This window comes from Panicum virgatum, chromosome 1N (assembly GCF_016808335.1).
Source record: "Panicum virgatum strain AP13 chromosome 1N, P.virgatum_v5, whole genome shotgun sequence".
NCBI lineage: Eukaryota > Viridiplantae > Streptophyta > Magnoliopsida > Poales > Poaceae > Panicum > Panicum virgatum.
Window position 1 is genome coordinate 37035934 of NC_053145.1, and position 69024 is coordinate 37104957.

At 47.0% G+C, this 69024-nt stretch overlaps 2 protein-coding genes and 4 long non-coding RNA genes across 12 annotated transcripts; 3 read left to right on the plus strand and 3 right to left on the minus strand.

Annotated features, from left to right (window-relative positions):
- Positions 1 to 7179: 7179 nt before the first annotated feature.
- On the plus strand, positions 7180 to 8775 carry LOC120655739. 2 transcript variants are annotated; one of them, XR_005667707.1, is made up of 3 exons: positions 7180 to 7643; positions 8158 to 8429; positions 8517 to 8775. It is a non-coding gene; the product is annotated as an uncharacterized LOC120655739 (long non-coding RNA). The 2 variants fall into 2 exon arrangements; XR_005667706.1 differs by having other exon boundaries at positions 7213 to 7643; positions 8158 to 8420.
- Positions 8776 to 9028: 253 nt separating this feature from the next.
- Positions 9029 to 10157, minus strand: LOC120655740. Its single transcript, XR_005667708.1, has 3 exons — positions 9730 to 10157; positions 9617 to 9664; positions 9029 to 9541 (listed from the first exon to the last, which is right to left on the minus strand). It is a non-coding gene; the product is annotated as an uncharacterized LOC120655740 (long non-coding RNA).
- A 5308-nt stretch (positions 10158 to 15465) lies between these two features.
- LOC120655742 lies at positions 15466 to 22400 on the minus strand. Of its 6 annotated transcripts, none has more exons than XR_005667713.1 (7): positions 22025 to 22400; positions 21587 to 21800; positions 20865 to 20981; positions 16761 to 16849; positions 16347 to 16505; positions 16078 to 16174; positions 15466 to 15993 (listed from the first exon to the last, which is right to left on the minus strand). It is a non-coding gene; the product is annotated as an uncharacterized LOC120655742 (long non-coding RNA). The 6 variants fall into 6 exon arrangements; XR_005667711.1 differs by lacking the exon at positions 20865 to 20981 and adding an exon at positions 21348 to 21487; XR_005667709.1 differs by having other exon boundaries at positions 20865 to 21487.
- Positions 22401 to 34567: 12167 nt separating this feature from the next.
- On the plus strand, positions 34568 to 36157 carry LOC120655741. The gene is made up of 3 exons (XM_039933709.1): positions 34568 to 34945; positions 35424 to 35638; positions 35718 to 36157. Exons 1-3 carry the CDS (start codon positions 34870 to 34872, stop codon positions 36051 to 36053), a joined length of 627 nt encoding a protein of 208 aa, XP_039789643.1. The 5' UTR covers positions 34568 to 34869; the 3' UTR covers positions 36054 to 36157.
- Positions 36158 to 43402: 7245 nt separating this feature from the next.
- Positions 43403 to 47265, minus strand: LOC120655743 (probable LRR receptor-like serine/threonine-protein kinase At3g47570). The gene is made up of 2 exons (XM_039933711.1): positions 44166 to 47265; positions 43403 to 44055 (listed from the first exon to the last, which is right to left on the minus strand). Exons 1-2 carry the CDS (start codon positions 47197 to 47199, stop codon positions 43643 to 43645), a joined length of 3447 nt encoding a protein of 1148 aa, XP_039789645.1. The 5' UTR covers positions 47200 to 47265; the 3' UTR covers positions 43403 to 43642.
- An 881-nt stretch (positions 47266 to 48146) lies between these two features.
- On the plus strand, positions 48147 to 54621 carry LOC120655744. The gene is made up of 2 exons (XR_005667715.1): positions 48147 to 48524; positions 54174 to 54621. It is a non-coding gene; the product is annotated as an uncharacterized LOC120655744 (long non-coding RNA).
- The last annotated feature ends 14403 nt before the right edge of the window (positions 54622 to 69024 follow it).

The window sequence follows — 69024 nt, forward strand, 5'->3', positions numbered from 1 at the left end:
GCTTGCACAAATTGCTGCTTCGTTACCTGCTGTTGAGAGCGGGAAGATCCCGGGGCAACCCGAGTGTCCTGTTGAAAATGTCAACATGGTGTCTACCGGACGGGATAACTCGTCCCGGAGGCCACCACGCAATAACCATGCAGGTAGGTACTATCCCCCAAGGAACGACATTTGGGATGGCATGGTGGCAGCGGTGCAAGAGGATCCAGGGATCCCCATGATCAGTTGCTTGATCTACATCAAACACTTCGAGCGATGCCTATGCGATCTGGGGGCAAGTGTGAATATAATGCCCAAGGTAATATATGAAGCACTTGAATATCCTGCTCTTTCCCCAACAACTATGCTCGTACAGCTTGCAGATTCAACCATTCGGTATCCCGAAGGGATAGCCGAACACGTTTTCATACGAGTACGAGACTCCTTCATCCTTGCCGACTTTGTGGTAATGGATATGGAAGGCGACGGAGTCGACCTCGTACTTGGGCGACCTTTTCTAAGGTCCGCCAAGGCAAGGATCGATGTCGGAAAGGGAGAAATCCGTTTCCGCATCGGAAGGGAGGATATGTTTTTCAGGTTCAAGAAGAAGGAAGAGCAGCGCTTCATGATCCAACAAGACAGTGAAGGGCAAGCACTCTGGGGTGCACCAGAACCCTAGCCAGAACAACGGCCCTCTGCTCCTAAAAGAAAGGAGAAGGAAAAGAAGGTGTGGCGGAAGGTCGAGAGTTCGGCCTCGTCCAGTTGTCCAGGACGAGCCGACGAATGGTAAGAACGATGAAGAAAAGTCGTGCACATCGGACTTTAAACGACGCGCCCTTGCCAAAAGTAAATTGGTATTTATCTCATATTTGCTTTCTCCACTTTTCAACATTTTATTTACACCTTATTTGTTTTTCTCCACTGCATGTTTGAAATTTTCAAAATTGTTTTCTGCATGCTGGAATTTTTTTCTAGCACTTTTCCCTTTTTACAAAAAAATACCAAAAATATTTTCTAAGTTTTAAAAACCTTTGAAAAAAATAATTTAGACATCTTTTCGAGCAAACTTTTAGCCGTGCACCATATTTTCAAAGAACTTAACCGTTGAGGAAGCACCAGGCCGAAGGGGGGGGCACTAGGGGGCCCACCCTGGGGCCGGCCGACCACACAAGTCGGCCGACCCAGGGCCAACGGCTCCTGGGCCCCACCTTCTCCAACGGCTCCATAGCAGTTGTGGCTTGCCTCTCCTCTAGTGCACGCGCCATCTTCCCTTTAAATAGAGGCCGAGAGGGGGTGTGAAGCTCTCATGCTCACTTCCTTCACTCAGACACCCTCTCACACATTCTTGCTCGGGTTTCCATTGGATTTTGGCTCAAGTTTGGTTTCAAGAAATATCTCTCTCATTTCTTTGCTGCAAGATTGATCACATATTTGGAGGAATAACTCTCGGGTAAGAATTTCATTTTGATTTCGCTAACATAACCCGAACCGAGTTGTTCTCATTCGTTCTTGTTCGCTCTTGTTGCAAGCACGAAGGGTGTAGGTCGGAAACTTTCTAGAGCTATCAAGAAGATGACAGGGTCAAGCTCATCTCATTCATGGGGTGGGTCGAGCTCCCGTCACTCCCCCGAACCTACACCAACGCCGACCACGATGGACTATGAGCAAGACGAACTAGAGGAACAAATAGAGGAGCAAGCTGAAGAACCGCAAGCCGAGGACATGAAAATAGATGAAGATGACGCACCGTACCTCGACTTGCAAGATGACTGCGAGCGTCAAGCCTACGCCATGATCAAGAATCGAAGCTTTGGTCATACCAGAGCCTTCAATCTGGACCTTCTCGAAAAAAACTGGTATGGACGTTGACTTCGCTCGTGTTTGGCATGCGGTTGGATGGGATGGTTTTGTGCCCGTTGAGGAGAATGGTTCTCGTCTCCTCACCATCCAGTTTCTTTGCACTCTTCAGGAGGTGGACGATGGCGTTTCTTTCCGAATTTTTGGAGTTGAACGCTATTTTAATTGGAGAAATTTCAGTCACCTCCTTGGTTTTAGCGCACGCTTGCTGATTTCGCTTGCAAAAGCTTGCCGCGGTTTTGATCGACATGAGTTTTGGGGTTTGATTTCAGGTCAAGTTATTCATGGCAAGTTTGCACCTCGGTGCAATGACATTCAAAATCCGACTCTTCGTTTGATGCACAAGTGGGTGGCTATCACTCTCTTTCCAAGAGATGATCCACGACCAGTGCGGAACGATGAGTTGATGATATTATACGCCATGGTCAACAAAATCCTGAATCTCCCCCGCACAAGCAATGGTTAAGCAATGGCTCACAAATTTTCGGATGATGGGTCCTATTGAATGCACTTCTTTAGTTACCCGCATCGCATCAAACATGGGAATCTTAGATGGGAACCCCGTTCCCTTCATTAAGGAGCTCCGTGTTATGATCGATGAGGCGTACTTGGTTCAAGGCCACACGCTCAAGAAAGGCCCGGATGACTCCTTGATTTTCTTTTCGCTTGGTTATGCAAATGAAATCCCATTGCCAAATGCGGGGTAATATTTGTATAACTGTCGTTCGCTAACCATCCCTCTTGTTCCACAAGAGGAGAGCCGCAGGCATAGTGTTTCTGGTCTTCCTGGCAGGGTTACAAGAAGCAGGGCCAGAAGGGAGGAATTCAAGCAGCAGCAACCGCAGCCTCAACCACAGCAATATGAGGCTGGAGGTTCGTCATGGTAGAGTGCCAGCTCCACCGAGTGGGCACGGCAGGCCTCAGGGCACCGGTCCACCAGTTCCAGCTCCAGCGGACCCCCGCGACGTACAGCTTCGTCCAGAGGTTTTGCCACTCTGACTCGGCAGTTGGGCGAATTGAACGTGCGCACCACCAACATCGACGAGTCGTTGGGCCAGCACATCGAGTCAACTCAAAACTGGCAGTGATACACAGGCGAGAGGATCCGCAATCTGGAGCAGCAATAGCAGCAATCACAGGAGGAGTGGAGGGCCTACTACCGTCGGGTTGGGTTTAATCCCAACCAGCAGCAGTGAGCCTGAAGCTAGCTTGGGGGAAGACCCCCATGAGTGGTACCTTGTATCAAACTCTATCTTTACCGCTTTTCAAAACCGTGACTCAGCTAAGGCCTCAAGGCCTAGACATTTGGCTACTCAGAAAATCTTAATGACTTAACCCAGGGCTTTAGGGTCGGGGTAACCGAGTTGGGTTCGGTCACCGTAGCAATCTCAAGGCGGCTAAAGGCTGATATCCTCAGGGGATCAGTGTAACAAGAACATTGGCTGTACGCTCAAGCATTCGGATAGACAAGAGTTAAAGATCAGTTCTTTGACCCTCGAAATGCTTCTTCGAAACCTTCCGAGGCTCGGGGGCAACATCCAACGGGTGCGCCCAGGGGCGCATCCTGTTCTGGATCTACAAACCACAACGAACAATCATCATGAGCACCGAAGGACTTCGTTCGGTACGACAAATTTGACTCAGCCCTCCGGCGCTCGGGGGCTTGACGGAGATAGATCTATATACCTCCCTGTCGAGTGGGGTCCCTGAACCCGGGAGACTACGCTGCTCGGTGACTCGGCTACGACTACTCGGCGTGTAGGACTCGGCTGTGCGTAGATGGGATCCCCAGTGGATTAGGATGAGAGGTTCCAGCTAGAAGCCTGGGTATCTAGGGATCTCAACCGACCTCCTTCCTTGTAAAACAAGCCGAGCATATCATTCCTTTTACCCCTACGGCTCCTAGTCTATATAAAGGAGACGTAGGTCGACCCATACAGAGACTCCTTTTTTCGCAGCATTCCACAAACTCTAATACAACCCCGAACATTGGACGCAGGGTATTACGCACATCGCGGCCCAAACCTGTCTAAGTCCCTGCATCTTTGTGTTACCATCGAGCTCTTGGTCTTGAGATTCCCATCCTGAAACTCTACCGCGGGGTACACCCCTGGTGGACTGGCCGGAATAGCAATCCGACACTCATGAAGTGAGACATGGAGTATGACCTATACGCTCCACTCGCGGGGTAGGCATATGGTGGCCTAGTATCAGTCAAAACTTCAAGACAAGCTTGTTCACACCAAACTGCCAATTCAAGGCTTAGTCCATTGTGAAGTTGTGGATTGGTCTTATCTTGTAGCTCTAGGTGGATGTTCAACCTTAATCAGTTTCCACTGGAAAGGCTGGTATATTAACAGTACTATGATATAGGGAGGATGAAGCGTGCCTTTGGGATCTGGTGGGGGATTGTTAGAAGTTTTGGGCTAGGCCCAAATAATAATTCCAAATAAATCCCAAAGGCCCACTCACACATGCATTGGGTGGCGGGAAACTTTAGTACCACCTTGCTACTCTAGGTGGAGTGAGACCAACTTAAATAGTTGAGTTGTCTCCACTTGGTTGAAGCTATTGAGGAGAGGCAAAGGAAGCCCCACACGTGCTCGCTCGCCTCGCCGGGGCGTGGTGTGGCAAAATATGCGGGCGCACGACATGTGCGTGAATGGTCCGTCAAAATTCTCATCTTGACCTTGCGGGCGCGCGGCTTCCTTTTGCTGCTCAATATTTTTGCATGCATGGAGAAAATTGAGGTGGCTTAATTTGGCAAGCAATTATTCTCGCACTAATGGTGATTGCTTGAATTACGACAGTCGACTAAACGGGCAGGTCAATCACGTTAGTGCTGTGATTAAGCAGTTAATTACTATCCTTAGCTACAACGGTCTATATATTAGGGGCGAGACGTCGTCTTCAGTACATACTGTTTCCTCTCCTCCTCATACTCTCGGGCTGTGCCACCTCAGTCTTCCCAATCGCCTCGCCGACGTGCCATCAGCGTCGGGAGAGCAGGATCTCCAAAGCTCACGTCTCCTCATGTCCCTGCACGGGGTAGGGGACGTATAAGGTTTTTGGGAAGCGCCATCGCGACTGCTCGCCGACCGTCTACTTCCTCTAGCTGGAGTCGCTGGTCTGCATCGACGGTCTGCCTCGTCTACTTTTGCATCGCTTTGGTGCCGACAACCCCACTGTGAGAATGTCTAAACTCTCCGTGTTAATCGATTTTGTTTTCTTCATGTTGCTAGCACTAGGTTACGTAGTGCCAGTGGTTTATTCATCCATGTCTCCTGCTGTTGCCCCTTTTATGATTGTCGGAATTAATTTGTTCATCACTAAATTGCTCTTTATTCCAACAATGACTAACCTGGTGCACTATATCAGATTGAACCGATGGGTCCACATGGACACTGTTGAGCTGTTATGCTGCAGGGAAAATTTGTCAATCCAAAGTCAGCAACATGTGCTGTTATGTCATAATCCAATAGAATATTGCTTGGCTTCAGATCACAATGAACCAACGCAGGCAGGCAACGGTTATGAAGATAATCCAAAGTATACGCGACATCCATGTCTATGTTTATCCTTTCCCCAAGGTTTAGTGGCGTCTCTGGATGGATCCACTTCTCCAAACTACCATTTGGCATATCTTCAATGATGAGAGCTTTAAACTCCTTCTCGCTATAATCGATGGTAGAACACGAGGTGATGACGTTGATTAGATCCTGGTGACGGATTATTTTCAGGACCTCTTGCATTCATTACAAAAGCTCTTCACTGCTCCATGTTGCTCAAGATTTAACACTTTAACTGCTACAGGAAGAGCAGCAATATTGCTACAGGAAGAGCAGCAACGTCCAATACAGCCTTATATACTGCCCCGAACCGACCCACCCCAACCAAATTATCTGGTGAGAAATGGTTAGTCCCCTTGAAAATGTCAGCATAAGAGTGTTTCTTATGCTTCTTATTATTGATGGAAACCCTTTGAGGTTGTCTTGTCCTCTTAGTGAAAAATAATCACAATAGACATCAATGAAAGCAAGGAAAATACATCAAGTGGAAGAACAATCTTCAGTATAACTGTTGGTGTATTAACTGCCAACCTACCTAGGGATAACCTAGGTAGGAGATTTATTTGGCGAGAGATTGTTGGATTTGGACCTTGAAGGTAAATGCGAGTACATAAGACATGGATTTAAACAGGTTCGGACAGTTAGAGTAGCATAATACCCTACGATCTGTTTGGGGTTTGTATATTGCACCCTGTGTTTGGGTGTTGTGTAGCCCTAGTTTAGGCTTGGGTTGGTTCTCTACCGATCTAGATACTCTAGCCCTCCTTTATATACTCCAGGGGTGGGATACTAGTCAGTTACGAGGTAGAAATCCTAGTAGGATTATAGAGAAGTTCTACTTGGAGTCCGACTACTTCTTTTCTTGCAGGCAGCTTCCTTGTGGGTACCTGGAGTTCTATCCCTGACAATAAGATATCCCTTTTCCACTCGAGTTACATGTCAAGCAAGGTGGCAACCCATGTATTGCAGTTAATGCATGTAACATCTTATTTCCTTGAAGAGATTTTTTCAGATAAAGAAATGTCCCGGCCTTGAACACTCTCAAGAGAATCTCTACAGCCAAATAAGGGATCCAGCTCTCGCCCCTCGCGTTACGAGAGTTCTTAGACTCTAAACCTCAAAGGAGGAATTTCACAAAAACAAGAGAAACTAAAGAACAAAGAAATAAAGCTAGAAGGTTAAGCTTCAATCTTCTTCTTTTTCCTGTTTTTGCAATGTGTTCACACAACACCAATCCATCATATCTCTGTCTGCATAGAAACTTGATGTCTGGATCATCCATACTTGCCATGTCTCGTCACGTAAACCTCCACCTAACACATGGGTGTGAGGAGATACCAACATATCCTCCAAGAAGGGGAAGGCACCAAAAGGTGTCACCAATGTTGAAGTCGGCATAATGCCAACTAGGATTCCCGTAAACAGTTTTCTGTTGCATCCAGCTTCAACACAGACGTGTTAGGTAGGGTGGTGCATCGGCGAAGCCTCCATGAAAGAAAGCAGAGCCAATGCTGGCTGGCGTGAGGCCGGACTGAGATTTCTCCCTGCGCTCTTCAAAGCCACGTCCGCATGTCTATGCTAGCTGGCTGGACCTCAATGAGGTCGTCGCCCTGCACTTTGCCAACTAGACCAAGTGGTGCGCCCACCAGTAGTGGCCCAGCTCCCGAGGGTCGATGAACCTTAGCACTGCCTCCACCTGCGTGTCGTAGCGGAAGAAAATGGGGCACGCCAGCTCGCGGGCGCCCCCTCCCGTGATGCCGTTCCGCTAGGATCCGACGGATGGCGCGCGGGGCTCGGCTCGTTTCCTCACGCAGCGTGGCTCGGCTCAGCGGCAGCGCCCGGCTCTGTTTTCTTCGCTCTCTTTTTTTTTCGGAGCTCTGGAGATGCGCCGCAGATCCATTGCCGGAGCCGCCGCAGTTCCCATCACCAGAGCCGCCGCGTCCCCTGCTCCCGGCGGTGCCACCGCTCCCGCGCGCCCGAGCCGGCTCCTCCCCGTCGCCCGTCACATCTGCCTCCCCGCCGGGCCGGCCTCCCCGTCGACCACGCTGACTCCGCCCGGCGGCCCAGCGCCGCGTCGGCCGCGGCTGCTTCCCTCCGCCACTGCTGCCCCGCCCGCAGCCGGGCGTGGCCGCTGCTGCCTCCCCGTCCAGCTGCCATCCCTGTCCGCCATCTGTTTGCTGCCTTTGTTTGCCGAATTGGTGCCTTCCATTGATGTGGTTCCAAGTTCAGGTTACCAAGGTACAAATTTCGATTAAGGATTTACAGATATCTAGGTGTTAGGATTTCCACTATTTGAACTTAGTATTCGACAACAGCTATGAACTCTTGCTTATGTCTCATGTCATGGTTTTTACTAGATAACATAATATATGAGTAGTCTTTACTTTTGCAGCTAGATAGAGAATGTCAATGCTGGAATGTCCCATCTTATTGTGTATGCAGTAGTGGTTGTGTCTAAATCTTGTCAGAGCTAAGAAAGGTCCACATATTTTAACTTTTTGGTGATGCACTAATGCAGTAATGTTCCAAGGAATAAATATCAGCTATAATTAGTACTGTTTATAAAGAGTACCCGAAGTCCCAAACAAGATAATATTTGCAACATAAAGATTTATAATTGCAGGTTATAAATCCACAAGTTCAGTTATCAACTGAGTATAAAAAACTCAGTTGATAAGCTGAGGCATGTAGTTTGTGACTGAATGCTAAAATCGACAATAAAGATCTGACGTCTCTTGTGTCTATTTGGCAGCAGTTACCTCCAGCTGGGAAGCGGGAGGCATGAGGCACCCAACGCATTGGCCAAGATGGTGGTGACACCATGAAGTCTGTCCGTCGGCAAGGAAGAGAGAAGAATGTAACTGGCCCGACATGACATGAACTAGGGACGCGGCAGCGATGAAGCCTCTTGTGCCAGTCTATATGATATTGGTGAAGATTTATTTTTCTCGTGCCTCTGTTTGCTACCTCTGTTTGCTGAATTGGCCAGGTCCATTGATGTGGTTCCAAGTTTAGGTAACAATGGTACAAATTCCGATTAACAACTCAGTAGCCAGTAAATTCCGAAGTGGTTTCATACATACTGATACTCTTCTTTATGCAATTATTCAGGATCACAGATTTTTGGCATAGGCAGCATGTCCTTGTCGCCTGTGTCTTGGTTGCTGGTCACAATCAGATGTTCAATTGTTCAACTTATGACTGCAAATTGTGTCTTAGTTGTTAGTTAAATTTTACATGATTGATCACTTCAGACATGATGAGGCAGGCTAACAGTCTGATGTATATAGTGTAGGTTTCAAATTGTACAATGTATGGATGTACTACAAAAGAGAGATTATTCTGAAATAAATATGGTTGTTCTTGAACATGTGATTTTCTCTCATTTGCTGAAAAATAAATAACTATTGACTGGGATCCTTGTTTGCCCATATAATCGAGAACAAAAAAGAAATGTGAAGGAGCTTACACTGGCTGCTGAACTTGTGAGCAAGCTATGGAATGCTGAGATAAAGGCAAAGTTCACACAACATGGCTGTCGTTCAGTTTATATACAGTGACAGGTTTATGTTTTGGCTGATTCATTTTATGATAAAAGAACAGTGCGAGGGATATGAATAATATGGTTCACTCAAATGACAGGTTCCTTAACATTAGAAGAGCACAGTTATACTTCCAACAGATTCAAACTTTTTGGAACTGACACAATTCTATAATACCATTCATGGGGACAAAAGAACATGCTTATTTCCTAAGGTCCCTTAATAGCAAAAGAGCACAGTTACATAGATTCATCGCTTATTTGGACTAGCAAGATAATGGTTGTGCTCTAGTTCGACCTTTTGCACTGTCCAAATACCTTCTCTGCTGATACTAAACTGAACACGAGCATCACAACCCCTCCTTGTAATATCCTTTTTGTGATGACTCATTTTCTCGATGTCCTTGGCTACTGCATACTAGATGTTTCTGATATAAACTACCACATCTTGGCGGCGCTTTGTCTTGCTCTTTCTAATACTGAACCCAACCTGTCCGGCATAAGTATTGTACATCTCATAAGCCTTTTCCTCGGATTCAAAAGTCATTCCAACTATAGGTGTCATCAAATTTTATCCAGATTTATCAACCATTTCCTGTACATATCAATCGTAAATTAATGGTGTACTATATCAAAAACATTATATATATTTTGTCTAGTTTTTTTTTACCTCAATAGGACCTTCATTCTCCACTGATCTAGGAACCGACATGGTGTTCTGTGAATATCGAATCTATATGTTAGAAACCAAACTAGAAAGAAGAAAAAACTTGATCACCGCACCTTCATCGTGGTAGAAGACGACAAGGTACCAGGGGACGACGATGCGACGCCCGCGACGAGGAGGCGCAGCTCCGGGATGATGGCGGAGATGGTGACGCTGTCGGGGTCGCGCCGGGAGGCCTTGCGGCGGGAGCCCTCGTGCTTGACCGGCGATGGTGACGGCACCCAACGCGTTCGCTCGTTATCAGCGCGCTAGGGTTTCCTCCTTGCGATTGGAGACTTTTATCGAAGGAGACGAGCGAGCGAGCGGGGGCCTCCTGGCGGGATAGACTGGAGCGGAGCCGAGCGTGATTGGAGCTGGCGCTTGAGCAGCAAAGGAGCCGAGCGGGCGGCCTGCACGGGTGGCGAGCTGGAGCAGGCGCAGTGCGGCCTTCCGATACTGAGCGGGGACAGGTGGCGACGATCTGGCGTAGGGGCGCAGGGGCGCCTCCGTGAGCCCGGGGCGCACCCCAGTTTTTCCCGTCGTAGCTGCCACTACCATCCCGCTGACACGCCTACATCAAGGGATGAGGCTGGATCTGGTGCCACCTCCCCCACCTCACTGCAGGCCTGCCGCCTAGCGGCGCTCAGGTCGTGTGGGAAGGGAGCAGAGGAGTTGAGGAGAGGGGCCTTCGCTATAGGCCTGCCGACGAGCGGACGCAACGAGGTCAGGAGGGGCGACGCTGGTCAGCGCACCGAATCATGCATGCCGAGCCCGAATGCAGCTGACGCCGTGCGACCACCGCGCCGCCTCCTTGCTGCCATGAGCCACCACGTTCACCATCTCAGCCACGCCGATGCCGTTGGCACCTCCTCTCCACATAGGCCGTGTGCGGTAGCGGGGGAATCGGGCAAAATCGCCTCGGCACTGGCCTTCCAGCTACCATACGGGCCTCCGGCAGCCACCTCCGCCAACGGCATAGGTGGCAGCGCTTTGGTTTCACCCCGAGATGACCGGGGATAGGGAGGAGGGGGTTGGGAAAAAAATCGCCCGGCCGCTGCCTTCCTCGAGCCTGCGCCAGCTCCTGGCTAAGCTCCTCAGCGGTGGCGCGGGGCTGGGAGTGGAGGGGGCGAGCTGTGGGGTGGCGGCGGTGGCGGTTCCGTCCATGTCGGTGTCGCCCTTATTTCCTTGAAGAGATACCTCTATTGAATGGACATCCAATTGGAACTGTCCCGCTAAAATCATTCAAAGACAGGTTCAAGTATTGCAATGAAGTATACGATCCGAAGAAACTTGGAATGGCTCCTGATACCTGGATCCGTAGAAACAAGCTCTGTTTTGAAGAGACAATGCAGCTTTTGATGGAAGGATGACTCTAATATGAAGTCGTTCCAGCTTTTAAATGGATCCAAATGCAACAATGCATTGCAACAAAAAACTTCCATGAAGAAGGAAACTTTCAGCTGGCCATTGAAAATTGAGAGAATTCCCTATTTAACACTACTAAAGTTCCTAATTCTCTCTATGACCCTCTAAAGTTGAAAATTCCCCATACAACACTAGTTCAAACTTTCGTTCCTAAATTGACACTACCGTCCATTGGGGCTGTAACGGTGTTAAGTGGGCCTATGAAAAGACCATTTTGCCCCTGCATCCATGATGGCTTGAGGCCTGTCCTAGCTCGAGTGTATGGTTGGAGCAGCGTTGTCTGCCGTGAGGGAGCGAGAGACGCTGGCGCTCCGGCGCACGTCGTAGCGCGTGGCACGGACCGCGTGGTCGCGCCCTCGCGCGTGGCTCCCCGGCAGCCTGCATGGCTGCGCCTGTGGCCGCACGCCCGCGCCCCCTGCGTGCTCACGTCACCACATGTGCCTCCCTGGCAGCCCGCGTTGCCGCTCGCGTGGTCGCGCCCCCGCGCGCTCCCGTCGTCGGTGGCCCGGGTGCCCGCGCCGCTTGGAGCCCCACGGCGATGAGGCCATCACAGAAGCATTGCACACAGACGCCGCTGCACCCGAAGGCTGGCAGCCATGCACCTCAGGCCGCCGCACAGGTTGGCCCACTCGTAGTGCTCCGGATGACTTGGCATCGGCCGCAGCTGGCACCCTCCATGGCCTAGCGGCTACAAGGCCGCCATCGCATGCCATGCATAAAGGATATGGCCATATGGGGGAGTGAGAACGAAGAGGGAGAGACCAAGAGTTTGACGATCTCATTGATAGGGGAAAGCTAAATCTCACTTAAGTGATTTGGAGGCTTTCCTCACTCGAATTTTTTTCTTCCTCATCTACACCTTCTTTTCCAACTCCGGCGAGCAACTCTAGCGAGCACTAGTAGAAAACAAGCCAAAGGTCCACCCTAAAAGTACCGGTATGAAGCATAGGTACCAGTTCATCTTCGTACCGGTACTTTTAGAGTTGATGGAACCTATAGATGAGCCTTAGGTACCGGTTGGAGGCTCATCCAAGGGTTACTTCGAAAGGAAAATATCTCTCTTCTCATCACAAGTGATGTGTAGGTGAGATGGTAAAGAAGGTACACGTGATGAAAGAGGTCAAAGTTCGAATCCCAGCCACCACCCGCATGCATATTTTTGACAAAAATGAGTGCCTTAGGTACCGGTTGTTTTACCCGGTGTTAAAGGCACGAGCCTTTAGTCTTGGATTCGGGGTACCGGTTGGAAAAACCGGTACCTAAGCCCCTTTACAACCGGTGCCTGAGGGCCTTTTTCTAGTAGTGGAGGTCAGGGTTCGAGTTAGGGTTCCGAGTTGCTGGGGGGCCGCTGCTCACCACCGGCCTTAGAAGGAGGGCCGGCGGCGGCAGGCCGGCCCGGCGGCAGTGGTGGTGGTCACGGGGGCGGCGAGGCCGGCGGTTGGGCGGGGTCAGGGCAGGGGCGACGGCTGCGGGAGGCGGCGGCGGGAGGGGCCGGTGTAGCCCTAGCACGCCCGCGTCGGGGGTGGCGGCAGGGCTGGGCCGCGTGGAAGGGGAGAAGATGGAGGTAGAAGATGAAGGGAGGTAGAAGATGAAGAAGAGCCCTTGAATTTTAATCCAGTGGTCCAAAAAATTAAGTGAGAAGAGCCTCCAAATCACTCAAGTGAGGGATAGACACTCCACATTGATAAGGTTGGCCTGCTATGACAAGGGTATTTTGGTCCAGTTATTAATTATCTTTCTCACCTGGACGGAAATAGCTAACAGATTAGACGGAAGTGTCAAATTGGAAACCAAACTTAGATCTAGTGTCAAATAGGTAATTTTGAACTTTCGAGGGTCAAGGAATTATGAACTTTAGTAGTGTTAAATAGGGAAATTTCTCTTGAAAGTTCCAACATAAAGGTATTCTACAGTGCACCAGTACTACCACTTTATTGATTTATGATGTAGAGAAGATGTAGGTAATCAAGTAAGGATAAAGTCCATTTTTTACCATCCAACTGTTTGAGTTTGATTTTGGCTACGCAACTCCAAAAACGGGTATTCTTGACCATCGAACTATCAAAATTGTTCATATTTGACCATCCGGTGGTTTTGCTGGGTGTTTTGATGACAATGTCAGGTATTTTTTCCCTTTTTCTCTCTTTCTTCCCTTCCGCTTCATCTTGACCGGCCTCGCTGAAAACCTCATTCTCGTGGGGAACACGGCGCCGGACCGCCTGCAGCTCCGGCTGCGCTCGCCTCTCCAGCATGGCCACGAGCGCTGCCTCCTTTTCCCCGCTGCGCTGCTCCTGGTAACCGCAGCCAGCCACCCCTCCATCTGCAGCCGCAAGAGGAAGGGCAGGGACATCGGCCGGTGACGGCTGCGAGATGAGCGGCCCCGGAGCTGCAGGCAACAATGACGACAAGGAGGGCCGGGGCGTGGCGCGGCGATGAATGGAGCCAGAGCGGCCGACGACGATGACGAGGGGGGCTGAGATGCGGCGGCACACACGGCTGACTAGAGCAGACCGAGGCGGCGCGTGGACGCCGCACGGAGAGGCGGCCAGAGTGCAGACCATCCAGACATGCCGTCTTCCAGCACCGATGCCATGGACCACAGGCCCCTCAGATCCCTCTCCAGGCCTTGGTCGATGGCGACGGCACGCTCGTGAGGACGGGGACCGCAAACGCCCCTCGCTCCGCCACTGCCGCAATTGCTGCCTCGCCAGTGACGCAGGCCAGCCAGCGGCGGTGAGAAGGTCGGGGCCAAGTTAGGCAGCGTGCAGGTGTGGTCGCGGGGAAGAGAAAGAGGAGTGAGAGAAGAAACGGAGAGAAAAGAGAGAAAATGGGTTGACATATGGGTCTCATTGTCACGTGTCATCCACGTCAGCGAAACTACATTTGAAAATAGTTGAATGGTCAAATATGAATGGCTTTGATAGTTCGATGGTCAAAGATACCCGGTTTTAAAGTTACATGGTCAAAATTAAACTTGGGCAATAGTTGGATGGTCAAAATGGACTTTTTCCATCTAGTAATTATTGCCTAACTATTAAATCAATCTGGTATAGAGAACTGGATTGGATATCTGATACTATGACTCTAGTTGGACTTCAATTAGATTACCACGATTTAATTTGGGATGTCAATCCAATTTATCCCAGATTTACTTGGACTTCAATTGGATACCATCTATGAACTATGATATTTTATGCAACTCGTGTATACCACCTATACTATGGATAAAGTTTTCAGTAGTATACAATCAATCTTAAGAGTTTGATATTTTTGTGAAGTCTGTTACCTCTTAAAAAAGTTGGTGATTACTTCTATATCCTAAAAAGTTCAGTTGCACCAGTATGCCCTCGAGCGAATCTTTTTATCTTTATACCTTTTTGGGTGGAGTAAGCACTAATGGTGGCTAAAGGAAATGTAAAAAGACATTCCTACACTTCGGATCTTAGATCTCTTTTCTCTATCTGCGTGGCTGATCTAATTAAAAAAAAAGACTCTGCTGTGCCTCTTCAGTTACTGCCCCGGGCGGGGGGGGGGGACGACCGACCCGGGCCGTTGAAATCTTGGGGCCCCCAAATCAAAGTACTAGAGCGCTAGACAGGATTAATAATTTAGATAGCTGCAAACTATTTGTTACCATATCATCTTAAACCAATTTAATAGACATCATATATAATAGTTGACCATATAGATGGACTGTGCCATTAATAATTGATTCATCCTTCTTCTCTTATTCTCTCACCGAATTTACTGTAGTCTGGATTATAGCCGGCTGAGAATAAGCTGTAAACTTGGAGCCCACTTCTATCCCTATAACTCAATATAAATATGATGTAACATTTATTTAGCCCACCTAAATCACCTTATAATACTTGCTCTAAATGAAATGATCCATCGCGCAAAATTCCTCGGGACTATTGACTCCTCACGACTCCGGGTGCGCCATGCTATGCCATCTCCTCGTTTCTTATGATGCAAGTACCTAACATTGATTAACAGTTGTATTGGACGAGATTACACAATCCACATCCACAGGGCCACACTAGAGGCCCTGCTCAAAAATGATGTCACCGCTGCTGCTGCGACTTCATGACTGTGTTATGCTTGGCCTCTGCGTGACTCTTAGCGTTTGTGTGCTGACGTCTCGCGAGTCATGCTTTGCTTGGCCACATCGGGAGACTCTCGAGCACTCTCGCATGCACTAGATTTTAAATTTCGATTGCTATTTATTTTTAAATTTTCATGCTTCAAGAAATATATAGGTATTATTGATTTACATCTTAGTTGATGACTTTCCCTCTAGAGTTGCCAGAATATATTTTTACGATAATATCATATAATACTAATATGTATAATTTTTTTATATAAATCTATTTTCGATGCATCTAATCTATTTGCAAAATATATATATATTATCATTATTATTTTTATCACTATTATTTAGAGGGCTCCAACTATAATCCCTCGCCCCGGGCTCCCAAATCCTCAGGACCGGCCACCTCCATGCATGGAGTACTCGCCGGCGAGGCTCCCTGCCTGGGCGGATCGTACCGCCGCCGGGCCAACCATGGACGCGCGTAGAACGCGCCGCCGCCACCCACGGGGTCCTCGCGCACCCGGGCTCTGGAGCGCCGGCATGGCCCCGCTGCGGTCCTCCCGCTCCTATCGCGTGTGCCTGCTCCCAGACCGGCGTGGCTGGCCGGTCCGCCGCCGCTCCCGCTGGTCCGTGCGGGCCAGCTCCCTGGTGCTGCAGGCCTGCAGCACGCCACAGGGGCCTCTTTTGCCCACCTACATGCTCCTCGCCCCCATGCGCCCAATAGCTGCCCCTCGCTGTCCTGCCCGCCGCCTCACCTCGCTCCCTGCCAGTTTAGTGCCAGTTTTATCCCTTACTCTTCCTTTGTGAGCCCACCAGTTTCATCCTGATAAAGAGTTTAAACTGACCTGGTAAGTCATACGTCTTTTTTACATAGCTCTAACATTAACAATAACTACTTAATACATACCTCATCAGTACTCCCCATCAAAGGGTAACGCCTCTCACTGCAAAACATTGCCTTGCCGACAGTGATTCAAAAATGGTCAAACAGAAGTATGCAGATCCTGCTTCATGGTGAAGAAAAATACTATGTAAGTACCAAACTCAATAAAATCCAAGAGGTGCAAGTTAGTCACCCGAGTGGTTCCATATGAACACCACTTTGATGGATCAGACCCTTCACGCGGGAAGATAATTGCTAAAACTGGAATTGTCAGCGTGTACTTAGAAACTAACCTGCACAACGATAAGCATGAAATAATTCAATTACTTCATATGATGTGAACATGTCTAGAGAGTCGCTGATCTCAGAGTAAATACAGGGCACCTAACAGCTCTCCCTGAGAATGCGAACACAACAATTGCAGCAACTTTTACTTTAATCGCAGAACCAACCTAAGAAAAGCAAACAATGGTTCATCAGTAATATTCTAGATTAGAAAACCTCTATTTGTACCCAATGAAAGATAATATTTGCCGCTGCTAATGCCACAGATTCCTCATGGGACATCGGGTGACCAACATGCCACATTACTTTCTTGAATTTAAGTGGCTGGTTATACAGTCTAGCCTAGAAGATTTAGAACTGATTAGACAAATATTTTGGATGGTTCTACTAAAGTTTATTCTTATAAATAGGTAGAGACATACTTTCTGCACATATTCTGCCCACGGTACTCACTCATCAACAGGATAGAGCCCTCGATGTGTTTCCACGCCCAGCAAAATACCATCAGTTCCTGGAATTTGAACAGTGCAAAAAATAAGCAAGGCCTTAAATGGCCAAAATGTAGTAAATATTAACTGACCATCTAGCACAACTGCCGTGGTGCTGCAAACCACAGCCGGGTGGCGGAAGGCACCCGCCCTAGCCCAGAGGGTGTGTACTCGGGGGTTAGCTAGTCCTAGTTCGATCTCGCTCAAGAACACGATGAACACAGCGGGATTAGAGTGGTTCGGACCGCCGGAGCGTAATACCCTACGTCCACTGTGTGTTGTATTGCCTTCTCTCTCGAGAGAGAGAGTTCGCGTGAGCTTGTGTGTCTGGAGAGCCTCCCTGTGTTCTAGCGGGCGTGCTCTCCCTTTTATATGTCCAAAGGGAGCACGTACACTGAGCGGGGCCCCGACATGTGGACCCGGCGATGTATTATAAACTACACTTTGGCCTTCAATGCCTCAGATCCGGAGATCTTGTCGTCGGCTTTCGTGCGTCGCTTCTGACCAGGGATGGTCTTGAGCTGTCCTGTCGGAGTAGAGTCTAGCCTCTGCAGCTGCGCGTCGAGGTCATGATGAAGCGCCGAACTACTGACTCAGTCCACTGTAGCAACGTGCACTGTTGCTCCAGTCAGTAGCTGGTCATCATGACTCGTCGCCCATGCGCGCGGCGCTGAGTCTTTAATGCTTGCCTTGGTAACTGTCGAGCCGCCTCGGCAACTGGCGATCCACAGTGTGGACTGACAAAAGCTGCCCCGTGCCCAGCGGCAGCAGAGCACGCCTCAACCACTCGCACTTAATGCGGGTGGGTGAGGGAGCTTCCAGCGGAAGGCTTGTGTCCGCGCCCGCGTCTGCGTGACACGTGGCGGCTCCGGACCCCTCCCGAGCAGCTAGCTGAGCCGAGAGCTCACGGGGGTCCGGATAGACACGTGGAGGTCCCGGACCCATCTGCGGGAGTCCGGATGGCACGTGGAGGTCCCGGACCCACGTGCGGGGGTCCGGGTCCGCGGCCATAGGTACTGAGCATTTCCACCTCTAGGGACACGTGGTGACACCAGACCCGTCCCCGAGCGGGAAGCGGGTCCGGGACCGTTGGTCCGGTGAGATGGAGTCGGACCCCAGGGGTCCGGCTGCTCAGCAACTTAGGGCGTAGTTACGGATAACTACGCGAGTCTTGGCACAATAGGAGTGGGTACCCCAGTTGCAGGGTACCGACAGAGGCCCCCGGACCCGCCTCGGGAGAGGCAACGAACCCGCAGGGGGGGGCCACTACTGTGAGCAACTTGGCTGCTTCTGGCGCCCAGCGGTGCGCGCCGCAAGGGTCTTGTCCTGCGTCGTCCATCCTTTAGGTCACCTGCTGCATCATCACGTTTGGACCTGCACATGACTCAAGGTAGATGCTTAGTAGCGTGCCCACGGGTCCCAAATCCTGTTGGCTGTAATCCTTTGAGATAGACAGCTAGGTTCAGTGAACGGAGCTCAAGGGGCCGGCCTTTAGGTTAAGAGAAAGTCCGGACCTCCAGGTTCACAGTCCTAGGTACTACGGCACTCATTCACAGGAGGTGGTGCGTGCAGGCTTAGGGTACGGAACCAGGCTAAGCGGCTACACGGCTCCGGACCTCCCCGGAGAATGAGTGCGCTTCCCTGAACCTGCCGGTTCCCAGGGGTTCGAACCCCTCTCTTCCATGAGGGGTCTCGAGCTAAGTCACTAACTAGCCAACTCAATTCGGACCACAATCACCGCACAAGAGTAAGAAGCCACGTGGGGGTTAGCGCAAACAGAATGCGTAGATTGAAATTAGAATATAATATACTTAGAGGCAAACTGAGAATAAACTTTTCCTTTATAACTAGATGTACATGAGATGTGCAATATAAGCCAGAACACGGGTTTATGAGGCCGGAGCTGTCCGGACCTCCGGGCCCCCAGTCTTAGGTACTACGGTACTCGCCCTAGGGAGGTAGAGCATGTAGGTTTAGGGTACGGAACCAGGCTAAGCGGCTACACGGCTCCGGACCTCCCCGGAGGGTGAGTACGCTTCCCTGAACCTGGTTTGCAGAGGTCCGGACCCCTCCACGGGGGAGGCTCACCGGACTGGACCACACGGAAGTACTACCTAGTTACAAAGGAAAATGTTTTATTCCCTGCTGGGCCTCTAAGGGTAGGACTTACAGAGATGTAGAGTCGGGGGTGCGACCGGAGTCGGCTTAACGTCAGGAGAGAGCCACCAGAGTCGGCTTAGTGCGACCGGAGTGGGCTTTCCGCCGGAGCGGGCATGGTGTGACCAGAGTCGGCTTTCCGCCGGAGCGGGCTTGGTGCGACCGGAGTCGGCTTTCCGCTGGAGCGGCTTTCTCACATGAGTGAGGTATGCTGCGAGCTGGGATTTGTCGCTCCGCCGCTCGCAGCTTGTGAGGGGGCCCTTGATGGGCGCCCTGACTCTTGCCGGTGAGCAGCGCGCGCCGTCGCCGACGGTGGTTGCTCCATAGGCACGGTTGCCCTTGGAGCAGGAAGGTGAGAGGCGTGTGGCGCGGATGATGCCACACCCTCTGTCATCTCCACGTCGTCCACACGAACCATGGAGACGAGAAAGAGATGAATAGTGACCAGCTAAATACCCCTACCTGGCGCGCCAAATGTCGTGGTGCTGCAAACCACAGCCGGGTGGCGGAAGGCACCCGCCCTAGCCCAGAGGGTGTGTACTCGGGGGTTAGCTAGTCCTACTTTGATCTCGCTCAAGAACACAATGAACACAGCGGGATTAGAGTGGTTCGGGCCGCCGGAGCGTAATTCCCTACGTCCACTGTGTGTTATATTGCCTTCTCTCTCTCGAGAGAGAGTTCGCGTGAGCTTGTGTGTTTGGAGAGCCTCCCTGTGTTCTAGCGGGCGTGCTCTCCCTTTTATATGTCCAAGGGGAGCACGTACACTGAGCGGGGCCCCGACATATGGACCCGGCGATGTATTATAAACTACACTTTGGCCTTCAATGCCTCAAATCCGGAGATCTTGTCGTCGGCTTTCGTGCGTAGCTTCTGACCAGGGATGGTCTTGAGCTGTCCTGTCGGAGTAGAGTCTAGCCTCTGCAGCTGCGCGTCGAGGTCATGATGAAGCACCGAACTACTGACTCAGTCCACTGTAGCAACGTGCACTGTTGCTCCAGTCAGTAGCTGGTCATCATGACTCGTCGCACATGCGCGCGGCGCTGAGTCTTTAATGCTTACCTTGGTAACTGTCGAGCCGCCTCGGCAACTGGCGATCCACAGTGTGGACTGACAAAAGATGCCCCGTGCCCAGCGGCAGCAGAGCACGCCTCAACCACTCGCACTTAATGCTGGTGGGTGAGGGAGCTTCCAGCTGAAGGCTTGTGTCCGCGCCCGCGTCTGCGTGACACGTGGCGGCTCCGGACCCCTCCCGAGCAGCTAGCTGAGCCGAGAGGTCACGGGGGTCCGGATAGACACGTGGAGGTCCCGGACCCATCTGCGGGAGTCCGAATGACACGTGGAGGTCCCGGACCGACGTGCGGGGGTCCGTGTCCGCGGCCATAGGTACTAAGCATTTCCACCTCTGGGACACGTGGTGACACCAGACCCGTCCCCGAGCGGGAAGCGGGTCCGGGACCGTTGGTCCGGTGAGATGGAGGCGGACCCAGGGGTCCGGCTGCTCAGCTCCTTAGGGCATAGTTACGGATAACTACGCGAGTCTTGGCACAGTAGGAGTGGAGGGTACCGACAACAACATTTCAACATCAGTGGCCGCTGCACGTGTAGGGCGTAGGTTGCCAATCATGCTGTCCACAACTCTAGTGTTTATCTTTGTAACATGTTTAAGGCACGTTGATATATCACAAGCATCAGCAAAATAGAATATCTAAAACGCTAGGATTATAACAAAATATATCATGTTCTAATATATTGAAAAGCTAGGATTAAGACGTGATTGTATATCAAATTAAAGGATTTGAAGGAGATGATAGAAGCTCAAGATGTTCTGAATACACTATCACAAACAATGGAACTTGTCAGGGAAGGGAACTCTAATGATACCTCTAGTAATGATGGCCGCAGCTAAAATCTTAAAGACACATACTAGGAATTCATAATTTTTTGCTATCCTCGGCGTCTTCATGACCATGTTGTTTTATGCACTGATAAATTGGTTTCCTACCAGATTGTCAAAACAATGTCAGGTTCTTAGTGCCCTAATAAATAAAACTAAATTACACATAAATAAGTTGCATGACGATATAGGTCATTGAAGTAGGGCATTTGACCTCGAATTCATTGGCAAATAATCTGCACATGTAATCTATTTTTATCAGTCCTTTATTTGAGTTCGTTTAGTTCTGTGAATTAAAATTCACATGACACGCAGAGCTTTTGAGAAACCATTGCAAGGTCTCTCGTCAGGATAAAAACAGAAGACATCTTGATCATGTGTTAACACTGAAAAAAATACTGTGCACAGTTGAATTAGGTTGTAGAGAAATTATGAGATAGTGTAATAAATCAAATATTAAAATCCATTACCATCTCCGAATCCAAAGCATGGGATCAAATTGTCTTAATCAAATTTTAACAGTGTCTGCCCTATGATCGAGATGGCTGTTCATAAGGATTTGGTGTGCTGCTAATGTGATGTAAACTACATCCATGAAAGAAGAATTTTCCTGATAATGGAAAATAAATCATTAGCATCGCTAGGCAAGGCATTGCACTGAACTATTGCATTAAGCAATAAAACAAACAAATAGTTCACAAGAGCTAACCTGTCCACTCATTGCTCTTTGTGAAATCAATGCCGACAATAAGATTCAACGATTCAAGCCCAGCTTGAGCTAGGGCATCAGTCTGAATTTGACTTGTGTGCATGACCCATTTAACCCGCCATCACAATCTGAATTTGCGCTGCATCAATTTGACTGACCCGCGACAGAGCATTTTAATCTCATTTGATATTTCAATTCATTGTAGATTGAGGAACTGCAGAGGAGGAGAAATCAATCATGGTCTCCAAATTTGGGTGCAAGATGGTAAAATACTGAGACTTCCGAGATCTAGACAAGGCCTCAGCGAGCCAGCAGTGAGTTCAAATCGATCAGATTCACCGTGCTGCCACTAACTAAGATCCAACCAACTTCCAAACGGAAGGCATAGAGATGTAGCTGCTGCTAAGATTCATCAAGGACAAATAGTCACAGGCGTACCTGATCCACCAAGTGGTAATCATCGGCAATCTGCGAGTACCGGGGCGCCGGGCAGCGGTACGGGCCTGGTACGCCGGGGCCGGGCTGCGGCACGGCATAGTAGCCCACCCTCGGGTCCTGACCGTAGTATCCTCCATACTGTGCGGATCGGGCGACGCAGGCAACGGCCGGGGGTGGAGCGGGAGCACCGTTGTGACGCCGGCGACGGCCAAAGGGCAGAGCAGCGGCGGGGAGGGAGCGGCGACGTGGATGTTGCGGATCGGCGGCGCTGGGGGCGGTGCGGACTGCGCGGATCGGCGATGCTGGGGTGGCGCAGCGGCGGCGCGGACGGCAGCGGCCCCTGCGGCTGCCGTTAAGGGGAAGCGGGAGGTGTGTCGCGAGGGCGGCTGACGTGGGCATAGGAAGGTGGATCTGCGGCGTCGGGGTCGGGCGGTGAGGTCGTGAGGGGCAGCCGCGTCGGGGGCGCTGACCGCCTATAAGCCGAGCGGCCGGGACGCCACGCCGTGCGCCGCCGGCCTGGAGCACTGCGTCGTGAGGGCGAGCGAGAGGTATGTCGCGAGGGCGGCTGACGCGGGCACAAGGAGGTGGATCTACGGCGTTGGGGTGCGGCGGCGTCCGGGAGAGGTGCGGCGGCGGGGTCGTGAGGGGCAGGCGGCATCGGGGCCGCTGGCCGCATGGAAGCCGAACGGCGGGGAGACCGAGCCATGTGCCGCCGGCCTGGACGCCGCGTCGCGAGGGGAAGGCGGCGTCGAGGGCAGGCGGCGGGGTCGCTAGGGGAAGGGCGATGGGGAGGCGAGCGGGCGACGTGCAGGCGGCGTGATTTCCGGGCGGGCGGGTGGGCGCTGAACGAACGTAGATCTCACGTCGAGATTCAAACAGACAAATCACGACCGCTTAACCAAAGGGAGGGGGTGACCATATTGACGAAAAAACGTCACGCGCTTAGAGCACCTTCAATGCCCGTCGATTTGATGGAGATTTTGCAAAAGAGCCCTCTGTCGCTCGAGCAGACGGCTCCGTCGTCGCCTCGCCAGCCGACGGCTTGGGCAGTTGGGCGCATGCTCCAACACATGTCGACGGCTCGGCCCCCGCGTTGTAGCAGCAGCGGCGAGAAGCAGCGTCGACGCTGGATCTGCTGTGCTCCCGCTCCCGATTTGATGCCACCGCGTGGAGGTGTCGCCTCGGGCGTCGCCGGGAGGAGGTGTCTCCTCGAGCTTCGCCGCCTGCGCTGAGCTTCACCACCGGCCGCCTCGCGTCGAGTTTCGCAGCCGGCCGCGCCGAGCTTCACCGCTGCCTCGCCCCGAGCTTCACTGTCGAGGCCGCGCTGGCCGCCGCCCGTACTGAGCCGCCTGCCCCGATGGTCGCCGCAGGCCGCCCCGCACTGCTCGCCGGGCGGAGGGGGACGCGCCAGGCGCTGCCTGTGCTAAGCCACCCGCCGGCGCCGTTCGTGCTGGCCGCCTGCCACGCTGCCTTGCTCGCCATGGACATGCTTGAAGAAGCTGTAGCTGGCACGTCAAGAAGACTACAGCCCTTTTGCAACTGGCCAGTGCGCTGAGCGAGAGTGAGAGCAGTCCGGTGCCGGCGCCGCGCTGCCTTGCTCGCCATGGACACGCATCTGCAACCAAATCTCCACAACGAATGTGAGAGCAGAGAGAGAGAGAGTGAGCAGAGCGAGTGAGCTGAGAGAGTGAGCCGCGTGAAGGGATAAGGTTGGAGAGTAATTTAATTTTCTATATTTCTTCCTCTTAATTAATATAAAAGTATAAATTTATCTAAAAAGCAATATTTTATTTAGATCATCACAAAAATCTACTTTACTTGGATCTCAAAGCCTTCTTTCATACATGCAACAAATTTTGTTGCAATATAAAGATCAATTTTATACTTGATCTACCATGTTTCTTGTGTCCATGCATGAAATAAATAGCTTACAGACATATAAAAAGACAGACTATTGTATAAGTTGCTCTTCTATTGTCTATGTGCGGAGTTCTAGACGCAAATAGACAGCAAGCCATATGTGGGTTGGAGATGCCCTTAAGGCATGTACAATGGTCTAGACAGCTGCCGTCTATAAATGCTTCGTATATATCACACAATCACGCAGACAATAAAACAGACAACTCATACAATGGTTGTCTATTATGCTGTCTATAAAGCATTTAATTCAAACATAGACCCATATATCATGAGGATCAAGTATAAATTATATCTCTATGTGGTATTTTGTTGCTTGTTCTACAGAATATATGTTCTATGCTAGATAATATAATAGGGTTGTAATGTAGTTTTATATTTAATTTCATTCTCTTCATGCATGACTAAAGATTTTATTTGTAACTTCTGCATTTAACAAGGACTATTCCACAAAATAGCTAGGGGCTATATTGTAAAAATATAAAAAATACTCCCTCCGTTCCAAATTATAGGTCGTTTGACTTTTTTTGACATCAAGTTTGACCACTCGTCTTATTCAAAAAAATTGTGCAAATATAATCAAATTTAAGTCATTCTTGAAATACTTATATTGATAAAGTAAGTCACAACAAAGAAAGTGATATTTTGCACAAATTTTTGAATAAAACGAGTGGTCAAACTTGAGGTTGAAAAAAAATCAAACGACCTATAATTTAGAACGGAGGGAGTATCTTCTCATCCTCATCTTCTCCATCCGTGAGTGGTCCTCCCCATCTCTCTTCGACTCTCCGAGCAGTGGCGCACCAGCAGCGATAGCAAGGCTTCCACTGGCAGCGTCGAGAGCAGCAAGGCATGGTTGCCACTGGCAGCGGCGCAAGCAGCAAGGCACTGCGGGGCATGGCGTGGGCACATCGAGCTCGGCACCAATGGCAAGGTCTCCGCCGGCAGCTAGCGGCGCAAGCAGCAAGATGTGGCGGGAGGGCTGTGCGGCGGCCGGCAGGCTCGGCACCAAGCGGGTGGCCGGGGAAGACGATGTAGGTGCGCACACAAGATCCGTAGAAGTCATCTCCGAACTGCAACCATGCATACAACGGGGAGGGTTCGTCGATTCGATTTGGGAGCACGAGCCGGTGCCGTCGTCTCGCGAGACGATGGCATCGCCCGGTTCGTGAGTTAATGACCCTCGTTAATCGCAATAAATCAGATCCAGACGACATATTAATGGCTGTTGAAGCCTTGCTCGAACCACATCACGAAGTGTGAATGGCTTATTGAATTGCGTGTCCTTATTTTGATTGACCACATCACGAAGTGTGAATGGCTAGTGAGTTGTCAATTCTTTTGCTGTCGTCAACAATTCAAATCAGTCGGCGAATAAATACTGAATGAGAAAAGGAACACCGTGTGGCTTACGGCAGAGGCGCGCGGAGACAGGAGACTACTCAAGACATTGACTGGAGTGGTTTCTTGCGACATGTAATTTGGAAGCAACCGCCCACGTGCGTGAGTCCACCCAAACGAGACTACAAGAGTGGAACGAAGACTTGAGACTGTGACTCGTTTGGACTTTGGAGTGGTTTCTTGCTTGCTAGCTAGTCGTCATCGATGGGTGGGATTAATTATTAGCACCCACAAAGCTAGTATCTAGCTAAGTAGTAGGGGTGTAATTATTGCATTTCCACAAAGGAAAGACACTAGGAAGGAACGACTTGTGTGGGTTACAAGGGTGTGAGATATATGAGGCGCCCACGGGCTGGTTTTCAGAACTCGAGAGAATGGCTACCGCCGTGTGCTGGAGCAAGATTGCCCTTTCTTCGAGCATCATCGTCTTGCTGCTGGTGGCGGTGGCATTGCCCGTGGCACCAATCGCCCATCAAGGTGATGAAGTTATGGCGTGCACAACAATTAGTGAGTCTGGTGAGTGACTCTTAATTTGTCTCGAACCACCATGTATGTAGTAGTAGATTGATTGAGTTCCTACTTCCTACTAAGCGTGTGTTTATATATTTGGGCGTAAATTTTTGGAAGAGAATCTTACTATTTCGGAGCACTAAATAAAGTCTATTTACAAAACTTTTTGCACGGATGGGTTGTAAATCGCGAGACGAATCTAATGAACCTAATTAATCAATGATTAATTCATAATTAGCAGATGGTTACTGTAGCATCACTGTTGCAAATCATGGATTAAGTAGGCTCATTAGATTCGTCTCGCGATTTACAACCCATCCGTGCGAAAAGTTTTGCAAATAGATTTTATTTAGTACTCCATGCATGTGTCCAAACATTCGATATGACATTTTTAGTGTAAAATTTTAGGATCTAAACAAAGCCTAAGTTTTCATGGAACCATAACCTGAATCTTGCATGCGCATGTTTGGTCTCTCAATAACTTCTAGACCTACCTACAGTCCGCAAGCCTATTTCCTGTGGAAGTTTTATGGAAGTTTTTCATGTACGTTAAATACGGTACTATGTTACCATTTTAGATGAAGTGACACTAGATTAATAAGGAGATAGATGAAATGAGTTTCATCTAGATGAAATCATGTGTGCACAGTTACCGACTTTTGATGAGTTTTAGAATTAAATGTGATGAGTGCCTATAAAATAGCAAATATGAAACAATGTGTTGTGGAGTGAGTTTCATCTTTGATTTTATTTGTGTTTTGTTGATGATGTGGCACTCTTGGAAATAACAAAATGTAACCACCCACTAGGATTAGCCTAAATCATATCTCGAAAATCTTCTAGAAATATAATTAATAAGTTATTTATGGTAATTAATGTCTTCGAATTTCCAGTAGTCGACATAGGGAAGAATTACCCATTTGCACACTGATCAGCCGATTGAGTTACTAATTTATATATATACATGCATTAGGCCACCCCCAACCCGGCCCTCCACCTAGGATGATTTCCATAGCATTGGTTACATTGGCACCTAAAATGTTTAGCTTATGTGACACTATATTAAATGAGAGAGAGAAGATATGAAAAAACTAGATCTCATGCAAAACCGAGTTTCTATACAAGAACCTATGCACTAGACACTACCAAATTTTGCTTTGGGAGAGAGTAGTGTCCTCATGATAAGTAAACAACAAATATAATTGGTTGATAGGAGAGAGAATAATTGAGTAAGTATAATTATTGACCCATATGAAGAAACTATGCATTGAGAGATGTAGTTTCTAAACATAGTGTCTTGCTTATGTGCTGGCATAAACACTATGGGTTAGGACTGGTCTTACATATTCATTTCTATAAGAAAGAGTCCACTTCACTTGTGCACATAGAAATCACACAGTCCAAACTTTTTCAACAGTCTATATTTTTCCCGAACATATAGTACAATAACAAACACTCACATAATGCACGTCTACTTACCATGTGGATGCACCCACATTTTTCTAGCAGTGTTCGCTTGAACGAGCTACACGACTGTGTACATGCCATGTAAACGTTACACAATGGGTGAGCGTGCAATTTAGGTCATAAATAGTATACTACACGAGTTACACAACGTGTACACGGGCAAAATGGGCTACATAGAATGGGAAAAAATGTCCTAATAATAAACGGGTGAGTAGGAGAAAGAACATTATTCGTAGGTCTTGTTTAAGGATTCTAATTTCATTCACGCAAGGTGTATGCAAAATTCTCCAATCACTACTAGAAAAATGAGTTTTCATCACGCACGTTAGTACCGATTAACTTTTACTCTGGTACTAAAGTTGGCACGGAGCTATTTTAGCACCGGATCCAAATTTGAAAGCCCCGGAGCAATTTTAGTACCAGATCGAAACACCGCGGGGGAGGGGGGTTGCTGACCGGTACTAAAGGTCAATTCTCTAACTGTGAATAATAATTTTCAATTAAATTTATTTTTTAACTTATCATTATTATAGTTATTTTTAAGCATATATAGATGCTACCATATTAATATTTATCATTGTGTCTATAAAAAAGTATAATCCGTGCAATACCGTGATGTTTACCGTTTAGGTAAACATTGCTTCCTATTACTATGTGCGTATCAGAAAGACTGATATTTGAGATCACCTATTATGCCTCAGTATCTATATATTGTCGTATCCCTAGAAAGAATTGATAAACAGCAGCCTGCTGTAGCAAGTTTTTTTTTTTCACAACCGCGGCCGGGCATATTTTTCATTAAGTGGAAGAAGAATGATTGTCTTGCTAGTGGTGGTCACATTTGCCAAGGCACCATCAACCATCAAAGTGACTTCATAAACATGATGCTGTCTGTTTAGTGAGTGATTTTTTATCTCAAATCGCTGCAATTGATGGTGTTTCTACAAAGTTTCCATCTATGTGACAACAGTTTCTAGCTCATGTCCCACATAAGTTCATAACATGGCAAGGTGACTTGCCTTGTTTGGTTCCTTTTGGCTAAACTTTAGTCCAAGAGCTAAAAATTAGAGGGCTAAAGTTTCCAAGTTTAGCCCTTTTTACTATGGCAACGTATGCTATGCAAACCATCTTCATATGCAAACTATAAAAACCCCAATCTGGGCCATCGGATCAACATCCAAGGAGCATGAGGGATGGGATAATTTTACAATCTGGACCCGCCCTTGGATTGGGTAATCACACTTTTGCAAATCTTCCCTCCCACCCCCCTGCGCCCCTCCCCTTAGATGTTGATCTGATGATCCAGATTGAAGTTTCCATAGTTTGCATACGAAGATAATTTGTATAGCATACGAGGGTTTTTACTATTTGTTTCCATGGATTAATCTTTAGCCCAACTGTATACAAACGACCTCTTTACCCTTAATAAATTATTCCTATCCACTCCCCCAGTGCCATCCTCTACCACGAGCCGTCCTCTCCTATGCTCCCTCCCCCGTGCTAGCAGCGGCCCACTTCCTCTTCATCGTCGCTGGCCCACCCTTCCACTCCTGGACCAGTGTGCCGCGCAGCGCTTTGCCGGCCACATGATGTCGCTACGCTGCCGAACCTCCATCCCTCCGATCGCAGCGTCCCTACGAGCAAGTATTATAGAAGGCTGGAAGCAGGCTAAATCTTACGTGGAGGAGAGAGTAGAAGAAAGAGAAGAAAGTGAGCGCTTCACACACCGCCGGCTGAAACGGACGGATTGCTCTCTGTTCGTGGGTCCGGATGGAGGGAAAAGCTGGCTCCCAGTCTGCCGCGGGTGCAGAGCGAGCGCAGAGCTATGCCACGCAGCCGACCGGCTGGCTGGGTTGTAAGCCTTGCTCTACGCCGTCATGCCACTCCGTCTCTCCATTGCTTCTATGCGCTTCGCCGGCGGCGTGGCGTTTCAGGGCTATCCTCCGCCCTCTCTGTCTTCCCATCCCTCCACTCCTCTATCTCCCTGCAGACGGAGCGCCGCCTTCGCAATATTGAGGCGGATTCATAGGCTACCGCCGGCATTGGCGTCATCCTTGCTGGGATGGGAGGGAGGAGTGGCACCCCCTTCTCTTCTCGGCAGGGATTGGATGGGATACGATGACAAGCGGAGGGGAACTGAGGGAAGAGAGAGAGGCCAGCCGCTGTCGTTTTTAGGGTTTGGAGCACTTTTAGCCTCTTCTTGGAGGGGCTAATGGGGGCTAAAGTTTAGCCCTCAACTTTCAGCCCCCTGTTTGTTTCCTCAATGGCTTAAATAATGACTAAAAGTGGTGGAACAAATAGACCTTACTTTTAATACTTATGAGAGTTCATTGTTGTTATAGGCACATCCAAATTAAAGGTACCCTCCATTAGAGCAAGGTTAATAATTCAGCCAGCTGCTGACTGTAAGGATTCTTGCAGCCTACCTCTCAGCCCATGCATATAGTAGTTAGCCATTCACTATTAATATAAGGACCAACTTGTCTCTCTCACAACATTTCTTGGTTCTTGTGTCGAAACTAGCTGCAAGCTTGCAGCCCGCTTCTCCTCTCTCTCCTCTTCTCTCTCCTACATCTCAGCATTTAGCCTTTTGCAGCCTTTTATAATATTTGCTCTTGTAGGTCAAGCCGGCAGTGCATTGGAAGTCCCATTCAACTCTAAACCGAAATAATATTGTTTTCCTCACACAAAAAGGAATCTAACCTAGTTGATGAAACATGTATATATGTCAAGCATTTTGGTGCGGACTATACCTTTAAATTTAGTTCCACATATAAAAGTATATTAAAATATTAATGGTTGGTTGGAGCCACCACTAGGTTTAAATGTCCCTGCCCCACCAGCCACCGACCTAGCCATTGGACCAGGACTGAAGCTTTCATTAGCTTTGGACTCAACAACACCGAGCCAAATGTGCATGACCAAATACCCTTTTCTGTACTAGTGCCCGAAGTTAATTAGAGCAATTCCCTCACCCGAAAACCTCCAATTTTGGTCCTGTTGCAATAATGGCGGTGTCACTTGTTGGCCGATGTGTTGCAATGCAGTGTTTATATTACCAATTTGGAGCAATCTTGGTCGTCCATCTCTAGCCTCCTAATATGACATCATTTGTTGTAGGTCGTGTTCGTGAGGCCGCCGGTGGTCATCATTCCCTTCTTCGGCCTCCTTGTACAGCATGTACATACGCTGGTGCTTGTCCGTGGTACTGTGGTTAGATGAGAACGCTTCAGTTATTGAATTTAATTTGGAGCCAGCGAGAGTCAATGAAGGAGCAAAGACATGCTCCTACAAAATTTAGCAATTCCTATGCTTTTTCCGTGAGAGCAATGATTAGTTCAAAATTGGTGTTTAAGGTTTTAGCAGTTACCCAAATACATAACTTCCCAACACAGTGAATCATTATTTGATCAAATAAAATTCACAATTTTGTGGAACTCATTAAAATCATATTTCCTATATATATGTTTGTTTGATTCAGCTAACTCTCAATTATGCTAACTCATGTATGTGTTCATGTGTGCTTATATATTGTAACACCTTAGTCCCAAATCTATGTCAATCCTACTCGCACGGCAAGTAAACAAAAAACGCACTCGCGTCACCAGAGCCCTACTTACGCTTTCAACCACATTTTGACTAAAAAGGTTAAGAGCAACTCCAGCAGATCCTCTATCAAATCCTCTACCCCAAATTTGAAGGGTGAAATAAAGAAAAACAACTCCAGCATGCCCTCTACTTGAGTCACTAAACTAGAGAGGCCTCCAAATTTCCTTCTCCACCCCCTAAGCCTGGGTCTCTAGGGAGCCCTCCATCCGTGGGCCCCACTCACCAGCCCCTCTAGATTTAGACGAGGGTTCAAATATGAGGGCTTCTGCTGGAGTTGGATGTATTATTTGGAGGGTATGAGATGGGGACCAGTCCTCAAAAGCTATATGAGGGCTGTGATTTGAGGGCTATTGCTGGAGATGCTCTAACCGGGGTTGGAATAATGCATTTGGCACCAAGGTTTATATGTTGATAAATCTCATTCTCAACTAGCAAGTTGATATTATTTCCCCCGTAGATTGCCATGCCCTTCACATGAGCTACTGCCTACTAGTGGACTTTAATTTATCCAAGACCGGGATGCGACATATTTGTTCATACCAGAACCATCCTTTATGTAGGAGCTAAAGTTATATTACGTGTAATGTAAATTAGAAAACTTTTTATGTAATTCATAAGAGCATATTTGGGTTGACAATTTTTTATTGTTAGGGAGAAAAAATGGGAAACTGTTGGAGATGGATATATTTTTTTTCATTCTCTATACCTATTTGGGGAGTTGGCAAACATCAAATTTTAGGGAGAAAATATAAGAAACTATGCCTTAAGAACGTAGAAATTTTAAAACGACAATGACCCATGGTTCACGGTTGCTGACTACCCTCCATCTCCAGCTCTCTAGTTTTTTTTTCAAATAAAGGCAGGGGATTATCCATCGTATATCTATAAAACCTATAAAGTTAGTTCCCACTAAGAGTCATTAATTCTATTTCTCTTAACATGCAAACTATCCACGTCATCATCCACTAGGACCTTCTATTTATGACTTCTACTAATTTTTTGTGCACAACTGCAAGTCACTATTGTAAGCCATCAATTCTAGCGCAAATAATTCCTCCATCACAACAAACACACATGAAAGGAGCTGAAGAAAACCAAAGGCCGTCACTGCAATACAAAGAAACCCAAAGATCGTCCCTACCATCGAGTTTAAATAACTACACTCCACCTCCGGCATGCCCTGCCCTAATCGGCACGGCTGTAGGTAAGGGCACCATTGATTTCATCTTTGGTAACGCCGCCACCGTGCTGCAGGGCTGCAACCTCCATGCCCGTCATCCGCTCCCCAACCAGAGTAGCATCTAGAAAAAAGGAGATGAAAGGTCTTTGGTGGTGTTTATGCTCATCTTCAAGGTGTTTGGTTTTTAATCTCTTTTTTTTTATGATTTTCTGATGGGGAGGAAAAGAGGTGGGCAAAGAATAATATAATGATAAAAATACAAGGATAAGGATTAAAGGGAGAAAAAGAAAAAGAAGAAGAAAAGAAAGGAGAAAAGGAAAAGGTAGAGAAAATAAATAGGAAAAAATAAAATGAGAGAGAAAAAGAAAAAATTGTCTCATACTTTACGAGTGCTATTTTGTGGTTAATCTTTTATTTAGCTAAAATAATCTTCTATCTATGTTTCAAGTCCCGCAGCAACGCACGGAAAATCACCTAGTAAAAAAATACTAGCACGTCCATAATAAAACATGGGGGACCTTGGAGTCAAACATGTGGGCCTTCATCAAGTGGACCATGCTTATTTAGTGCATTTATTCGTAATATCTACTAGATATTAGAGTTGCACAACTTTATTGTATCTGATTGTAAAGCCTGAGTACAAACTTTTGTGAAGAGCGCACTACTATAATTCTGGATTTTGCGAGGCACTTGAAAAAGGCCTCTGAGGCGTACACAAAAAGAAAACGCCTCTGTTAATGCCCAGCATTAACAGAGGCGTTTGTTTCCTATTAACTGAGGCGTTCTTGTGTCCACCTCAGTTAATCGATTAACAGAGGCGTTCGTTTCCTATTAACAGATGCGTTCTTGTGTCCGCCTCAGTTAATCAATTAACTGAGGCGTTTACGCTATAAAGCCCGCCTCAGAAAAAATAGACCCAGCCCGTTGGCCCAGAAAGCCCGATTGCAAGCACACACATATATAGATAGGGTTAGGTTTGGACTCATTTCTGTCCCCTCTCTCCCTCTCCCTCAGCCGCCGCCCCCTCCCTCCGCGCAACCCCTCCCCCCTCCCCCGGTCCCTCGATCCGCTGCGCCAGCACTGCCCCGTGATCCATGCCGCACCCTCGCCTGCGTACGCTGCCTCCTCGCCCGTGTCGCTCGACAGGAGGAGCAGGGAGCTGCTGGTGGTGAAGAGGCGCGGTTCCTGAGGTTCGAGGCGGCCGGATTCGGGCGAGTGCCGCTGTGTCGGCGGGGCTCTCGGTTTTCCTGTGAGCTCGCGGAGGCGGCGGATTGCGGCGGTGCTGGTGGAGCAAGGAGCGGGAGGAGGAGGCCAATCTGCAGCAGCAATCGATTGCAGGGGAGTGCGTCCCCGGCGTCACCGACGGATCGGTTCCTCGGCGCTCAGTCAGGCCGGCCGGCCGGCTGAGCAGACGCCGCGTGGGCACCGCGTGGGCGGCGCTAGGCGACCTGCGCCGCCGACCTGACGCGCTCTTCCATGTCCCAGGCCGCACGGCCGGGCCGTGCCTGCTGCCCCTGTCCATCCCTCACGGCCGGCCGGTCTCTCCCGCCGCCCGAGGCCGGGGGCACGGTCACGTGGGGCCAAAGCATGAGCAGAGCGCGGGGGCAAGCGGCCGGCCAGAGCAGAGGCGGCCGGATCCGCGGCGAGCAACGACCGGCGGCGGCGGCGCGGCAGGCAGCCGGCGGCAGCGGCGCGGCCGATGGGCTCGGCGGGCCTGTCGCCTTTTTTTTTATTTTTTTATTTGATTAACAAAGGCGTGCATAAGAACACCTCTGAAAATGGTCCATTTACAATGACTGTAGCTCTGAGGCATTTCCGAAAAACGCCTCCGAAAATTGAAAATGCACGCCTCCGAAAATAAAAATTGTAGTAGTGGCGAAACAGAAGCACAAATTACAAATATTTTAACACTTCTGAATGGGCTTTAGCTCTTGGATTACCGATGTGGTACATGATCCAAAGAGGGTTGAACACATCCAGGGACACAATGGTTCCACCAAAATCAGATTTAAATTTGTTGATATATCTCATCTTTTCAGAAACAGGCCTATGCAAAAAATATGAATAGATTAATTAAACATATAAATAGGCCAATTAACTAATGAAGTTTTGGGAGGCGTCTAGAGGTATTTCATGTGTCTATGATTTGTGGGCCCATATGAGAGAAGGTGTTGGGAGACGTCAACGAGGAGGTGTCAGGAGACTTAGTTATGTCTATGGTCGGTTGGTCCATAGATGTTGTAATGCCTCCCAATGCCTCCAAAATTAAGAGGAATCAGAAATCCATGGCAATTCTTTTTCCGTAGTTTTTTTTCAATCAAGGCTATCATAGTAATTTCATTATTATAGAAATAATGGTTTGAATAGTATAGTTAGGATGTATGATTTAAGTACTATAATGAGACGAATATTTTTCTCGAAGAAAAAGAAAAGGATGATCATATTCATGTAACTCTAAATTAGGGTTCCGGTTGACCTTGTTCTCGCCGGCCGATGTCGAGAAGCCCTCCAGGCCCTCGTCGCCGACCGCCTCCAGGCGCTCTCCGCCCACGCTGCTGCCTCATTCTCCCCCGTCTCCATCAACTTCCTCTCCAAGATCCTAGACGCCGTCCTCTCCTCCGACCCCGGTCGCGCCGTGCTCACCGCTGTCCTCTTCTCCGATGCCGCCCGTGCTGTGCTCCCCGTCGGCCCCGTCGCCGTGGCGCTCGCCAGGCCTCCCGTCGACCGCCTCGCCGTCGACCTCCTCGACCGTGTTGTCAAGATGCTTGACATCCTCAACGCCGCGACCCACCGCCCGGCAACGCCACCGCAGGTTCCTCTCTTCCCAAAACAAGCCGGTGAGTCCCCAAGAAAACACAGAAAAGTTACAGCATAAAGCATGGTGTGGATTTTGTTTTTTTATTCCTCCTGCTATGGTGGATTAGTATTCTTGGCGTCCAGGTCAGTCCGAAAGTAATGACTTGGGTCTTTGGAAACAAGATTGTGACCTTAAGATTGTCACCAGCCTGCAAGCAATCCTTAAACGGCTTCTCTGAATAGCTTGCATAATAACTCTGAATTATGGACCACTAGCATCCTTTTTAGTCTATATATCCGGCTCTGGAATTCTGGATATGTGCAAGTTAACAGGGGACTGATATGATACAATTCAAAAGTAACCTAAGTACAACGAGTAGCTAGTAAAAGCAAAGCTGAAATCCCGCAAGCACACTTTGGTGACAATTGTACTTTGACTAGAATCAAAAGTATCTATGCTGCAGATACAATGAGATGTTAATTGGATGTATTCATTTTGTCTTTTGATTTCTGTTGCAGGCATGGCAGAGTCGAGAAAGCAAGGTTCCAGGATGGCTGCACGTAGTCGTGGAGTCCATGGCCTCCTGAGGTCACGACCACCGGTGCCCTACAGAGAGGGCCCTCTAGCTTATGAGCCCACCGTGGTGTGTGCGTGCAACAGAAAGGCACCACAGTGGATTTCATGGAGTGATGATAATTCTGGTCGGAGATACTACAGATGCAGCCGAGCAAGGGTAAGAAATTAGCTTATTTTGCTTTGGTGCATGTCCGATTTGACTTAGCATCTGATTTTTTTTGTTATCTGCTGTATAGACTGATGGGGAATGTAGCTTCTATGTGTGGTATGATCCCGAGCACACAACATTTATGAAGAATTTATTTTTGGATCTCCGTAATGCTGTTTGGGAATTGAGGAGCAAAGCGGAGGAGATTGCTGAGCTGAAGCAAATCAGTGACCTGCTGTCCAGCGAGAATAAAGAGAAGGTTTTAGTCCTAAAAGCACAAGACAAGGACCTGGAGGAGAAAAATAAGCAATTGGTGCTCCTGTCTAAAAAGTTTAGTTTAGGGAGTAGGTGTTGTTTATTCTATCGTGGCTTTGTAATGTTACTTGTTGGCTTGTCTTTTGGCCTGATGTTAGGTGTCATGTGACATATCCATGTAACGTGTCTGATGGAACCATTTCTATGTTAAGCGCTGCAATATCACATTGATCGCACCGATCAAAAAGATCTGGGTTATTTGTTTCAGATGCACAAGCTTTATTTTTGTAGGTTTGGAGTGCGTGTATGAACTTTGCTTCTCAGAGATACTATGTTCCTTGCTCATGCTTGCCACAAGGCAGATAGATAGGTCTCTGGAATGCCTCATCTTTTGAAAATTTGCGACATTCATGAATGAGGGTGGACTGCCCAGATAAAGTTCATTTTTTACCCACAAGCATCTGTTATTGTTTTGAACAAACCGAGAGGTTACAATGCTAAATGCAGCAATGTTACTGTGCGAAAATGTTGAAGCACTATCGGAGTCACCTTTTCCTCAAACACAAGTTAGTCAGTTGAAGCACTATCAGAGTCACCATTTGCTCAAACACAAGTCAAGCCTCGGTTAAACCGCTGGTGCGCCATCGGTTTAACCGATCCCTCTCATTCCAAATAGAAACGATTGGAACTCTGACACAGGGAATCTGCTGACATAATGCATCGATGGTTGAAACGCTGATGCATTGGTTTAACCGGTCTTAAGAAAGTCCAATCCAACTGAAAACAGGGTCTTTGTGCAATAGCAACACCAATGCACCGATGCTTTCAAAGGTACGCGGCGGTTTAACCGGCGCTATAAGAGATTCCGTGTTGACCTCAGAAAGCGCTAGTCAATGCACCAATGCTACGGTATCGGTTTAATTGGCCCTGAAGGATTTCCTCTTTTTTTTTCCTGAGGCTGGGTGCTTTGCTGACAGAATCTTTCATCCATGGATGTGCAGGCCACCAAGGGGGCAGCACAGTCTGCGCTGGGCATAGGTGTGAGACCTTAGCACTTCGTCAATTGTTCAGGTGTTTGTTTTTGATGCCGGGTTTCAGAGTTCATCAGACAAAAGGTGACAACTCACCACCCTTGTCTAGGACAACGAACTGCACGCCCATCTCGCCCTTGCCCTTGGTGCGCTCGTACTCCTCGTTGAAGCTCATGAAGTAGGATTGATGCAAATTCCAGTTATGCACAGGTACTAAGCGAGGCCCAAATAAATAAAACATTGAACATAATTAATCTGGACACATCACAGGTAATTTGACGGAAAAAACATCTGGAGTGTTTTTGTCACGAATCATATCTTCCAGCCTTTTTAGCCCGAGCTTGTTGTTTGCATTGGCAAACCTCCTATACATTGTAGTTTGCACCATTTTCTCTTCACTGATCTTTATTTCTTATAGATATTCATCTACATCAGTGCCTTCAATTTCCAGTCCCACTATATCACGGACATCCTCTAGATACATAGGAACATCTTGATCACATATTTTGAAAGTTCGGTTGCTTACTTGGTATGTTTTTGCAATGTCGACTATCATGCCTTTCCTGATAGTCATCTTTGGCATTCTGAGTAACCCCCCAAATCCAATATCCTTAACAGCTTCCTTGCGTTCTTCCGATAAATCTAGTATCACTTTTTCGAATCTCATAGGTGAGTGTATTAAACGAAAAGACGCATCCTACAGGAAACATCTGGTTGATGATATGGTTCTAAAAACATAGAGGCAACTTACAGAAATACTGGGAACTAGATATCGATGTTACCTGATTGTAAGGATGGCAACGGGGCGGGTTCGGGGTGGATATCCGCGGATTTCGGGTTTGTGGGTTTCGGGTTTGGATCCTGATTTTTACCCACGAATTTGCGGGTTTGGATACCCGAAACACTTAGGGTTTGGGGTGGATTCTAAAATTAACCCGCGGATATCAATCGGGCCCCAAAACATTGAGCCCACTAGAAGCCCACCTAGAAACCCTAGGTATATAAGCATGAAAATCATATCTCACCTCCCTCCCACACTCTGTCACCCCCTCAACGGACGGCGGCTCAGGCTGCTCGCCAGCCCGCCCCGCCCCCACCCACTCACACAGTGCAGCAGCGACGCAGGCGTCGCCGGCCAGCCCGCCCGCCCCACCCGCTCGCGCAGTGCCGCAATGGCGCGCCCGCTCGTGCAGCGGCGCAGGCGACGCCCCCCCACACACCCAGCCCCTGCACGGCGAAGGGTCGGAGGCCGACTGCGCCCCACATGCAAGCACAACTCCGTCAAGCACAGAGGCGCCCCGCACGGCAACCTTGCTGGCCTCGACCCCTGAGCCTCCGACGAGCGATCTTGCCGGGCACCGGCCTCGGACTATCCCACCTCCAATGAGCGCCTGGATCTCAAGTGCTCCAAAATTCGGGTTTTGGACTACCCGTTGGGTTTTGGGTATCCACGGGTTTCAGTTTTGGGGATGAATTCTAACCTGAATTGGAGTTTGGGGCGGGTTCGGGTTTTATGTTTGGATTTCGAGTTTGGGTACCCATACACTTCACCCAAACCGAACCCGACCCATTGCCATCCCTACCTGATTGTTACTGCCATCTCGCGTTTTTTTAGAACTCGACTTGGTACCATTGGTATCTGCATCAACTTAGTGTGCATCTCATTAGTGGTGAATGTGGAGGTAATTCACCTATCCTGGTGTGACTGAACACACACAAATGCATCTAATATCTGAATTATGGATGCATCAATTACCTGCAATCTGAGACTTTAAACCTGTTTGCCGGTTGCAGACGGAGTACAGGGCTGGCCTCCATCTTGTGTCGTAGCATCAATTACCTGCGTCAGAGTACGGGTCTGGGCTGCATCTTTTGCCGTATCACCCATGGTTGGTATGCAGGAGAGACCGGAACGCAGCAGGACATAGGCGACACGATGAGCGGCAGCGAGGTCATGTTCTCAGCAACCAGCGGCGATTTACCCAATACTGGAGGGAGTATGCTGATCAGTGAGATGAGACCATGCTCGTGGCACAGCTTATTGGCCAAACTCGCTGTGGGAAGCTATAGCTCACCGTGAGACAAAGATGGACGATGGTTCCGGCGAGATGGCGCCGACGTTCCGGGGGCGCTGGATGCAACCAAGGCAAACGGGCGTGAGCATGGCCATCCCTAGGAGCCGACGAATCCATTTTTGTCCTCGATTGTCCAAAATACTTACGGAGCAGGGTGCCCACCTAGCAGCTCTGGCGGCCGCTTGGAGCTCGGGCTGTCGGACACGAGCGTGTTCGATAGGCTGGTGCCGCCGACGAGTGGTCCGGCTGCGGCTCGGACGGGCGTGTCACGCTGGCGGCAGCCTGTCGTTGTCGGCCTTCCTCGTGGCCGGCGCGCGCAACCGAAGGAGTAATCTGCGGAACGATAGATGGAAACTAGAGTAATCAGCAGAAGAATCGGAAGGAGATCAGGCTGCTTCCGGAGACTTGCAACTTCCGAAGATCGTGCTGCTCTCTCTTTGGGCCACTGGCCTACAATCCGGTCCATTACAATTTGTTACTCGCGCTGCGCGCAGGTGTGGTGGGATTTGTCCCGCCTTGCCCTCCCAACGTTGCCGTTACCAGCTTATAATCCTTAGCTCGCGCAGCTGTTTTCAAATTCCAAAATTTGTATCTATGGTCATCTGTTTTCATGCCTTGGTTAGTTGGGCGCGGGTTAGGGCCCTTCAGCCGGGTTGAGCCAATCCTCCCAAAAGGCATTTTTTTTCTATCTCATGTTATTTTTTTTCTAATTCTACCTCAACAATGTACTTAGCACGTGGTGCAATGGTGACTCAATTAATTGCTTTATTCCCTATAATAGGTCTCACGTTCAATTCTCATGTTGTACCATTTTTTTCAACATTTTTTCATAAGGTCTTCATCATTTTTTATTTGAAACTATATTATTCACAATTTTTTGTACCAATTTTGTAAGATGGAAATCAAATATTTTATGGGTGCATACGTTTTAGAGAATATTGAGAAATTTTAAAAAATTGACTATTTCAGCAATGAGGAAATATATTACCGTATACAGTCATCTACTATTTCATGTAGTTCAAATATATTTCTGCCAATTTGATGACATGTACAGTGTCTCAACATGGATATGTGTCTCATAACATGTCATTGTGAATTCATCCCCTAATTAAGGCTGACAACTGGACCATGATTCCCAACATGGATCATAATTTCATGAAAGCTACATGTGTGATGGAGAGATCTCAGATATATAGGGGTACCCATAACACTAGTAGAAAATGGCTCATTCGTCCGCGGCCTTTAGTACCGGGCATATTTTGGTCCGGTACTAATGTTGCCCCATTTTAGTACCGGGCCAAAATTTAAACATCCCCTGAGCCATTTTAGTACCGGCTGGTGTCTTGACCCGGTACTAAATGGCTCTCTACGGGTTACTTCAAAAGGAATGCATTTTCTACCCAATCACATCTGGCGCATAGGTGGGATGGTAAGGAAGCTATGCGCGAGGCCGGATGTCGTGGGTTCGAATCCTCGCGACTGCGCACGTGCATTTACGCGTGAAAAATTCACGTGACTTGTGACTTCAAGGTATTTTTTTCTTTATTTTTTGGCTGTAAAACTGTTTAGTACCGGCCGGTGTTACCAACCGGTACTAAACGCCCACTTTAGTACCGGGCGTTTTGACCGGTGCCATTTAGTACCGGCCAGTCGGTACCGGTCAGCCGCCCGGTACTAAGGGGGGTTGCTGACTGGTACTAATGTTGATTTTTCTAGCAGTGTAAAGATTATTGAATTGTATGATGTGCTAAAATTATTCTATGACAATAATATCATAAATAGAATTCTCTCTTACATATAGCTATTGAATTAGATGTGTTAAAATAATTCCTGGATATTAATATACAATTTCATTTCCTATTTAAGTTTCAAAATTCTGTAATTAAATAAAGATTACTGAATTCTCTGACGTGTTAAAATTATTCTCTGACATTAATATCAGATGTGTTAAAATTATTCTGACATTGAGATGAAAAACTAGACTTAAAGTATCAAACTAGCTTCTGAAAAAAGATAAAAAGTAAGACTCCCTTTACTGGCATGCCGCCTAACCACGAAATGGACCTGCGGCCGGCCTAACCGCGCTGCTACTTGCGGGACTAGACGGCCCAGCATGTAAAAACGGCCTGCGGCCCATCAGAGCGTAGCACTCCCCCGCGTCGCTGGCCTCAACCTGGGCCTGGGTCGGGAAACACCCTTCCCCTCTGGGCCGGATCCAGTCCAGCAGGCGCTGCCCACCGTCCGGAAAACCTATACATCTTCCGGAAGGTTTTTTGTTACTCACCTTCTAGTGTTTGAGATTCGTGCAAATCAACTACAACCGTTGGATCCCACACAAACCCTAACCCCCACCTCCTCCTTCCTTCTCCCTCCTCCCCCCACTGCCCTCCGCCGCCTTCCATCTCCGCGCCATCGCCACCTGCCGCCGGTGGCCGCGTTGCCGCCCTGCAGCCCCGACGGCTGTGCGCCAGAGCCCCGTGGCCCCAACGGCCTTTTGCTGCCGCGTCCGCAGCCCTAACGGCCGCCACATTCCTCTCCCTTCTCTCTCCCGCTGCCCGCCGCCCCATCCTTGACCGTCGCCACCTGCCGCCGATGGCCGCGCCGCCGCCCCGCGGCCCTGACAGCCGCGCGCTGGCGCCCCGAGGGCACTGCACCGCCACCCCGCGGCCCCGACGGCCGCGCGCTGGCGCCTCGAGGGCCCTGCGCCGCCGCGCCCGCGGCCCTGATGGCCGCTGCGCCTGTGGCACCGCCTGGGAAGATGCTCGCCGGAGAAGCGGAGGAGTTCAACATTTTAATTCTACTATTTCAATATTTTGTTATTTTAGTTTCAACATTTTATCTTCACAATTTCAAAAATTGAACATCAAATGTTGAACATGCTTAATAAAAATGTTGAATCAGTTCTATCAAATTGTTTAAATTAATTGGGCCAAAATGGACTTTAAAGATGGATGGCTTATCTATCTTCCACAAGATAGATAGGAAGCCCCCCCACCGTCCGCTGATCTCGTCGAGGAAAAAATCCCTGCTCGGCCGTCCGCCTCCCAAACCCGTTCTTTCCTCTTCCCCATTGTCTCTCGCAGCCAAAGCAGCACCCGCGTCGTGCACCTGCCCGCGTTCGATTCCCAGTTGGGATCCAACCTGGTGCTGCACCGGGGTTTTCCCTCAAAATTGATTTGCAGGTCCTGGATGTACGCGTGGAGCCACAATGGTAGTACGACGTGCCCGTCGTCTGCGGAGCCCATGAGACTTCGTCGATTTCTAGAAGGACGCGTGGTGTGTGTATAGTTTGTATAGGTCTAGCATACACTCTATGTTGTGTGTGTGGGTGTGTTGGAGTGTGCATTCAAATACTACAGCTGTAATTTAGTTGTCCAGGCTCAAAAAAAAAAAGCAGCAGCCGCGTCCAGGGAGGGAGGGAGCCGTTGGGCTTGGGCTTGGTGGAGGAAGTCGACATGGCGGTGAAGGCGTGGTCGCCGAGGGGTCGATGTGAAGTACTCTCTTCGTCCGAGAAAGAATGCAATTATAGGATTCAAAAATTGACCAAGAAAGAATGCAATTCTAGAATACACCACTCAGCATGGGACCCACTAATTGAAAAAAAAATCACTGACAGGGAGCTGATGGTCTCTAAGCCACGCACGTGGGACTGGCATCACAGTAAAACAAGTGCAGCTCATGGAATAAAAAAGCGCCTGCACCCGATGCTTTTTTTCGCTGCCGCTCCCTACCCCAAATATTCCAGAGTTTGTTTGAATCACTGCATATTTGAAGTATACTGTACAGTAGGGGTATATATGTCATTTTACCTTTTTATTGGTTTGCGTGAGGAAAGCTAAAGTTGCATCGTTCCCGGACAGAGGAAGTAGCAGGGTATTGTGGGGGCGCGCTGTTGCACGGCAATTGTTGGATTGCGTGCCCGGCGAGCTTCCTCTCTTTTTATTGTTGCACTGCACAAGGAGGGCCCACAGCCATAGACAGCCATAGACATGACCGGCGGAGTGACGTGGGGAGATTCGGTCCTCTGACCCATTTGGGGATCAAAGCCATTAACCAACATATTGTTGAATCTTAAAAAAGGTAAAAAAAATGATAAGATGTCATAAATACGAGAATGGTTTGCACCATTTTCATCCTTTTCTTTTCATGATCACCCCCTCATCTTCATGCTGCATTTCTCTGCTATCGTAGTTTTCAATAATGGACAGAGGGTCTCAGCTTTTTGATCCTCGCGTCCACGCATATAAAGAATGTTTGGCTTGTGTTGCCAAAGCTAAAATTTGCTCTAACTATGAAATTTGGACCACATTTAGTTGGATGCCAAAATTGGTCTTTCTAAACAAATTTGGTATGCCATGCGAAGGAGGCAGGCAACATTCATTATATTTATAAGAAACAAGAAGTGCCGCTGATTATATTTGAAATAAAGAACTTTGTGGTATCATGTATTAATTCTCAAACCAATGCAGGGAAACTTGGACACTTCGGTAGAAACTAAAAATATAATGACTAGTTGGTCTTTTTTTTACGACACTAGTTTGCCTTATTGTGTATTCTGCGAATCAATAACAATAATGACAATCTCAAACATAATCTGCATAGTAGCATCCCTCCTCTTGTGATCACTGAATCAAAACCATCACTCTTAAGAACTAGCTAGCTAATAACCAATTGCGTTGCTCCGATTGCAGCAGTGACATTAAGTATTCGTCTTTGATTCCTGCAACTTCACTGCACACATCGCCCATCCTCATTCGTTGTCTTGGCAGCTCCACGCAGCATAAAAGGCCTATTTTGACGAGTGGGATAATGCAGCCATGCATCCAAGCTTCAGCACAATTTTGTTCTCCAGAATCAGAACCAGTATTACTGAGTTCTTGTAGCAAATTAGCATCCAAAATCTCGCAGATCCTTTCTGGAAACACGGCATACACAAATTTGTGGAGGTTTAAGCCATCCTTGAATATTTCATCAGTTGGTCTCTTTCCAGTGATCAATTGTAGCAGCAGTACTCCATAGCTATAGACATCGCCTTCAGTTGTATTCTTGACGCCCATGGCATACTCTAGATTGATGTGATGGTCACTAAATTAGAGGTATATATAAAATAACTCGAAATAGATAGATACAAGCATAAAATGGCAAGCATGGTTTTATAGATGCTCAGTGACTAACCTGGTGCAATATATCCGATTGAACCAATAGGTCCACATGACATTGTTGAGCTGTTTTGCTGCACGGATGAGCTTGTATTCAGAAATTTTGTCAATCCAAAGTCAGCAACATGTGCTGTCATGTCATAATCCAATAGAATATTGCTTGGCTTTAGATCACAATGAACCAATGCAGGCACACAACGGTTATGCAGATAATCTAAAGCATATGCGACATCCATGGCTATGTTTATCCTTTGCCCAAGACTTAATGGCCCCTCTCCAGATCCATATGTTGTTGGATGGATCCACTTCTCTAAATTACCATTTGGCATATATTCAAAGATGAGAGCTTTAAACTCCTTCCCGCTGTAATCGATGGTAGAACACAAGGTGATGACGTTGATTAGATTCCGGTGGCGAATTCTTTTCAGGACGTTGCATTCATCACAAAAGCTCTTCACTGCTCCATGTTGCTCAAGATTGAACACTTTAACTGCTACAGGAAGAGCAGCAATGTCCAATACAGCCTTATATACTGCCCCGAACCGACCCATCCCAACCAAATTCTCAGGTGAGAAATTGTTTGTTCCGTTGAAAATGTCAGCATAAGATACTTTCTTCAGCTTCCTGTTACTGATGAAAATCCTTTGAGGTTGTCTTCTCCTCTTAGTGAAAAATAACCACAATAGACATAGCAATGAAACCAAGGAAAAAATACCAAGTGGAAGAACAATCTTCATGATATGAGATATCCCTTTTCCACTCGAGTTAAATGTCAAGCAAGGTGGCAACCCATGTATTGTAGTAAATGCACATAACATCTTATTTCCTTGAAGAGATACCTCAGCTGTACTATTGAAAGGACTTCCAATTGGAACTGGCCCGCTAAAATCATTGAAAGACAGATTCAAGTATCGCAATGAAGTATACAATCCGAAGAAACTTGGAATGGGTCCAGATAACTGGTTTTGAGAGAGGTCCATTTCCTCAATGCCTTTCAAGTTTCTGAAGGAGTCAGGAATGCCCCCATCAAGGGAGTTCCGATCCAATTTCAGGGATTGCAAAAGCACACATTGTCCTATTGAAAATGGAACTTTTCCTGGCAGCAGGTTTCCCGAAAGATATAACTGTCCAAGATTGATAAGACTCCCAACCTGTGATGGTATGGAACCACTAATGAGGTTGTGGGATAAGTCCAATCCGCGTGAAAGTGATGAGAGTCTAAAGAGTTCTACTGGTATGTTTCCATCAAGTCTGTTAGAGGACAAGTTTAGAATCAACAAATTTTTGCAGCCTTCTAAAGTGGATGGTATTGTCCCCTCTAATTCATTATTGTCCAGGTACATTTCCTCCACCTGGTCAAGATTACCGATAGAATTTGGAATGACACCTGTAAGCTTATTTCTTGCCAAGCTTAGAGAACCCAATTTGTGAAGATTGCCAATGGTTGAAGGAATACTTCCAGTTAACTGATTCTGGTCTGCATAAAGCAATGTCAGGTTCTTAAGGTTCCCTATGCTAGAAGGTATGCTTCCTGAAAAATTGTTCTTGCTTAACCATAACCAGTTCATATTTATCGTAAAATTGCCAACTGATTCAGGCAGGCTTCCTGTGAACTTATTGTCATCTAAGAGCAATTTGACCAGATTGCTGCAATTTATGAGAGGGGAAAGAGAGCTCCAAACTTGTCCTTCGAGGTGATTCACACCTATGTCCAATTCCTTCAGCATAGTCAAGGTCCCTAATTTAGGAACTAACCCATGGAATGAGTTCACCCCTAGATCAAGGACTTCAAGACTAGATGCATTAACCAATGAGGATGGAATCGGACCCTCAAATCTGTTTGCTTGTAGTATCAATGTGCTAATGGAAGGTAGAAGGAGACCAATGTTCCATGGAAGTTTTCCAGCAAAGGAGTTATTACCAATGCTTAGAAAAGTTAATGATGACATATTATAAATACAATATGGTACCAAGCCTGACAGCTTATTGATGCTTATATCCAATATTTCAAGTTGCAACATGCCCAAACTATCAGGTATGCTACCAACGAGGTTGTTGCCACCAAGGTACAACATCAAAAGGGAAGAAAAATTTGCCAGGGGTACAGGGATGCTTCCTGAAAGGCTGTTATCGCCCAAGGTAAGGGAAAAAAGAGGTGATGACACTGAACTGACAGATGGTATAGCTCCAGTGAAATTATTGCGTGTAAGATCAAGCATCACGAGGGATGAGCTATTGAACAATTCTGGAGGAATCATGCCGCTAAGACCATTATATGGGAGTACTAGGTATTGCAGAGATTGGCTGTTTGTTATATTATGTGGAATTCCTCCAGTAAGGTAGTTTTGGCCTAGATTAACATAGGTAATAGATGGCGTAGTGCCTAATGAGTCAGGGACGTTACCGACAAAGTTATTTCCTGACAGAATCAATGCTTGGAGGGCAGGGAGTGTCCCAACCCATGTAGGAATTCTTCCTTGGAGCTTGTTGCTACTGAAATGGATGAACTTGAGTTTGGAGCATCGGCTAAGGTTTGAAGGGATCTCACCTGAGAGTGAATTGTTCCAGAGGCTGATTTCCTCGAGGCTAGACAATGATGACAAAGCTGCAGGTATCGTGCCATCGAGTGAATTCATACTTAGGTTCAGCTTTCTAAGCCTCTTCAGGCCACCAATTTCATAGGGTATGGCACTGTGGAGATGATTATCAGATAGGTCAATGGCTGTGAGGAAAGAGAGGTTGGCTATACTGAGTGGTATCTGACCAACAAGGCCCTTGGAGTGCAAGTCCAGTGCAATGACACGATTAGTGTGCCTTTTACTGCATGTGATTCCTTGCCACTTGCAGAAATTGGCAGAATCATTGTTCCATGAGGCCAATGCTCCAAGAGGATCATTGGAGAGCTGCAGCTTGAAAGATAGGAGAGCTTGTCTGGCATCCGAGAATTTTTCGGTGATTGCAATTGAAGATGGCAAGGTGCAGAGTAGGATGAAGAAGACATGAACTGAAATAGAGAAGTGTTGGTGAAGATTTATGAACAGACCAGCCATGTTCTTTTGTTATTCTGTATTTGGATGACTAATGGGAGGAATGGTCTGTGCCTTGGTTACTATGAGTTTCTATCACTATATATAATACTTTAGTTGGTGCAGGGAGACACAAGTTGGAATGACCCGTTAGTGCTCCACAATGTAACCACATTATCACTTGGTACAACATTCGAGCTTTATGGAGTGGTCACTAGTGGTTGCTTCATGGCTGCTACGTACTGGACGAAGACTTGGAAGTCAGTGCTGGAAAACATGTTAGCTTAAACTTATTAATTTTATACCTTGTACCAGGTGTAATCGGCCTAGCTATTTGTGTCAAAGCATAAGGAATAATGTCAAGGAGGACTAAATAAATACACTTGAATCATCCCCATACATGATATTCCAGATCAGATTTAACATCGAAATTACATTTATGCAATATGAGAGCCAATATTTTCCACGGTAAAAAAAGAGCCAATATATATATGGCAATGTGGGCAGAGGAGCTGGCAGCATGGTCCAGTTTTCGGAGTGCTTTTAGACGATTTAAGTAGCATCATCACAAAGGTAGTGTGAATGGCTGGTGATTTGTCAAGTCTCTTTTGCTCTGGCCCCAATGGCCACTACAAAGACTTTGCTGGCAGTCTACCACTATATGTGATTGTTATGGTTCGATGTAACTATCCGGAGGCAAAGCATCCATCATCCCTAGGTGTTCATCACAATCAGAGGATAACCATGACCGCACAATCGAACACCATCCATCATCCCTAGTGGCTAGTGCTTTTGTCGTCCAATTCAAATAAGTCGGCGCGAGTATGTGCTGAACGACAAAAGGACACCATGATGGCTTACAGCAGAGGTGTGACGGAGATTGGGTACCTACTATTCAAAGACTTTGACCTGTTTGGAGTCGTTTCTTGGAAGCGACTACCCAATGCGCGTGAATCCAAAGAAACAAACAAGAGTGGAACAAAGAATTGCATTCAGACAATGACTTGTTTGAGTGGTCTCTTGCGGGTTGTCTTGTACAGGGTGAGCGGAATTATCAGCACCCACAAAGCTACCTGCAAGTAGTACAGGAATTATTGCCGCATTTCCACCGAGGAAAGACACAGGAAGGAACGACGACCTGTGTGTGTGTGGGATTTATAGGGTGTGCCCACGGCTAGGTTGGTTTTCGCAATGCAACATGAGAGAATGGCTACCGCCGCCGCATGCTGGAGCAAGCTTGCGCGTTCTTGGAGCATCATCGTCTTGTTGGTGGCGGTGGCATTGGCCATGGCGCCGATCGCCCATCAAAGCGATGACCATTCGACAAACATGACAGATCAAAAGGCCTGGTGAGTGAAAACTTATCTCAAACCACCACCGTATGTTTCATTTATGTAATAAATTTAAATTTAAAATATATAAATTTTAATTCTAGTATCTAAATTAAATTCTGATTGTATTGTTATTTTTATAAGAAGATCACGCTTAAGAATATCTAGATAACATTTTTTAGAATTTTTTTAAATCAATCTGGAACCTTTTTGACCATTACGAAGAAATTGTCAAACCTTTAATTTAAAACAAGTGGCATGTCCTTATTTTGAATGACCACATCACGAAGTGCGAATAATTTAAAAACAAGAGTAGTGGTTTCTTGCGGACCAGGTGGCATTGTATATGTTGAGTGGAATTATTAGTGCGCACGAAACTACCTAGTGGGGGGCGGAATTATTGCATTTCCACCAAGCGAAGACACAAGGAGGAATTTCTAGGGTGTGGAATTTATAGGGGACGCCCACGGCTGGGTTAGTTTTCAGAACTTGACTACTTGAGATAATACAATGGCTACCGGGGCCGCGCGCTGGAGCAAGCTTACGCGTTCGTCGAGCATCATCGTATTGTTGGTGGCCGTGGCATTGGCAATGGCGCCAATTGCCCATCAAAGTGATGACCTTACGAGAAACACGACAGATCAAAGGCCTGGTGAGTAGTCCAAAACTTGTAGATTGAATGAGTTCCTACTAATGCATTCGTCTATGTGCCTACTATATATTCCACGGAACCACGACCTGAATCTGGCATGAGCAAGTTTAATTTGGTACAATATCGCAAATTTGGGTCTCTAAATAACTTCTAGTACTAGTACATACCTACGTACCACTATCATAACGGTAGTAGTTCCTATATCTTAGAAGTCTCCTAGCAATCTAATTAAGTTAATTTTTGTAATTAATTTTTTGAAATTTTCGGTAGTTGACATAGGAAGAATTACTCATTTGCACACATTTATCAGCTACTTTAATTAGAGAAAAAAAATTCTTGTATGCCATTGGAAATTGTAGGTAGAATAGATTGTGTATAATGGATGGATTTATTAGCCTGAGTCTTGGGGCTGCATATATATGGGTATATGACTTATAGAGTAAGGAGATTGTCCTACATATATACTCGGTCTACAGATATCCCCCATAGTCACATCAGAAGCATCGCAGATGGTGAGACTAGAGAGAAGTTGGTGAGCTGACATCCCCTGTAGTCACAACGGTCAGTGTGTCGTAAATGTCGTGGCTGCAGTGGAAACCACAAGGTTGCTTAAGTAGACGGTAGCCCTTTGTGCCAATGTTGAGGTAGACTCAGCATGCTGGTGAATAGCTATTGTTGAAGATGCTATGTGCGGGATAGTAGTCGAGGATGATGAAGTCAAAGTAGCCGCATATGAAGCCGTGGAAGCACGAGGGTGCGCCAAAGATGGTGGCGCAAATGAGAAGGCACCGTAGATGAAGATGGAGACATGTCGAGGCAGTCGAGGAAATCGTCGTGGGAGATGTCAAAGTCGATGCAGTTAGGCCATCGGGCGAGGCATTCCTGGGTTTTCCAAGCTTGGGAACGCATCGGGGACGACAGGCACGCACCGATGTTGCCAAGATCGGACGTGCAAGGTAGGGTGCACAACCAGACACTGTCGTCTGCCGGACCAGCAGAGAAGGCCTCCACAGCGGTCATAGGTGCAGAAGAATGGCTGGGTAGAAAATGTCAACGCATCCTACTATTGCTGGAGTTGATGAAGTAATTGGGGAGGAGACAACGATGTTGGTGATGGGGTTGAGCTCAAAGCAAGGAGGTGAACGCAGACTGACCAACACAAGGTAGAATGCTCCGGATAACACGGCAGCAATGCTCGAAGGAGACGGCGAAGAACTCGAACAACTTGATGAAGACCATGCGTAGGGCGTAGCGTTGTATAGTTAACGACGAGGTCGTGGATGTGGTCTGTGGCAGTAAGGATGCAATAGTGAAGGAGAGACCACGGGTGGCTCCGCTACTGCCCGAAGAGGTGATGCAGCAGCAGCCCTCCATGCTTAGGGAAGAGGCGCACACGATGAGGATGGATATCACGGGAGCCGGGTGAATCACACACGTTAGCTTATTAGACCGAGTGTGTGAGAGGAAAGGTGACGATGGATGAAGTACGTGGAGACGTCCCGATTGGTGCAGGCGACAATGAGCTAGCTAAGATCGATGTGTGGACAAAGTGGCGAGGATGGCGGTGCAAACGGATGTCCCCTAGGATGCCTTCCATATGGCCATGCTGCATAGTCGAATGCGAGGAAGAAGGCAGTGAAATTGACTCCAACATCGAGGTAGAGGTGCGAGCTTGACAAGCGGTGGGTGACTCAAAACCGATAGCAAATCGGGAAAACCAAAAATAAGAGATACAACAACAACATTTCGTGGAGAACTTTCGGATGCGCCTAGCATAGACCCTCACCCTCAATATCTTTCTTTAACTTCCTACTAAGGTCAACAACCACAGCGTGAGAGAGGGATAGAGCCAGAGGAAAAGAGAGGGGGCAATCTGGAGGGAGCTGAAAATCACAACGGGGAGGAGATGGGGCGAAGTGGAGCGGAGGTAGCTCGACAGCATTGTGGAGGAGCAGGTGGCTCGAGGAGCAGAAGTGACACATGAGCGAGTCAAAGCGGTTGAAGATAGCGGTGACATGGCAGAGCTTGCGGAGGAGAAGCCCCAGGCAGTCGGCAGCAGTGGCGACATCATGCCACCCCTCGCATATCCTCATCCTCCTCACCCATCGGCCAACCGCCCAGAGGCCCGATCCGGAGCCCTAGTGTCGTTATGGTAGGGACCAACCAAGAGGCACCGCCGGTGAATCAATCGGCGATTGGATCGTAGGACCTGCTCAGTCCTGTGCTCGTCTTCCATGTCGCATGTTGAGGAGCAGGAAGGCCACTACCACGGTTAGGGGAGCCTGGTCCAGCGATGCCGAGCGAAGGAGGGAGGACAAGGCTAGCCCGCGGACGACGACACTCGGGTGTGTTCCTCATGATGTGCTACTGCTTGATGATGATGGTGGCAGATTAGATCAATCTGCCGCAACACCTAGAGGAACGACAGTTCATGGGATGTGTTGGAAAGAGGTGGAGGTACTCCCCTGGCGGAGATCAACATATCCATGAGGGCGCTGGAAGCAAGACAGGGGATGGCTGGCGGCACCCGGAGGATGAGGGTATGGTTAATAGCGGAAGGTTAGGGTTTGGTGACTAGGATTAGAACCTAAACTCGTGATGCCATGTAGGAAGAATAGATTATGTATACTGGATAGATTTATTAGCTTGAACCTTGGAGCTGAATATGTAGGGGTACATGACCTGGTCTACCTAATATACTCTAACATAAATTATAACCCTCCCTTCTATGTGTAAGGATCACCGGGGTGTCCGATCCTAGAGGGGGTGAATAGGGTCGCTAATCGCTTTTTAACCTAGGGCTCAAACTACTTGCATAAGATAAACCTAATACGTCCTATACATGCTAGTTATGACTAAGGTTTAACTTTGCTATTCTCTACTTACCCCAAAATACTTGCAACCTATAGCCAATCCTAAACAAACTAACTAGGAAAGTAAAGGCACGCAAGATAAAGTAAATGCGGAAACGTAATATGGTAAGTAAAGAGGTAAGTGCAAGAGGGATGCAAACTCCCGATTAGACACGGTCATGTAACGTGGTTCGGCACAAACGCCTACGTCCACGGGACACCGAGACTCTTCCGATCACCGTCTTGCACTATGCCACCAAGGCGATGCCGGCAAGCAAAGGCAAGTGCTCACAAGACACCGAGTCTCGTGCACCACCACCGTCTCTCTCGGTCACCCAGCCAAAATCCACTACGGAGCTTCTCCACCAAGGAGGGGGTCTCCTCTTCCCCCGCACAAAGTGTCGTTGCCACTCCACACCAAGTCGGAGGGTCACACGACGGATCACAAGGATTGCTTACTGCAGCAAGACTTCTCTCAAGGGAGCTCTCGCAAGAACTTATCCCTATTACAAGTACTAAGCACTCTCACAAGTGTGCTTAAGACTATATGATGTACAATGAAGCTCTATGGTGGTTGGAGATGATCTATGGCTCTTGTATACTTCCTTGGTATCCAGCACACTCAAATGAGCCGTGGGGTGGCATATATATAGCCCACACACCCCAAACTAGCCGTTGGAAAAAGGCTGACAAAAAGCGCTATCACCGGTTAAACCGATGCTCCCGTTTTTTTCATCACCGGTTTAACCGGTGAGTGCATTTTCCAACTAGCCGTTATACTTCAATGGCTACCTCAATCGACCGACGTAATCAACCGATGCAGCGTCGGTTTAACCGGTGAGTGTAGTTGCTGAAAAACTAACTCTCTGGACAACTGCACCGACGTTCATCAATATCTAGCATCGGTTCATCCGGTGTATAGATTTTGCCTCAGCTGCTGAGTTCATTGCACCGACGTATTCAACTTTCCTGGTGTCGGTTCAACCGGTGTTACCAAAACTCCCAGACGTGCTCCAAGTCAATGCACCGACGTATGTAATTTTCTTAGCGTCAGTTCAACCGGTGATACTAAAATATCGCTGTTTTGATTGTTTTGACTTGGTTTCTTCACGGTCTCTTCAATCTTTGGGCCTAGCTATGCCTATCTTCTCTTTGTCATCACTTGAACTTAAAAGCCTGAGAATGGTTATCTTAACAATCATATTAGTCCAAGTGTTGTGTTGTCTATATCAATCACCAAAACATTATATTGAAATATGGCATGAGAGGTCATTTTCGCTACACTATGCCATCAAAATTTAGACTATCCCTTCAATGCCATCATCTATAATTTTTCAGCCCTTACATGCCATTACCATTACAATACAATCACATGATTGTTTAATGAAGAGTGAAAAGCTAAAATTACCCCTATGTAGGATAAAATATTTTTCTAGTCATCTCGCCTATGCCATTAAAAACCTAGATCGATACTAGCCCAAAAGTCATATACCCGAGTACTACTCGAGTAGTTTCCTTCTGTACCGACTAGTCCTACATATATATTAGTAGTTTACATAATGTCAAGGTATGGGACATACCCCATCCATTATTCCGTACAGACGTCAGGTTCCCATGTCCCTGGATTTAACAATAATGGAGCTAGACAATTGGTAACTGGCAACATAAACGGCTGTTACAGCTAGTCAAATATATGTAACGAGCAAGAAGTGCCCATTACAAACAAATAACTATTTGTAGCGGGCAACAAATGTCCATTACCAATGTTCATCACTTTGGTAACGGACGAAGATAAAGTCCATTACCAATAGCTTGTTATTGGTAATGGATCTTCATTGTTGCCTAGGACAGGCACTTTTACCTTTACGTTTTCATGTAACGGACAACTTATGCCAATTACCAATGACACGTTACATAAAAAAATGCTTTTCACATAGTGGGTAATGGTTTATATAGCTTGTTTGAAAACAGGAAGGATGGGTGTTCAAATCCAAACCTAATTGTTTTAGAGCAATTCCCTTACCCAAATTCCTTTTATTTTGGGCCAGTACGGTTGCAATGCATGCCTTTTCTTGTGGTTTTTGGATCCAAACAAGTATTATATGATTTTATTCGATTTGTTGGATGTAGTACATACCCTAACAATCGTTTCATTTGTTGTAGATTATCAGTATCCTATCCCGCCTAGTGGCAGGCCTGGTGGCGGTGGTTCTCGTTCCCCTCATGGTCGTGGTGGCGGTGGTTCTCATTCCCCTAATGGTCCTCCTTGCACATCATGTCCATATCCTGGTGCTTGTCCATGGTGTCATGTTAGATGAATGCTTCAGTGGCTGAATCTGGAGCCAGCCAAAGTCAATGTAGAATCAAACACATGTTCCTAAATATCGAGGATTAGCCGACTCAGTCTCTCAGAAATGCTTATAGAGACAGGGTTGCATGTGTGTATTCATGGTCTATCCCATATGTGAGTTGGGCTAGCCCTCCGTCCACGACTCGAGCACGTCCCTACAAAATTAACGGACAAGTATATGTATCTAATGCTTATTCCGACGTTGTCTTTTGCAAGTCACGGGCATAATAGTCTAGTCTAAAAAAATGAGCAATTTTCTTACCCAAAACCTTTTTTTTTCAGCCTGTATGGTTGCAATGACATACCTTGGTCAGTGTGTTTTTTTTGGGTGAGAAAGGATGTATATCATATATTAAAGAGAAGTGCAGTACATCTTTTACTTACAGAAAGGATCCTGAGTAACTGAAAAATTACACAAAGACCCCAACTGTGCTTCTTCCTCAATTCAATCTGCCTCTGTCGCTCACCCGACGCCCTTGCTACAGACCGATCCATCCAACCTCCATCCTCTCCGTTCCAGATCATTGAACGGACTCCAAACATTGGTAAGCTGCAAGATATCCTCGATAGAAGACCATCAGCTGTCGGCTCCATGATCTGGCACCTCAACCTCCCGTGGACCATCTCCCAACCACACGAACCGGAGTGCAGATGGAGCCACACAGATGAGAAACTCAGCAGCCCAAGAACCGAGGTCCTCGAAAGGACCCATCCGAAAACGAATCGAATGGTCCAGTCATTCCTCTCTGCCTCGCCACCAACAGCAGCAAGCAGCAGAGGGTAAAGAAGCCGCATAGGTTTCATGGTCACCTCCTCCATCCGACCAAAATCAAACGGAAAAAGCAACAAGAATCCCCCGGCACAAAATCCGCCGCCAGTGAACAACGCACCGATGCAGAAGAAGAAGCCCCAGAAGGAGCACAACCTCCGCCTTGAATCTTCAGCCGAGGCGATGCCGTCGCCATTGAAGACCAGGGGAAACAAAAGCTTCACGCCGCCGTCATAAGCACCACCTACGACGCCGGGGAAGAAGACCGTCCTCCCATCGGAGGTTATTTGCCGCCGGAGCCGCTCTGCAGCCGCCGCTCCCGGCACCACCAGCTCCGCCATCGAGGACGACGGCGAGCACCCAAACTTCCCTAGATCTATACCTACCTAGGAAGTATAGATAGCCGGCGGTCGATTCCCCGCCCTCCTCCTTCTCTGGCGCCAGAGAGGACACCGGAGAGGAAGGAGGGCGCCGGAAACGGCCCCGGAGGCGTTGTCACCCTCCCTTTCGCCTCGGTCTACTGTAGCACTCAAGAAAGAAGGGGAAGGAACGAGAAGTATCCAGACAACCACTAGAGTTTCTTGGTCAGTGTGTTGCTTTGCAGTGTTTATTGCGGTTCTGTTTGGATAAAGGAATTTTTGATCTAAATAAAGTATTGTGTGATTACATTCAATTAGGATTAATCTTGACTGGTTGGATGTAATTGTAACACCCGGTTTACAAAAGGACATAAACCGAGCAATCATATACGTGCCAGGATCAAGTCACACGTATATACAACAGAATGAACAATATATCACAGCACATACCACGTAAAAAGATATAATAAAGCAAGTACAAATGTTATTTATTACAATAATGACAAATGTCTAATACAGAGTATGCGGAAGCGTAAAACATATACGATAACTCTCGTCGGAAGCTGAGCAGGGCGCCACAGGGACGTCGACTGGGAGACGAACACCTAGAAGTCCTCGTACTCCTGGTAGCTTCGGGTGAACTCCCTCGCGTCGGTAGGAATTGAGCAGCAGTAGAGTATCCCCAAGAGGAAAAAGAGTAGAGTAGGCAAGAGTGAGTACACAACTTGTACTCAACAAGTATAACACAAACTATGAGGCTCTAAGGTTGGCTGACTTAACTGCATTAGCTTTTAATCTTGGTAAAATTTTATTAAAGCTATTTACTACAAGTGGATGAATTACCATAAACCTAGTTACATAGAAATTAATCAAAATTAATTATGATACTACTGAGAACCATACCAAACCAAGCCACCCGGGGAAACCCTCCTAACCAAAGGAAGATAACCCCACTAATCAAAAGGAGGATCTGGGCCGCTCAAGACCGTGAGCACGGCTAGTATACCAGTTTTACACTCTGCAAAGTTTGCACATCTTTACCCACAAGTCGTGAGCTACGCTAGTTGTTCATCACACTTCCTTAGGTGAGATGACTAGCAAACTCACTACGAGGCCTTTACAAAGAATCTCGTTGGTAAGGAGTAACCGCGAGGGTGGATCGGCGACTATGGAGCAGATCTAGTGGGCGTCAAGACACGGAGCACAGACGAGGCCACTCAGTACGAGGGCCATAGAAGCTTACCTCCCCTGCCCCGCAGGTAAGTTACTCCAAACCAAAAGACCTAATTATTACGCCAAGACCGTCCCATTCCAGTCTTGTGGTAGCGCTGTTGTCCCAAGTTGTCGCTCTATGAACCGGTCCTTATGGAGAGTGGCCAACCAAGCACTAAGCACCGTGCTGGCCCCCTAAACCATGTTTCTAACAAAATATATTTTAACGAGACGTGAGCCACTCAAGCACGGAGCACAGAGGGCCACTCCCAGAATTAAGTTGCAATAAACCATTAATCATATTAATTAAAAAGGACCAAGTGTGTTATAGCGCAGCACCTAGCACAACTAACCAAAATGCAACCCAAGGGATATATATAAAGGATATAAAGTGGCTAGGAAATCCTTATAGACATACAATATTAAAATGCAGTATGAAATTGTATTTAAAGTGATAGGTGGTGTTCATGTTATACTTTCCTTCCTCAAACTGCTCCTGCTGCTGCTCAAACTGCTCAGAAGATGGCTGCTCTGGGTACTGGTACTGGGGCTCCTCAGATGGATCAACATCTACTCACGAACACATGGCCAAAGACAATACACAACATAAACATACATGCAAACAATAGCATATACTAAGAAACAATACAACAATACATGAAAACAGCAAACAAAACTATGCTAGAACTATTCTACGCGTTACAACGATCGCGTGGACATAAAGAACGCCTAAAACGGAGCTAGAACGTGAAAACTAGAGCTAAAACAAGGTCCAGGGGCATAACTGTAAGAAAAACAGAGTTTCTGGGGTTTTTCTGCAAAAACCAGGGACTAAAATGTAATTAAACATTAGTTCTAAGGTCTAACGTGCAAAACAGCAGGCTTGGATGGCGAGTTCTATTCTGGGAAAACTTAGGGGGATCCGTGTAAAAAATCTGGGCAGATCTGCAAAAACTTTTACACTGCCATAGAGTGCGGGTTGATTTTGAAGAAAAGTGAGGGCTCTTTAGCAAAAAGTCTAGGCCGAACCGGTATCTACGCGTATGGGCCGTTGGATCTTGATCTAGTGGCTCAGCGCGGTTTGGATTTGGATCTAATCTGATCCGTTGACTACGGATCGGACGGCTCTGGTCAAGCTGGGCGCGCGGGATGGCGGCGCAGGTCGACGGCGACCCTTCTACGCGGCGGCGGGGGGGGGGGGGGGGCACTCGCCGGAGCTGAGCGATCCGGCCTTCCAGGGGTAGATTCGAGCGGGATTTGGGTTAGGGGGCATCTACGCAGCGCGCGTGGTCCACCTAGGCCAAGATCTGGGCACGAACGGTTCTGTGGCGGCGAGAACGGTGACGGCGGCGGCTCTTGGCGGCGACGCTCGCCGGCGCGCTCGCGCTGGGCTGCTCTGGGGCTGGGATCCGAGTCTGTGGGTTCTGCGTGCGTGCGCAGAGCCAGTGCAGGCCATGGCAAGGCACGGTGGGGGCTAGGCGGCGCTGCAGCGAGCTCGCCACGGGTAGTTGGTGGCAGAGCACCGGCAAGCCGGTGTTCTAGCCTCGGATACGTGCTACGGCTGAGACATCTGGCGCAAAAGGTAACGGGGATCTAGGTGGTGCTCACCTAGTACTGAATCGGGAAGATGCGTGGCGCAGCAAGGTCGACGGCGTCGGTCCGGTGGTGGCGCACGGCGAAGCTCGGAGGCGAGGTTGATGCAGGGCGTCTCCGAGCCAGCTGAGCCGTCGAGGAAGTCCGGGCGGGGTCTGTGGAGGTGTACAACGGGTCAGTGCGGCCTGCGGTTCGCCGGCGGCGAGGAATCGAGCGGGCGGGCAGACTCACCAGTGGCGGCGCGGTGCTCTACTCCGGGCGGAGCGGCGTGGAGGTGGCTGCTAGGTTTTTGCGCGGCGGTTGTGGGGCGAGATAGGATGCAGGGGGGTCGCGGGGTGGTTTAAAGGGGCAGCGCCGGAGATCTCGGGGTCCGGGCTCGGGAAGGAAAGCTGCGGGGATCACGGGCGGACGTCGCGGCTTGGCCGTTGTGTGAGCGCGTCGCGGAGGGGATGAAGCTGACAGCGGGCCCGGTTGTTCAGTGAGGGGAAAAGCGGGGCGCAGGCGCGAGTTGAGGGGAAGCGCTGCTGGGCTGCGGAGTGTGGGCCGCGCGGGGAGCTTGGGCCGCGCACGGGAGGGAGAGGGAGTGGGGGAGTCTGGGCCGTGCGGGGGAGTGAAGGGAGGAGAGAGTGGGCCGCCGGGTTGGGCTGGCTGGGGTTTGGGTTTGAGTTTTCTACTTGGGCTGGGTTCTTTCCTATTTCTTTCTCCTTTCCTAATTCAAACACTACTCAAATCTAATTGAATTCAAATTCAAATTTGAATTCAACCCTAGCACTCAAACAAAAAGAACAATGCACCAGCATGAATGCAACAACAAAATTAAACCTAAGAAAAAAATTTTAATTACTTGTGAGAGAAAATTAATTTAAAAGCAAGTCCAAGCATATAAAACCTTAGAAAACTAAATAAAACCAATTAAATTTATTAATAAATGCTGGAATTTAAATTAGGGTATTACAGTAATCCCCTAATGATAATATCATTATTTCTTGTAGATTATCCTCATACTAGGACTGGTCACTGGTGACGTCGGTAAACCAAGCGGTGGCAGGCCATCGTTCCCCTCATAAGCCTCCTTGTAATGGTTAGATGAATGATTCAGTGGCTTAGGGGTGCCAATGGGTGACCCTTAGAGGCACCTCCAACCCTCTTTAGTTTAAAATTTTGTACTACTTCTCCAAAATAATATTATATTTTAGAAAACTAGTATAATATTTTGAACTAAAGAGGATTGGAGTTGCACCTAAGGGTTATTTATTTGCACCCCTACAGTGGCTGAATGATCTGGAGCCTGCCAGAGTTAATGGATAATTAAATATATGTTCCTATAAAATGTAGCAATAACTATGCTTTTCCATGAGCAATGATTGGTTGCATATTGGTGTTTAAGGTTTAGCTTTGACGACAAAAATATATAGCTTTCTAACACAATGTGAATGATTATTTAATCAAATAAAATTGATCACTGTGAAACTCATTCAAATCTTATTTCTTATTCCTTTATATCGTGTTTCTATGTTTTGGCTAACTTTTAATTATGTTAAATCATGTATACGTCGGGATGGATTCCAGAACCATCATCTATGTTTACAAGGATATGCTGATCCGTCATAGGTATAGCTAAGGATGGGAAACAGATAGCAGATATCTGAATTATCCGACATCCGTATCTGTCTAAACATCAATATAAATATCCGTATTCGTATTCAAATTTAATGTTGTAGTAAAGTGGATACATCCGAATCCGATTTTCATTGTTTTTCACTATCCGATTTCACATCCGTATTCGACAATATCCAACACTATCCGTATCCGTTTTCATTTTAAAACTATTTAAAAAATTATATTCATTTCTGACAACCCATATTATTAATTTTTATAATAAAAATATAAAAAGATTAAATTTACTTTTAAATATTCTTGTTTTATCTTATAATTACTTCTATACTTTTTTATTTATATATAATAAACAATATTTATAGGTTTATTGCAATATATTTTTATTTGTAATTTTATTTTTATGTATTTATTTATTAACATATTTATTGATAAATAAACTATTTTTAACTAGCTATCTATATTATATTATTATATTATACTTTAGTTTGTACATGTATAACTATTTTGTAATCTAAAACTACTAATAAAGAAAATAGCTAAACGTTAGTTCATATATCAAGTAAATATTTGAATTAGAATCCGAATCCGAGGTATCTGTTTTGGATTTGTATCTGAGTATATTTGAATCCGTATCCATATTCAATTTAAAATGTGGTAAAAGGTCCTATCCGAATTCTACATATCTCATCAGCACACTTTACTCGACTGATCACTCATTTACCTTGTCCCTACACTCTCACCAAACATTTGCTAACTTTACTCTCTCCTCGACCCTAGCAGAATTCCCACGCGACTGGTGATTGGACGTCTGATGGGGACTGCATGTCACACAACAGAGCTGATCCAAGTGCCGCGCCTAGCAACGCAGACCTAGCCTGCACCCTTCGCTTGCGCAAACCGAGCTGGAGCACCGTGCCGCGCATCACAGATCAGTCTCGCCCGAGCTCAGCGCCTGATTAATTCTCGCTGCCGCCTGCGCGCGTGTATCATTTGTTGCTGATATTGTTAATCGTCTCTGCCTGCACCATGTCGATTTGATTTAGAATAAAAGTTAACATTGGATGGATGTTAGCAACTTCACTAGTTAATGTCTGGGTAGTTTTCCCTACAAGTGGTCCTACTGTTTTTTTTGTGTGGTAGATAGGTTTAGGGCAACACCAATGTATATGAACCAAGTAGTCCTTAGTGGTGACCTTATTTATAATAGGCAATAGCTATTGCAAAGTTCATAATGTTCATTTTAAAAGTACGTAGTAGTTAGTAGGTGACATGGATAAAGAGAATGAAGGAGAGAGAGAAAGAGAAGGAATTATTTGAGCTAGAATTGATGGCTTGCAATAGTGACTTGCGGTTGTGCACAAAAAATTAGTAGAAGGCATAAATAGAAGGTCCTAGTGGATGATGACATGGATAGTTTGCATGTTAAGAGAAACAGAATTAATGACTCTTAGTGGGAACTAACTTTATAGGTTTTATAGATATACGATGGATAATCCCCTGCCTTTATTAGAAAAAAACTAGAGAGCTGGAGATGGAGGGTAGTCAGCAACCGTGAACTATGGGTCATTGTCGTTTTAAAATTTCTACGTTCTTAAGGCATAGTTTCTTATATTTTCTCCCTAAAACTTGATGTTTGCCAACTCCCCAAATAGGTATGGAGAATGAAAAAAAAAAATCCATCTCCAACAGTTTCCCATTTTTTCTCCCTAACAATAAAAAATTGTCAACCCAAATATGCTCTTATGAATTACATAAAAAGTTTTCTAATTTACATTACACGTAATATAACTTTAGCTCATACATAGAGGATGGTTCTGGTATGAACAAATATGTCGCATCCCGGTCTTGGATAAATTAAAGTCCACTAGTAGGCAGTAGCTCATGTGAAGGGCATGGCAATCTATGGGGGAAATAGTATCAACTTGCTAGTTGAGAATGAGATTTATCAACATATAAACCTTGGTGCCAAATGCATTATTCCAACCCCGGTTAGAGCATCTCCAGCAATAGCCCTCAAATCACAGCCCTCATATAGCTTTTGAGGACTGGTCTCCATCTCATACCCTCCAAATAATACATCCAACTCCAGCAGAAGACCTCATATTTGAACCATCATCTAAGTCTAGAGGAGCTGGTGAGTGGGGCCCACGGATGGAGGGCTCTCTAGAGACCCCCAGGCCTAAGGGGTGGAGGAGGAAATTTGGAGCCCTCTCTAGTTTAGGGACTCAAGTAGAGGTACTGCTGGAGTTGTTTTTTTTGATTTCACCCTTCAAATTTGGAGTAGAAGGTTTGATAGAGGGTCTGCTGGAGTTGCTCTTAACCCTTTTAGTCAAAATGTGGTTGAAAGCGTAAGTAGGGCTCTGGTGACGCGAGTGCGTTTTTTTTTACTTGCCGTGCGAGTAGGATTGACATAGATTTGGGACTAAGGTGTTACAATATATAAGCACACATGAACACATACATGAGTTAGCATAATTGAGAGTTAGCTGAATCAAACAAACATATATAGGAAATATGATTTTAATGAGTTCCACAAAATTGTGAATTTTATTTGATCAAATAATGATTCACTGTGTTGGGAAGTTATGTATTTGGGTAACTGCTAAAACCTTGAACACCAATTTTGAACTAATCATTGCTCTCACGGAAAAAGCATAGGTTCGGGTTTTATGTTTGGATTTCGAGTTTGGGTACCCATACAGTTCACCCAAACCGAACCCGACCCATTGCCATCCCTATCTGATTGTTACTGCCATCTCGCGCTTTTTTAGAACTCGACTTGGTACCATTGGTATCTGCATCAACTTAGTGTGCATCTCATTAGTGGTGAATGTGGAGGTAATTCACCTATCCTGGTGTGACTGAACACACACAAATGCATCTAATATCTGAAGTATGGATGCATCAATTACCTGCAATCTGAGACTTTAAACCTGTTTGCCGGTTGCAGACGGAGTACAGGGCTGGCCTCCATCTTGTGTCGTAGCATCAATTACCTGCGTCAGAGTACGGGTCTGGGCTGCATCTTTTGCCGTATCACCCATGGTTGGTATGCAGGAGAGACCGGAACCCAGCAGGACATAGGCGACACGATGAGCGGTAGCGAGGTCATGTTCTCAGCAACCAGCGGCGATTTACCCAATACTGGAGGGAGTATGCTGATCAGTGAGATGAGACCATGCTCGTGGCACAGCTTATTGGCCAAACTCGCTGTGGGAAGCTATAGCTCACCGTGAGACAAAGATGGACGATGGTTCCGGCGAGATGGCGCCGACGTTCCGGGGGCGCTGGATGCAACCAAGGCAAACGGGCGTGAGCATGGCCATCCCTAGGAGCCGACGAATCCATTTTTGTCCTCGATTGTCCAAAATACTTACGGAGCAGGGTGCCCACCTAGCAGCTCTGGCGGCCGCTTGGAGCTCGGGCTGTCGGACACGAGCGTGTTCGATAGGCTGGTGCCGCCGACGAGTGGTCCGGCTGCGGCTCGGACGGGCGTGTCACGCTGGCGGCAGCCTGTCGTTGTCGGCCTTCCTCGTGGCCGGCGCGCGCAACCGAAGGAGTAATCTGCGGAACGATAGATGGAAACTAGAGTAATCAGCAGAAGAATCGGAAGGAGATCAGGCTGCTTCCGGAGACTTGCAACTTCCGAAGATCGTGCTGCTCTCTCTTTGGGCCACTGGCCTACAATCCGGTCCATTACAATTTGTTACTCGCGCTGCGCGCAGGTGTGGTGGGATTTGTCCCGCCTTGCCCTCCCAACGTTGCCGTTACCAGCTTATAATCCTTAGCTCGCGCAGCTGTTTTCAAATTCCAAAATTTGTATCTATGGTCATCTGTTTTCATGCCTTGGTTAGTTGGGCGCGGGTTAGGGCCCTTCAGCCGGGTTGAGCCAATCCTCCCAAAAGGCATTTTTTTTCTATCTCATGTTATTTTTTTTTCTAATTCTACCTCAACAATGTACTTAGCACGTGGTGCAATGGTGACTCAATTAATTGCTTTATTCCCTATAATAGGTCTCACGTTCAATTCTCATGTTGTACCATTTTTTTCAACATTTTTTCATAAGGTCTTCATCATTTTTTATTTGAAACTATATTATTCACAATTTTTTGTACCAATTTTGTAAGATGGAAATCAAATATTTTATGGGTGCATACGTTTTAGAGAATATTGAGAAATTTTAAAAAATTGACTATTTCAGCAATGAGGAAATATATTACCGTATACAGTCATCTACTATTTCATGTAGTTCAAATATATTTCTGCCAATTTGATGACATGTACAGTGTCTCAACATGGATATGTGTCTCATAACATGTCATTGTGAATTCATCCCCTAATTAAGGCTGACAACTGGACCATGATTCCCAACATGGATCATAATTTCATGAAAGCTACATGTGTGATGGAGAGATCTCAGATATATAGGGGTACCCATAACACTAGTAGAAAATGGCTCATTCGTCCGCGGCCTTTAGTACCGGGCATATTTTGGTCCGGTACTAATGTTGCCCCATTTTAGTACCGGGCCAAAATTTAAACATCCCCTGAGCCATTTTAGTACCGGCTGGTGTCTTGACCCGGTACTAAATGGCTCTCTACGGGTTACTTCAAAAGGAATGCATTTTCTACCCAATCACATCTGGCGCATAGGTGGGATGGTAAGGAAGCTATGCGCGAGGCCGGAGGTCGTGGGTTCGAATCCTCGCGACTGCGCACGTGCATTTACGCGTGAAAAATTCACGTGACTTGTGACTTCAAGGTATTTTTTTCTTTATTTTTTGGCTGTAAAACTGTTTAGTACCGGCCGGTGTTACCAACCGGTACTAAACGCCCACTTTAGTACCGGGCGTTTTGACCGGTGCCATTTAGTACCGGCCAGTCGGTACCGGTCAGCCGCCCGGTACTAAAGGGGGGGTTGCTGACCGGTACAAATGTTGATTTTTCTAGCAGTGTAAAGATTATTGAATTGTATGATGTGTTAAAATTATTCTATGACAATAATATCATAAATAGAATTCTCTCTTACATATAGCTATTGAATTAGATGTGTTAAAATAATTCCTGGATATTAATATACAATTTCATTTCCTATTTAAGTTTCAAAATTCTGTAATTAAATAAAGATTACTGAATTCTCTGACGTGTTAAAATTATTCTCTGACATTAATATCAGATGTGTTAAAATTATGCTGACATTGAGATGAAAAACTAGACTTAAAGTATCAAACTAGCTTCTGAAAAAGATAAAAACTAAGACTCCCTTTACTGGCATGCCGCCTAGCCACGAAATGGACCTGCGGCCGGACTAGCCGCGCTGCTACTTGCGGGACTAGACGGCCCAGCATGTAAAAACAGCCTGCGGCCCATCAGAGTGTAGCACTCCCCCGCGTCCCTAGCCTCAACCTGGGCCTGGGTCGGGAAACACCCTTCCCATCTGGGCTGGATCCAGTCCAGCAGGCCCTGCCCACCGTCCGCTGATCTCGTCGAGGAAAAAATTCCTGCCCGGCCGTCCGCCTCTGAAAGCATCTAGGCCCCTAATTCGAGTTTTGGTAATTAATGACAACGGTTTGTGGATTAACGATTTCATTTGAGATAATGAGTATAGGTTGATCCAAGGATGAAAGAAATTCGGTTGTGTACGTATGGAATTTTGGAGATGATGAGCAAAGCTCGGGCTCAAGGCAAAGGTATAAAATAGGGCCTTTGTATTTTACCGGTCACAAGGCGTTTAGTGGTTGAAAAGTGACCGGATTTGTTGGATAGATAGCCGTACTATCAAGAGGGGTTGTGTACTCATGCTTGACGGGTCTTTAGTGCCATTTTGCTCAAAATGTCTAGTTGCATGCATGAGGGCTAACGGCGTTTTGAAAAGATTTGAAATAGACTAAGTTCGAGAGCTAACTGAGTAACTGCGGACAGTCCGCGCCTGAGGGGCGGACAGTCCGCGCCCGTTCCAGAGAGCTTGCAGAGGCTCTGGTGGGCTGGCGGACAGTCCGGCCCAGAGGGGCGGACAGTCCGGCCCAGATTGGCGGACAGTCCGCGACCATTCCAGAGAGCTTGCAGAGGCTCTGGTGGTCTGGCGGACAGTCCGGACCAGGTGGGCGGACGGTCCGCCGGTTAATTTCAAATTTGTACCAGAGAGGTTGTTTCTCTGGTTTGGGCTGAAAAGTTTAACTGCGGACGGTCCGCTACTGAGGCGCGGACGGTCCGCAGGCTAAATCTCAAAATGTTCCAGAGACGATGTTAGTCTCTGGTAGGTTGGAACTCTTAACTGCGGACGGTCCGCCACCAGGGCGCGGACGGTCCGCCAGGGGTTAACGGCTAGTTCTGACATGCATTAAATGCACTCTGACTCACTGGTTTATAACGGCGGACAGTCCGGTTTTTGAACCGCGGACGGTCCGCGATTTCGCAGAAAAGAGTGTAACGGCTAGTTTTTGGAGGGATGTCTATATATACCCAATGCCCGGCCATTGGGTGCATCTCTTGGCCATTTGGATTGCATTCTTGACATATTAGAGCTAAGGCATCCCTCTCTCACACACACTTGCTTAGAGATTGCATTTTTTGAGAGTGTGAGAGCTTCCTAGTGCATTGCATCAAGAGTTTGAGCTTTGTGGCATTAGGGATACTTCAAGCAAGCGTCATCAACTTGTTACTCTTGGGAGTTGCCGCTCCCTAGACGGCTTGGAGAAGTGGATTTCGTGGAGCACCTCCAAGGAGATTGTTGAGGAGCCCCGATTTCGGTTGTGAGAGGTCTTGTGCTCACCTCACCGGAGTGGTGAAGAGCAACTCTAGTGGAATCGAGGTGTGGAGCGGTTCCTTGATTCAAGCCGGCTCAAGATCAAGAGGTTCTTGATAGAGGAGCGGTTGATTCTTGGAATCCACCTCAACGTGGATTAGGGGTGACCGGCAAGTCATCGACACCACGGGATAATTTCTTGTGTCAAGCTTGGTTACTACTCTTGCTCTCTTTAATACTTGCATTTACTTTGAGCAATTTTCTTTACTAGAGCTTGAATTGTGTCTTGTCACCCTAGGTTGCAAACCCATCTAGAGATAGTAATAGCTTGACATAGGGCTTTCCTTTGTTACTAATTAAATTTCTCTAGTGGTATTGGTTTTAGTTTTTAAACCGCCTATTCACCCCCCCTCTAGTTGGTGTTCTTGATCCTACAAGTGGTACCAGAGCTAAGTACTCCATTAATTAAGGATTTAACCATCTTGGAGTAGAACAATGACTAGTGATCATGGGATTCATGTTGGGAAGCCACCGTTCTTTGATGGGAACAATTATGATTATTGGAAGACTAGGATGTCGGCTCATCTCAAAGCCATGAGTAGAAAGCTTTGGAGAGTAGTAAATGATGGATATGTCATTTTGGACCCAAAGAGTTTGACACCCCTAGATGAGGAAAATGAGACACTAAATGATCAAGGGGTTAATGTGCTCTTTAGTGCTCTTGATGTAAATGAATTCAATAGAGTCAAGAGCCTCACAAATGCAAATGACATATGGAAGAAGCTCATGGAAATTCATGAGGGTACATCAACGGTGAAGGAGGCCAAGCTATACTTGCTTAAAGGAAATTTTAGTGAATTCACCATGAAGAAGGATGAGAGCATAGCCGAGATGTTCAACCGGCTAAATGACATTGTAAATGATCTCAAGGGACTTGGATTTGAGGTACCGGATGGGGATTTCAACCACAAGTTTCTTAGATGTCTTCCGGAAAGATATGACACAATTGTGACCTTACTTGTAAGGTCAAATGTGAAGACCGCAACTCCCACACAAATATTGGGAGAAATTCTCACCCATGACATGTTCAAGAAATCTCAAGATGAAGCTCATGGTGGAGAAATTGATATGAAAAAGAAAAGTGTGGCATTCAAAGCTCAAGATAGCAAAAATGAAGAAGAAAGTGGATGCCAAGAAGAAGAATCGGATGAGGAGATGGCTCTTTTTGTCAAGAGATTCAATAGAATGATGAGCAAGAAGAGCTTTGGCAAGAGAGGTCAATCATCAAGAAAAAATCCTTTTGTGGACAAGACTTGCTTCAATTGTGGTGAAGTAGGTCATATCATTGTCAATTGTCCAAATAAGAAAAAGGACAAGAAAAATGATGAAAAGAAGAAGAAGAAGTTCATCAAGAAGAAAAAGAATGGCCAAGCTTATTTTGTTGAATGGGATTCCGATGCAAGCTCCGATGATGATGATGATGATGACAAGCCATCCAAGGGAGTTGCCGGGATCGCCATCAAGGAGGCTCCATCACTCTTCTCTACACCACATTGTCTTATGGTAAAAGGTGGTGCAAAGGTACAACAAGATGATGAACTTGATGAACTTTCATATGATGATCTTGTTGAAATGCTTAATGATGCCGATGAATTCATGACAAAGGAAAAGGCTAAATTGAGGGACTTGAAGTTGAAGTTTACTTCTCTTCAAGATTCCTATGAGGAGCTAAAGACTTCTCATGAGAATCTCAAAGAAACTCATGAGAAGCTTGAGGAAGCTCACAATACCTTGCTTAGTCATGAAAGAAAAGCAACATTGAGCATTGGTGTTAGTTGTGATTTAATTGATGATAAATCTTGTGGTTCTAGCTCTACTAGTTCTTTGTGCACTAAAATTGATAACTCATCTTGCAATAAATCTCTCATTATGGAAAATGATTTGTTAAAGAAAGAGGTTACTTGCTTGACTAATGATTTGAGAAAATGCTATGATAGTAGAGCAAAGTTTAATCATTGTTGGGCAAGCCAAAAGTTCACCTTGAACAAGCAAGGGTTTGGATATATTCCTAAGAAAGGGAAGAAGGCTTTTGTGCAAACCAAAACTACCTTTGTGAAGAGTAGTGGCAAGCCATATTGTGAAAAATGCAAGAAGGTTGGACATGTTGAGAAGAATTGCACCAACAAGAAAGTCATATCCTTTGATTCAAGTTACATGCTTATGAAAAATTCAAATGGCAATGTTAGTGCAAAATTTGTTGGGATACCTATAAATGGTGCTAAAAAGAATGCCATTTGGGTGCCAAAAGTCTTGGTCACTAATGTGGTTACTAACGTTCAAGGACCCAAGAAAGTTTGGGTACCTAAAAA

Coding starts and splice junctions, on each gene's coding strand:
- LOC120655741 (XM_039933709.1), top strand. CDS start 34,870: ATGCTTGACATCCTCAACGCCGCGACCCACCGCCCGGCAACGCCACCG. Junction 34,946..35,423: donor TCTCTTCCCAAAACAAGCCG/GTGAGTCCCCAA, acceptor TTTCTGTTGCAG/GCATGGCAGAGTCGAGAAAG. Junction 35,639..35,717: donor ACAGATGCAGCCGAGCAAGG/GTAAGAAATTAG, acceptor TCTGCTGTATAG/ACTGATGGGGAATGTAGCTT.
- LOC120655743 (XM_039933711.1), bottom strand. CDS start 47,199: ATGGCTGGTCTGTTCATAAATCTTCACCAACACTTCTCTATTTCAGTT. Junction 44,056..44,165: donor AATCGGATATATTGCACCAG/GTTAGTCACTGA, acceptor ACATCAATCTAG/AGTATGCCATGGGCGTCAAG.